The sequence below is a fragment of the Elaeis guineensis genome, chromosome 4 (genome assembly GCF_000442705.2).
Source record: "Elaeis guineensis isolate ETL-2024a chromosome 4, EG11, whole genome shotgun sequence".
NCBI classification, from domain to species: domain Eukaryota; kingdom Viridiplantae; phylum Streptophyta; class Magnoliopsida; order Arecales; family Arecaceae; genus Elaeis; species Elaeis guineensis.
The window spans coordinates 19,511,125-19,583,213 of NC_025996.2; the positions used below are offsets into that span (position 1 = coordinate 19,511,125).

At 40.4% G+C, this 72,089-nt stretch overlaps 3 protein-coding genes and 1 non-coding gene across 7 annotated transcripts; 2 read left to right on the plus strand and 2 right to left on the minus strand.

Annotated features, from left to right (window-relative positions):
• Positions 1 to 6,056: 6,056 nt before the first annotated feature.
• LOC105043508 (GATA transcription factor 5) lies at positions 6,057 to 8,148 on the plus strand. The gene is made up of 3 exons (XM_010921078.4): positions 6,057 to 6,298; positions 6,445 to 6,798; positions 6,884 to 8,148. Exons 1-3 carry the CDS (start codon positions 6,158 to 6,160, stop codon positions 7,652 to 7,654), a joined length of 1,266 nt encoding a protein of 421 aa, XP_010919380.2. The 5' UTR covers positions 6,057 to 6,157; the 3' UTR covers positions 7,655 to 8,148.
• A 19,782-nt stretch (positions 8,149 to 27,930) lies between these two features.
• On the minus strand, positions 27,931 to 33,191 carry LOC105043507 (uncharacterized). 2 transcript variants are annotated; one of them, XM_010921077.4, is made up of 2 exons: positions 32,659 to 33,191; positions 27,931 to 28,495 (listed from the first exon to the last, which is right to left on the minus strand). In XM_010921077.4, the coding sequence occupies exons 1-2, from the start codon at positions 33,169 to 33,171 to the stop codon at positions 28,223 to 28,225; spliced, it is 786 nt and encodes a 261-aa protein (XP_010919379.2). In that variant the 5' UTR covers positions 33,172 to 33,191; the 3' UTR covers positions 27,931 to 28,222. The 2 variants fall into 2 exon arrangements, with proteins under 2 accessions (XP_010919379.2, XP_073111878.1); XM_073255777.1 differs by having other exon boundaries at positions 28,389 to 28,524.
• A 77-nt stretch (positions 33,192 to 33,268) lies between these two features.
• Positions 33,269 to 33,340, plus strand: TRNAP-CGG (transfer RNA proline (anticodon CGG)). Its single transcript has one exon. It is a non-coding gene; the product is annotated as a tRNA-Pro (tRNA).
• A 1,578-nt stretch (positions 33,341 to 34,918) lies between these two features.
• On the minus strand, positions 34,919 to 59,297 carry LOC105043505 (SH3 domain-containing protein 2). Of its 3 annotated transcripts, none has more exons than XM_073255778.1 (11): positions 58,909 to 59,297; positions 54,627 to 54,749; positions 54,441 to 54,510; positions 54,184 to 54,335; positions 39,712 to 39,813; positions 38,391 to 38,591; positions 38,210 to 38,272; positions 37,948 to 38,100; positions 37,772 to 37,846; positions 35,513 to 35,558; positions 34,919 to 35,381 (listed from the first exon to the last, which is right to left on the minus strand). In XM_073255778.1, exons 1-11 carry the CDS (start codon positions 58,966 to 58,968, stop codon positions 35,269 to 35,271), a joined length of 1,158 nt encoding a protein of 385 aa, XP_073111879.1. In that variant the 5' UTR covers positions 58,969 to 59,297; the 3' UTR covers positions 34,919 to 35,268. The 3 variants fall into 3 exon arrangements, with proteins under 3 accessions (XP_073111879.1, XP_010919377.2, XP_010919378.2); XM_010921075.4 differs by having other exon boundaries at positions 35,465 to 35,558; XM_010921076.4 differs by having other exon boundaries at positions 34,919 to 35,558; positions 58,909 to 59,295.
• Between the last annotated feature and the right edge of the window lie 12,792 nt (positions 59,298 to 72,089).

The window sequence follows — 72,089 nt, forward strand, 5'->3', positions numbered from 1 at the left end:
TCGGACTCCATCGTCGGGGCAAGACTCGTCTATCGGTGGAGGGCCTACTAGGTTCAGCATGGGCCCAACCTTTCTTCCGTTTTTCCTTTCGGCCCGTGCCTTAAGTCAGGCGCCGGTCGGAAGCTCCTTCGTCCGCGCGCATGTACTTGTACGCGCGCTCCAGCAGTTCGACGTATGTCCGAGGGAGGGTCTTATCCAAGGAGTATGTGAAATGGGACCCCCTTAGCCCCCTCTTCATGGCCGAGATAGCCATGTCTTCGTTGAGGTCCCGAATCTCAAGCGTGGCCGCGTTGAATCGCGTCACAAAGTATCGTAGAGTCTCATTTTCTCTCTGTTTGAGGGAGAAAAGACTGTCCGAGGTTCGTAGCGGCTTCCGACTGGTGCTGAAATGGACCACGAAGGAATGTTCGAGCTATCCGAAGGAGTGGATACTTTCCGAACGGAGGCCGGAGTACCAGATCCTGGCAGCTTTGCGGAGTGTGGCGGGGAAGCCGATGCAAAGAAGAGCGTCGGTTGCCCCCTGAATCGTCATGAGAGCCTTGTAGCTCTCCAAGTGGTCGACTGGGTCGGTGGAGCCATCGTAAGGCTCCACGTGTGGCATCTTGAACTGATTGGGGATCGATTCGTCGAGGATGAGTGGGGAGAGAGGTTGGGCGGTCTGGAAGTCAACGTCGTTTGAGGACTTCTGTCCGTCTACCTGCAGCTGGACAAGCCGACGGTCGATTTCTTCGAACCTACGTTCGTAGTCGTCGATTCGTCAGTGCTGAGAGACCCCGGAGGTGGAGTCTCCCGATGAGTCCGAGAGAGAGACGGACGGTGTTCGCGGCCGCTTCTCCTTCCTCGCTCGTTCCAGCTAGGAGGGAGATGACCGTCGGGACCGATGGGTGTCACGTCGCAGCCGCCCCTCCTCCTCTCGATGGGAGCGCTGTGGCAGGTGCTCCCGAGGAGGCGACGGAGACCGACGTGGGTTTCGGCGGTTGCTCCGGGAGGGCACCGGACGTGCCGTCGGTTGCTCCACCGGCGAGGGCGGCAACCGGATTGGTTGTTGCTGAAGGCTCTTGACCGCATCTGTCAGCACGATCATCTGCCGCACGATCGCCGCGATCTGTGCCTCCGTGGTCATCGCGGGATGCGGAGAGCTAGGTTCCGCCATGGAGGGTGGAGGAGAGGCCTCTTCCCGATGGGAAGAGCACCTCGTCGATCCAGTGACCCTCGACCACTGAGCTCTCGTTCTTGTCATCTTAGGAGATGCTTCTAGTTCCGCGGGGATTACAATCCCTGGTGCTGTCGATCTCTCCTTCCTGGCGCGCCAATCTGTTGCGGCCAATCCCCTCGTCACCTGGTCGCCGGGAACGAGTGCCTGCAAAAGAAAGTCCGCACTGACCGGAGGTGGCTCCGGCAGGGACCCTCCGACGATCAAGTCAGAGAGGAGACTAGGCAACAGCGAAAAGAAAATGAGGAGCTCAACGAGAGAGGGAAAGAGAGAGAGGGAGCAAGCCCAAGAGTTTCGAATCGACCTTTAGCACTGTTGCCTTCCCCATTTTATAGTAGAGCGCGGCATGGCACCGTCATTAATGGCGCAGACAATAGGAGGAGTTGTCAAATCGTCGGAGGCTGTCAGAGTCACCGTGGGCTGTCAAATCACCGCGGGTTGTCAGAATCAACCCATGTCCTTGGCAGGACAATATTTCAGGGTGGTCACACAGCACGTCCTTGACAGGACAGCAGCCCATAGCGGTCGTACGGTATTTGAGAGGGCTGGCGATCATACATCGATATTCGACTGTCGGGACGTCGGGTGATGATCCGGCGGCACTGTCGGCTGGTCTGGTGTCTTGCTTAAGTCGGACGTCGGCTGCCACCCCCGTCAGTGAGTCGGTAATATGGGTTCGGCCGCTCGGTCGGTCGGGAACAGCATGGGTCGGTTCGGCCGACACACCTTCGGTTTATCCGACACACCTTCGGTCGGATATTGTCGGCAGCCGTCTGTCGGGGTCGTCGGTCGGATCGATCCGTTGGAGTCGTCCGTCGGTCGTCGGTCGGGGTCGTCCGTCGGAGTCGTCCGTCGGAATCGGTCCGTCGGAGTCGTCCGTCGGGGTCATCCGTCGGAGTCGTCCGGGGTCGTCCGTCGGAGTCATCCGTCGGGGTCGTCCGTCAGAGTCGTTCGTCAGTCATCGGTCGGGGTCGTCCGTCGGTCGTCAGTCGGGGTCGTCCGTCGGGGTCGTCGGTCGATATATCCCAACACTTACTAATTCCTCTACCCTGGTTTGGTACGACGGCCTTGCAAAAAGGAAACGAAAAAGGAAATTTCGTTGAGCTAATGCTAGTGAACACTCCTCCCATTTCCCCAAAAAGAGCAAATTTAGAGAACAATTGGTATGGCTTCTATTTTTTCATGAGAAATTCTGTGCATCGCAGGCGGTGGAGTGCACCATCTCATTCGATTGGTCTACGTAATCATCATTTTTCAACGCGCATTTAATGTCTGTCAGTCGATTTTTTTATTTAAAAATTTTGTATGACAAAAATATCTCTATCTTTTAGAAAAAATTATGACATCCTGTAGTGTAATATAACCTAAGATATCATAATATAAGAAAAACATTTTTGTCCAACCACTTTCCAACATGCATTTAATGCCTGCAAGTCAGTTTTTTCGTTTGAAAATTTTGAATAACGAACATACTCCTGTTCTTTAAAAAAAATCATAACATCCTGTGTGCATATTATAAACATAGGATATCATAATATGGACATAGAATGTCATAATTTTTTTAAAAGAAAGAGATACTTCATCATATAAAATTTTTAAACAAAAAAATTGATTTGCAAGCATTAAATGCGCATTGAAAAGTGGTGACTATGTGAACCAATCGGACTAGATGGTGCACTCTACATCGGATTTTCTACACCGCTTGCGGTGCACAAAAAATTTTGCTTTTTTCATTAGCATGACATTTGTTTGTGGGCTCAATTGATTTGTTGAAAAAGTTGACAACATATCAATTGCCCTTACAAATCAATCTAGCATTTAGGTTCACAATCATTTCCCAAATCTGTTATTTGTTACCGTGTGGATGTAGCTTTCAAGTACTGCCCCCACGAAAAAAAACCTAATTTTAGTAGATTTGGCCATGATATAATTCAAATCCATAATTGACAACGAGTATATATATGCTACATGTTATCATATTTGGATCCAAATACCAAAAAATTTATGTGCACTAGCAAATGCAAGTTGCACGTGTTAAAGCCCATCCAAGTTGGCTGCTCTCTTGGCTTGATTACCATCATGCTATTCAAGCTGATAAAGAAGATAGCAAATCCGTAGATTAAAAAAAAAAACATGCAAGAAAAGTTAATGGTTGACACGTTATGTTTCAAAGAATTAAATTATAGGGAGGCAAAGATGCAATGAAATTTCAAACACATAATTTAAGAAAATACTCGAACCCTTTATTTTCAAATTATTAGCTTTTAAAAGCATAAATACATAATTAAATCTTGCATCTGCACGTAGATTAAGCTAATGATATTGCAAGGTCTAGTTATAATTGATATTAAGCCACATTGAGATTTATTTCATATTGGAACTTGAGTTCATCCTCAAAAAGTTTTGCCTAGAAAATGTGGATATTTGAATTTCTAACCTAATCTAAATGGGATTCAATTTGAATTCAAGCCATTTTTTCTTGAAAAAGATCGGATGAAGCCTAACCACTAGGTAAATCAAAGCACTGAATTGAAATGAATCGAATCAAACTATTCAATTTAAGCCATGTTATCTTCAATACCCCAGCATTCAATTATAATTGCCATCTTTTCACCAAAAACTTATAATTACTGTCTCCGATATAAATGTGCAAGCTGCAAATATTTGAAAGGCCAAAAAAAAAAAAAAAGCTAAATTGAATTGAATCTAATTGCAGCATTCAATTTAAGCCATATTATCTTCAATATCTCCACATTCAATTACAATTGCTGTCTTTGCACCACAAATTTATAATTGCCGTCTTAGGTATAAATGCATAAGCTGCAAATATTTGAAAGGCGAAACAAAAAACACAAACACACATTTTCATATTGATTAACCATAGACATAACCTAAGTAGCACACTGGTGACTTTTGGTATACGTTGTGGAAGGTCTATTTTTGGTTGTTCTCGAATCCATATTATTAGAAGGTCCACTCCTACTCAAGCTTAACCTCACCAATGCTGGGATGAGCGCAATGTTCCAAACTTCCTACAGAGACCAAGTGTCCAGAAGCTGGAATTGATGCCTATGCCCGAAAAGCACTTCCAATATGCAGCCTGCAATGTCCTGCACTGGCTCTGGAAGATATCCAGTGAACATTTTTGTCTTCTACGGATATATACCACTGCAAACAAGCATCAACCATGCTCATTTGGACAAACATCTTCTGGGCCCCACCTCTTCCGAAAACCAATTCGCTGACGCAGGGCCCCATGTTGAGTCTCTCATGTTACCCTTAGGGTGCACAAGTGGGTGGATTTGGCACCGTTCTACCCTCGCCTAGATTCTTAGCAAGTAAGGCCATTCAATTAGTTCCCTCCAATGACGTTCGGTCACCGTCCAAGGTGTAAAATCTATGGACATATCCTTACCGAACTTAGAACATAGTTTTACTAAACCTGGGTCCACGCTAAATGCACCCACGAGAAACGATTACCACCTCACATGGCGGTGCGACGACTCTCTCTCTCCCTGTTTAAATTTCGAACACATCTCTGGTGCCCAGGAGGCGCGGCTGGAACTGCGACTGGCATCCAATGGGAATCCGACTCGTGGACAAAATGACGTGGTAATCCGGCCGCCACCGCGGAAAGGGACTCGAGCCGGCCGACACGTTTGGATTAGGTTTTTTTCGTTTTACCCGGTAAAACCCCTCGGCTCGAAGCAAGCGATTCCCATATTCCTTTTCGCCCCACAAAGAGAGATCCAAATGACCGGTCCGTCCCGTCCTCGGCCGGGCGGGATGGTCTAAGCGAGCCGGACCGGAGCCCGCCCCCTCGCTTCTGACCCACGGTCACGGTTCGAATACCCTGCCAATTTACTCTTCTGCCCTTCTGGCATACAGGGGCATTTTGGGGATTTCGTACCTTTGGAGCGCGTTGAGGATTATTTGCGCAGATCTTGGTCAAGTTTGATGCGCGCCGGCGAGCGGAGGGGAAAATTCCGAGTCCGGCGGCAACGCGTGAAAGAAGAAAAAATAAAATGGGAAAATAAAACGCCAAATATTTATAGTATTGAGTTAGTGACGGTTGGTGGGAAAGATTACGAATATGCCCTCAAGAGCGCGGTAAAATTACCGTAGCTTGATTAGAAGTGCATAGTACGTCTCAGAGCGGGAACGACCGGAAGGATGAAATGATATCACGCTGTGATGGCTGCCTACCGACAAAAAGCTGGACTTATTCTCTGGATTCCCATGCCACGCCACCGGCCAGCCCCTGCTCGAGTAAAGGAGAGTGGCACTTTGGTGTTTTTCGGGATCAACCTAGGGTAGTATAGGAAAGAGGCAGGCTAAATACGAAAGTAATTAAAATGGGAAAATATTATCGTAGAAGAAACAGGAAGGTGGTGGTGGTGGTTTCGTAAAGAGCGTTCCGTTTCGGTTGGTTCTTGTTATCAAAAGAAAGAAACTTAAAATGTGAAAAAAAAAGAAAATTAACTCTCTTTTTTTTTTTTTTTTTTGGTGGGAAGGAATTCAAAACTTGGGGATTGTGAATGGGATCCAGGCTGGCCAAATCACCGTAGACTCGAACGAGTCACATTACCGTATACGCCCACCTTTTAGATGAATTAAATAAATAAATATACATAAAATAAAAATTATCTGCACCATTAGATTAGATATGAAGCATTTCAAATACATGGAAACTTATAACTACACCTTCCATTTTGGTTAACGCATACACTTTTTGGGTCTATATCTCTTTGATTATTGGCCAAGTGCATCACATTTCATGTGGCAAGGGTACTAGCCTATCTTAGCTATAAGCGAAGTAATAATAAGGTGGGAGAGAAAGGGTTAGTGGGAAACGGTTATTGGATACGGAGGGCAGGGGTAGTAATAGGAGGACTGGGGAGGAGCAGGGCATTTGTGACGCCCACGGACTTCCGCAGCCATTCAATGCTCCACCAAACGCAAATCCCTTCTTCCTCCCCTCTCTTTACCTTCAACCCCTCCACCACCACCACCACCTCCTCCTCCTCCTTTATTCCCCTCCCTGTTTACCCTCTTCAATCCCCTCTTCAGTTCCACTCCTCTCAGGTAAATAGAAACCAATAAAAATCTCCACTTTAGTTCTGGGGAGCTGATGGAATCTCTCTCTCTCGTCTCTTTTTTAGCTCTTCTGCTAGATTCTTCATCTCCCCTGCGTGTCGGTAAATTTGCTGAGAGTTTTTGGTGGCGTGCAGGTAGAAAAGGACAGAAGAATGGAGGGGGCGCTGAAAAGTAGTTTGAGGTCGGAACCGTTGGCCGCCTCTGGCCAGCCGGACCACCAGGGTCTCCTTGCCGACGACCCGGCCTGGGCCGCCGTGGAGAGAGGCAACCTCTTATTAGGGGAGGGTTTCTCGGTTGACGAACTTCTCGACCTCGGGGAATTCGCCGAGCCCGAGAAGGAAACAGAGGAGAAGCCGGATGCAGGAGCGGAGTCCGCGAAAGCAGAGGAGAACTCCAACTCCTTGTCCTCCTGCTCCTCCTCCGTCCTCTCCTTCGAACTACCGCCGCCGTCGGAGATTTGTTTACCGTTGAGTCCTTTGCCATTAATGGTAAGTACAAGAGCCTCAGAAAGCTATCCTTTTTCTTGGGTTTTGGGGGTTCTAACGGGCGGTGTTTGGCTTTGGGGACTCGCAGGTTCAAGATGTGGAAGAGCTGGAATGGGTTTCGCTCATTATCGACGACTCCCTTTCGGAGTTTCCACCGTCGTGCTCTGGTATAGCGCCGCCCTTCCCACCGCCGCCGCCGCCTAAACCCCAGGCGGAGTCTCCGCCAGAGAACCGCCCGGCCTCTTCCCGGCCCCCCACCGTCTGCGCCCTCTCCACCGAAGCCCTTGTCCCGGTCAAGGCCAAGCGCAGCAAGCGCTCCCGCTCCGCCACCGCCGGCTGGTCCCTCTCCGGCCCTCCCTCTTTTGCCGACTCCTCCACCACCACAATCACCTCCTCGTCGTCCTCCTGCTCGTCCTCGTCGTCATCCTTGGAATCCTGCCTCATCTACGAACCCACCGCCTGTGGCGGTGGCGATTACAACCTCTTCCTCGACAACATCCCGCCTCCGCCGGAGCCGCCGTCCAAGAAGCATAAACTGAAGAAGGGGGGCTGGAAACCGAAGCCGCCGCAGGCGGCCTTCACTGACGTGGCCGCCGGCGGAGGCGAGCGGCGGTGCAGCCACTGCGGGGTTCAGAAGACGCCGCAGTGGCGGGCGGGGCCGCTGGGGGCGAAGACTCTGTGCAACGCGTGCGGCGTCCGGTTCAAGTCCGGCCGCCTGCTGCCGGAGTACCGGCCGGCGTGCAGCCCCACCTTCATCAGCAACGTCCACTCCAACAGCCACCGGAAAGTCCTTGAGATGCGCCGGAAAAAGGAGGCTGAGCTCCTTGCCTCCAGCGCCCTGCCAGTCCCCTCCTTCTGACCGTCCTGGTCCGGTCCGGTTCGGTTCGGCTGTACATTGTGGACCGACCCCTTTTAGAGTTTAGCCTGTCGCGGTTTGCATTTTTTACCCTTATAGCGGCTTAGCTTTTTCGTGTTCTTTAGCTTTTGGTTGCTGTTGTTTCTAGTTATCAGGCTGTAGGTAGTGCAATCTTTTTTATTTGTGTTATTTCACTTAGAAAAAGGAGGGGACGGGTAGGATGAGGCAGGGAGTTAGTATTAGATTTTAGGGCCCGTGTCTGGAAATTGGAATTGGAATTGGAATTCTAACATGACTGCTTTCTTTTTTTAGCCAACGAGAGAGAGATATTAAGGGGTAGTATGGTTTATTGGTATGGCATCATTTGTAATACATCCATCCATATACATAGGGATAGGGGCCGTGGACATATATAGGATATATGATAATATTTATTTGTAGCTTTTTTGCAGCAGATTAATGGAGGATGCTTCAAATGGAATTTGCTTTGTTTTTTATTCCTCTGGTTTCTGCTCTCTCTGATGGTTTGTTCTATTGGGTTTGGAAGTGCTGCAATTTGGTGATTGTAATCTAGTACGCGCGTTTGCCCTTATAATTTGATCCCCTGTGCCAGTGCTAAGTTTGAAAAGTAAGGTTTTAGATAATATTTGTTTGCAATGATTAGGTGAAACCATTTCAACCCAATTCCAACCAAACGCCATGGCAGTTGGGCAGCAATGCGGGTGGGGGTCTCTTGCACCACCCCACTTCTTATACTTGTCCCGCCCACCCGCCCGCTCCAAATCCATGCTTGTCGCATGATTTGTCCTCTTGAGCACTTCATCTATTTCGTCTCTTATGGAAAACCATGCTATACACTTGATGTCTGGTGACTATTCTGTTTATTAGAAAATAATCATTCATTTTTTGTTAGAACTGAAATCGAATTGGATATAGATAACATATTAGTATATCTATATTAGTATTTATCTTATTTGATGAATAAAGATACAGATACGGATATTAGTGAAATATAAAAATTAATATTTATATTTATTTGAAATAAATATGAATATAATTCGGATATAAAAAATATAAATATAAGTATGGGTATAATTTGGATTATTAAATTTTATGATCATAAAATCATAGATATTATTAAGTCGATAATAAATCAAATTAATAATATTTAAATGTGGTTATACGTTCTTTTAAAAGTTCATAAATGCTTTATAAAATTAAATAAAATTATCATTAAATTTAAATATTTAGATATGAATCGAATAGTTGCTTATTTGTATTCATATCTTTTTCTTTCTTTTTATCCTTTCTAATAGAGTCGGATGTTCAAATTTCTATTCATATTCGAATAGATTTAGATATAAAAATAAATTTAGATGAATATTATCCGATCTATTTTCATCTTTAGTTATTATGTGCACAAGACTTAAGTCCTTGTTGAATTGGGACTATTTTGGCTGGATCCTTCTCAAGTAGCTAGCCTTGGTTTTGTCATGAATTGTTTTATATCAGATTTTATCTGCACCTTAGATAAGGTTTTACTTCTATCTTGATAAATCAGTACTTATCACCTATAAGCCGACCTACTGCCTGATAAAAATGTTAAACATGTGCTACTTTATTAGCATGCCATGGTTTGCTAGCCACCTAAGTAGTGGGTAGAGATGCCCCTCTCTAATCGTCCTATTTGGAACGTGACATCATGTGCCTAGTGGTATTGCTTGCAACACTCATATGATATGTTATTTGAGAATAGATACTCTAGTAACATGGCAACCTCATCAAGCCAATTTACACAGTTGACATGTATTCTCCGATTTCTCCTTTTTTTTTTTTTTTTTTTTAACATTCGAGACTGAGATGCAATAGGAAAGATACATGTCAGCTAAGAAACTTTTGGGTTCAACATTTCTGTTGTCAACCCAGACTGCTTTATGTTATGGAAGGTGGGTAGGCTTCCATCCTATCCAAGTGGCTCTCAAGTGGCTGTCATGACAATGGAGCCAGTGGGCTGTAGTGGTTAGTTTCCATGGGAATTGACGTGTATATGTGAAGACAGCTCAACATTGTATAAGCAAAGATTACGAAATTGCTCACCCCACAGGCTAAAATACGCGTGAAATGGGCAATGAAGCATAACTTTTATAATCCGTCACACCATATCAAGCTTAAATTAACTATAAACCTGGTAGTACACACAAAGGGCTGATGTTGAATGAAAGATCTTTTATAAAAGAAGCATAAGAAAGGATAATCCTGCTACAACAAAGAGAATAATTTGTAGAAATTATTGGTGTTCAGGGACCAATTTTGCGCTACCTGCATCTTTGCTGGCTTGCATCGATGTCTCATGTTTGAATCTTAATCACGCATACATATGACCCGAATCTGAATGGCTTACACCTCCAATAGCTTTACTTGTTAATTAACAGCAACATTTTTTAGGGAGGTATGCTTTTCCTTGACAATGGTCACGATGGATCATGGCTCGAAGATGAGTATGCATTACAATAAAAATAATTTTTAGTGATAAATTATTTATGATATTTTTTATTATATGACGTTAAAATCTTTTTTTTACTATATTTTGATAAAAATATCATTATTTTTAAATAAATATTTTTTTATTAGTAGCATTTTATCATAAATACTACTGTAAATTTATATTTTATAATATTTTATTATAAATATCGTTATAAATTTATACTTTACGGTATTTTATTATAAATACCATTATAAATTTATATTTTATGATATTTAACAAATATATCAATAAATAATATCATAATTTATAGAATTTTAAAAAATTATTACTAAATTTTAAATTATTAATTTTATATAGAGTTTGATTTAATTATATTGATCTCATAAAATATGTTATTATACATATGTATTCTTAACATTACTTATTTAATGATATGAATGTATGTTAATAAGTTAAATAAATTATATTTATATATTAATAATATAAGTTATAGGTTGATGTTTAAGAACTAATTCTAAGGTATATATATATATATATATATATATATATATATATATATATATATATATATATATATATATATATATATATATATATATATATATATATAATTTTTTAATAATTTTTATTGATATATAAAAAATATTGGCATTAAAATTTTAAAGATAATTACATATGTCGTTAAAATAAAAATTTTTATCGATATTTTTTTACGACAATATATAAGAAAATATCTTTTAAAATATTTATGATATTTTTTTCTCATCTATCGCGGCACTTAAATATGCTGTCAATGATCATTTTTATTGTAATAATGATACGATAACAGTGCTCTTCTTCTTCTTCTTCCCAATTGTTTTCTTTCGGCTTTATCCTTTGACACTGTTTCTCGGATATGCGAGATCAGTTCGAGCAGAGCTTGCGGTATTTAAGATGGTGTCTTGAAACCTTAGTGGGTTGGGTTGTCGGGTTCGGAGACGTGGGTGGAATCTTCCTCACTCCCACCAACCGTATAAATTGCAGTATACTGCGACGCTGAGATGAACGGGGAAGCACCCATCCCCAGTCCCCCATGTGACCATGAGGAGTGTGCAAGGCTACGTTACAATGGCACAGAAGTATGGTACAGAGAATCCAAATGTCGAGGTTAGAAAAATATTGGCAAACTGTCTGGAGTAGATCCAACGGCATCTGTTAATTTGTGATGTCTTGCTTTTGAACTTTGGGTATTATAATTTAGAGATGTTGTATCTGCTGTGTTCACCAATCTCCAACTACCGCACAGGACTAGGTGGTTCCAACCAGTGCCATTCTAGCACCATACTCCTTATTCTCGTTCTTTCCTTACTATTACGGAGTGGGAAACAGCAGGATTCTTAAATATCCTATTGTAGAATTAGTTAGGAGACAGAAGCTAGCCACCAGTCAAGCGCGAAGTTTATTTCCAAAACAGGATAGGTATGAGGAGCGTCCCAAGCCTTGTCATGGTAGAAATGTAACATTATTTTAATTTTCTATGGTTCTATCTCAAGCGGGGTCCCACATCATTCTCAGATTTCCAGAAACCCAACCTCAAAGGTTAAGGTCTTTGACCTCGTAGAAATCTCGTGTACTTCTAACCGGGTCAAAACGTCTCGTTGGTGCGTGTCCACAATATCTGGTTCCTTGCGTGGGTCCCACAGGCGAGGCGGCCATCGATTTAGATTTTTAAAATTCAAATGTGGGAGGGGGGTGGTGCATGATTGCCACTGAAATCACGGCTAGGTCCCTCCATTTGAGCCGGCCAATCAGCTGAATTCATGCACATAGGAGGACATTATTATTGTCTCTGGGAGGAGATAAGGACTCGCAATTTTATAATTAACATTGGAAGTTGGAGAAGGGGTGGGGGAAGAACAGCATGTGGAACGAGTGGTGTCCGTGGACTCGAACGAAGCGTTCCGAAAGGGAGGGCGAGGAGACTGGGCGGTGCGTAATCAACACGTTGCTTGCGGCAGTGGACCGATGTTAACCCTCCCTTGGAAAGGTCCAAATTCTGAGTGGGAGAAGCGGGTTTACTTATTCTTACTTTTTTTTATAAAAAAATTTATTTTTGGTAACCGCTGCTGACGATTTAATTGGTCGAGAATGCAAGAGTGCGATTGATCACGACCAAAATTAGAAGGGATTGTACTATAATATTTTATTATTATTTTTATATAAAAAGATGGAAATATCCTGACTTCTTATCAGGATAATTAGGATAATTCTCTTTTTGATAGATTAGAAATCAGTTGCCTTTTTTTTTCTTTTCATAAAATTCTTTCTTCTAATGGTGGTGTTAGAAAAAGAAGGGAGGAGTGTGATGGAGACCACAAGTGGTGGAGAGGGAGAGGAGAGTGCCATTGAAGGAGATGAAGCTGTCTTAGCTGAACTTAGTAGAGGGAGAAAAGAAAGCAGTAGTAAGAGGAGAATCAACAAAAAGGGCTTCAGATCGATAGAGATGGTAGAGCTGGCACCATCACGAGCAAGGCAATGATACATGAGTGGCACAATAATGATATGGGCAAGGAAGGTGGGCATGACCACCATAGCCACCATGATAACCATAATAGGATGGTGGTGGTGGTGCGAGAGAAGAGCAATAGCAAAATATGGCCATTCTGCAACCCCTATGGCAACTAAGACAAGATGACTTCAAGTAGCTCTGCTTTCTAAGAAAACGCTCCTCCTTGCCTCCTCTTCGATCCCTCCTCTGCCACCTCCACTCCCTCTCTAGCTCCATTGCACTCTGAGATGGCATAAAAGGCAACCTTTTGATGGATCGACACCAGACAATCAATGATGGCTAGGCCAGCCAAACCAGTGGTTGATCCTTCCTATGATTGAATGGATCGCATCCCACACCTCCTACACATCCCTCCCCTAGCTCCTCATCGAGTTGGCGATCTGGACTAGCACCACCCAACCTCATAGCTTCAGCTACTCTTCTAACAACTACTCCATCAAAACTTCAACCGTATCCCTTTGAACATATCACATCATCCATACCAACCGCAAGGTCCTATCTTTGTACCTCTTTGTGAGCTCCAGGATATGGTCGGTCATCTTTAGCAATGTCGTGATGGAATAGAGTTAGCCCATACTGATATAACCCTAAAATTCAACAAAAATGATCGCATCAACTACTTAACTAGCTACGATTAGTTACTAGTAGATAATGACATCAAGATCATCGAACTTAGATTGGATAGCCAAAATTTAAAGAGGCAAAAAGAACTAAAAGCCCTTTGGAGTACCGTATAGAAATCCAAATCAAAAGTATTAAAATAGAAATTAGAATAGCCATATTTGCCGATGCATTTGGTTTGTGAGTGAAATTGAAATTAGAATCAGAATAGGATTTGAATACAGAACAGATTCCAGATTAGATTTTGGAAAATAGAAAAATTTTCATTCTCCTTTGAAATCAGAATTGAAATGAAACTTTCTTTAACCAAATGACTAAAATGATAATCATTCATTCTTATTTTTATTTTAGACCCCAACTCCTTCAACCAAACATACCCCAAATTGTTTAGATGGTTCAACAACAATAAGATTTTTTTCTGGGAAATGAACAATCTGTTGTTTTATTGTTATTGGAAACAAAGAATAAAAGAAAGTTTGAGTGAGAATTTTCCGTGAGAATGGAAGTTGGAGAATGGACGAGAGAGAGAGTCATGAGGGAGGGTTTTTTAGTTCTTGATTAGGCAATTATATTATCTTAAACAGCATTTCTCTTATGCCCACCTCATCGACCTAATAATTTTCATCAGGAGGTTTGAAACTGTATGAATGGTTTAGGAATATGACAAACTATATCTGCAAGAGAGAGGGGTAACTATACGCTTATAGTACAAAATTGTATTCATAGTAACATTATAGGCAAAATTTATATTTTTTGAGAGAAAAGAAAAGAAAAAAAATTTCATTAAATTTTTTAGAAATAAATCAAGAATTGAATATTTATTTTTATTCAAAAACAAGCATGAGATAGGTAGGAAATGAATTTAGGTACCAACATCGGTAGCTAAGTGCACAGTATTTCTAAGTTTAGATATGTGAATTTATTTATTAGCAGGGGTTATATACAATAGATGTCTAAGAGAATATCATTAAAAGTTGATTTAATATAGAGAGATAGCAGACAAAGTTGATTTAAAAGTTGAGATCTATCCTTTATAGAATTTTTTTATGATTATTTATATTGGTTATATTTATTTTTGGAAACCTAATTCTATTTCAACTAAGAGATGAATCAAATCTAAATTATGAAAAAAATGACCTCATTACCATTATGAATAAGGTATATACTACAACTACATATCTCAATTCAAGATGTGTGGATCATCAAGGAAAAAAAAGAAAACTTAAGCCATACTATAGCAATTTTTCCACCTTCTTCTTCTTCTTCTTCTTCTTCTTCTTCTTTGGGAGATTCAACTTGAGTGGGTTGGGCAAATCCTTTCTTGTCTCTTATTGGGTCAAGCAAAATGGATAATGTGAAACGAGCTACTTGATACTCCATCTTCCAATGTTGTAAACTAAGTGCCTTGTATTTCTAATTTTTGGTAGTTGAATTTGTAGTTTAGGGTTATATACAACACAAGGCAGCTCTGCCCTAGCAATAGATTGCAGGTTAAAAGGAAACTACATAATAAGCTTGCCTTCCATCTATGTATGATTTTCTGTTAACAACATCACAATGTATGCATTTGGCCATGTATTTGGGAATCTTAAACCCATTACCTTGCATGTATCAAAGTTCAAATCATCTAGGATATGCATTGATATGCTTAAAAGTAGCATGGCGTTTGTCCAAATGGGGAGATCTAGATCAATTTAAGTCAAACTAATGATAGTTGATATTTTTTTGAGATATATATGGAGGGTGTTGGTGTACTAAACCAATCTCATGCCATGTGGCATCATCATATGAGATCACCGAATTACCGATCTCAAAGTATAAAGTTGCCATTAAAAACTGACTGACGAAATAGTAAAAAGATTAAGAGTTTACCGACCTGAAGGAAGGTACATCGATAATACCTATATTTGAAATATCAATTTTAGATAGCTAAATGATCGATCTCCTTTGGTACACATCAGTCCATAACCGATGTAAACTCCTACATTATCCACAACAATCATCTTGTAGAGTTCGTCTGTAATCTCTACAACTAAGCCATGGCTGGTCATAATCTCATATACAACTAGCCACATAACTGTCAGATACAGTTAAGTATGACCTCACTTTCAGCTAATATGTATAACTATATTTTAGCTCATTTACAGCTGGTTATAACCGTCTAACAAACTCCTCTAACATCCTAACAAACTCTGTAATGATCTTATTAGTCCGTCTATAAATAGAGGGCCAAAGATCCTCCGATGGTAAGTTTCAAATTTTAATTTTCAAAACTAGAGTGAAACTATGAGAGTGAAAATTTTGCCAGTTCTTGAACAAAGACTCTAGTTCCTACTCAATCTAATTTTTTTAGTTCCATGCAAACCCTCTTCTTATGCTCTACTACTCTTTTCCATCTACTGTTCTCGAGTTCAAGACTGACTTAAGTATCGGAGAGTCAAGAATCGGAGGATCTTCATCTAATTTTTGACTTATTTTATAGATTTTTTTAAAGGCATTTCAGATCGGACTGCTATCGACCTCCAGCTCAGCTTCATCCGATCTACCCATCTCAGATTTTGAGTCTCGCAGTAACATATTGATGCTAGAAGAAGGGCTAACTAATTTCTTGTGGAAAAGATGATCAGAGTGTGAGCACTAAACAATTCTTTGGCATCTCCATTCTCTCTGGACATCCTGCTAGAAGCTTCCCAGTAACAATCAGTTGCTATTGATCCTCAATAGTTCCTCCTGTTCGTTCAGTAAGCTCAAGCTCTGACAGCAACTGTTCTATAGCTTCAAAAGATTAAAAAGCAACATCAAAAAGATGCTCCTCCTCTGAAAGTTGTGTCTCAACACAACCATCAACCAATCCATCAAGATGAACATCACATTGATGATGAGGCTAATGGTGAATCTGCACCTGATATTACAAAATCTCAGAGAAGAGATGATTTGGAGCATAAGATTCAAGATCTTGAGAAGCATCTGATATAGATTTAGGTAAGAGGTCGATCTCAAAATAAAGATAACTTTAATCTCCGATCTCCAGATCAGTATGCTTCAAAGGATCGAAATGGAGATAAGATCTCTTGATCGATAAAAATTCGATCTTCAGATCGGTGAGCTCTGAAGGGTCAAGATGGAGATAAGATCTCTTGATCAATGAAAATACGATCTTCAGATCGGTAAGCCTCGAAGGATAAAGATGGAGATAAGATTTTCTAATCGATGAAAATTCAATCTCTAAATCTGTAAGCTCCGAAGAGTCAAGATAGAGATAAGATCTTCTGATCGATGAAAATTCGATCTTCAGATCAATAAGTCTCAAAGGGCAAAGATAGAGATAAAATCTCCTAATCGATGAAAAATCGATGTCCGAATCGATAGGCCCTAAAGGGTCAAGATGGAGATAAGATCTTCTGATCGATAAAAATTCGATCTTTAGATCGGTAAGCCCCAAAGGATAAGGATGGAGATAAGATCTTCTGATTGATGAAAATCTGATCTCCAAATCAGAAAGCCCTGAAGGGTCAAGATGGAGATAAGATCTCTTGATCGATTAAAATCGATCTTCAGATTGAGCTTAAGATTCGAAGGGTCAAGATAGAGATAAGATCTATTAATCGATGAAAAATCGATCTTTAGATCAAGCCTACGTCGAACAAAAGCCGAATAGAGTATTTGATCTTCAAATCAGATGATGAAGTCACAACTAAAATAGAATATCGATCTATGAATCGAAATTATCTTATTCTATTGAAAATCCAATCTATTCATGCTATATCGGATGAAGAATATTAATCTTCGGATCGAGATTATTATTTTTTATTGACAATCCGATCTATTCAAAGCTACATCTGATAATGAATACCGATCTCTAGATCAAGCCTATGTCAATCTGATCTTTGGATCAAATGAATATATCCAAAAGCCAAGATCAAATAACAATCTCAGGATCGAGATCAAATTTTGAGGTTCTGATAAGAACCTGATCTATTCAAGGTCATATCAAACAAAGGTACGTTTGAACCTTAACTTTAAATCAGTTATTAACTGATAAGGTTTTCTTTGTTAATTATTTAGTTTGATTGAACTATGATCCTACAAGTTATATATATAAAGTTTTTTTATTTTGAAAAAGTTATAAAAATCTGTCCAAGTGACAGAAATGTATACATCGGATCAAAACACATCGAAAATTTTATTTTCATTAATTTAGAAGAAAAATACATTGAGAAAAGACCCTCATCAGGTCCTTACATTTCGAAAAGAGAAAAAGACCCACATCGGGTCATTACAAATCAAAAAGACCCATATTGGGTCAATGCATCCAAAAGAAAAAAACAAAAGTTATAGAATAACGACAGGAGCGTCAGAGTTTTTTGGAACTGTCTCTTCTTTAATCTATTTTGGCTCCTTAACGGCCTCAACAATAGAGGACTCCGCAAATATGACTTTGATATTGGGGACTTCAATCATAGCTGGAGGCATCACTGAGATGAGCTCCGCAACAGTGACCTCGATAACATCCCAATCTATCTTCTTAACTTGTTCTTCAGATGCTTCAGTAGATGGTTCGAGCTCCCCTTGAATACCCATTTCAATGGCGATCTTTGGAGTCACCTTAGAAATGTCGACTTTGAAAAATAACTTCTTGATCAGATTCCGACACTGATAGAATCCGAAGTCGTATGCCTCCTCAGAGCTTTCAGTTATCTTGTCCTGAACTCTTTGGAGGCCTTGTACTACTCCACTGCCTTGGCCACTTTATCTTGTTCTTATCTAACTTGCTTTTTAAGAACTTCGATGGCTTTCTCATGAATCTTATTGTCCTTTATTGCCTCCTAAAGTCTCAATTCCAGCTCCTCATTCTTCTTGGCCCGTTCATGTAGCTCGAGGATATGCATCTCCTAATCATTTATTTTTCGCTGAACATCCAGAAGATTCTGGTTCCTTTCCTTCAGCATAGTCATCTTCTCATCTAGTTATTTTTTTGAGTCCTTCTGCATGCTTAGACTCCTTCTCAACAAGCTGAGACTTCTCCTCAGCTTTCTTTTCAGCCATCTTTTTCTGTTCCTCGACGGCGAGCATATTATCATCCATGACCCTTTTATTCTCTACAAGCCAAGTCATGTTCTCATACATGACCTGAAAGTCAACAGTGACTTGCACAAAGGAATAATAGATCGGTTAAACATCGATGAAAAAAAAAGAGAGAGAAGCTTACATGCATGAGATGCTCAAAGCCATGATTCATAATCTCCTCCAATTTATTCTTTCAGCATGCCTCCATATCGACCTTCAGTGATATCGAAGTAAGAAGATTGCGACCAAGTCGAGGTCACCCCAACAGAGACATCCACCCGACGCTGTCTTCTTCAGCCGAAGTTGACAGTGCCATGGTGGAGGTAGGTTTTTTATTTGATTTTGGAGATGCGGGATGAGCATTGTCCTTGTCCCTCAGTTTCCTCGCATCGATTGGTGGGCGAGGTGAAGGCTTGGATGATGGTGCCCAACGTGGATTGCTTTGTGCAACTCTTAGAGAGTCATCTTTCCTCGAAGTGGATGGAGATGGAGTGACTAAAGATCGGGAAGGCACCCGAGCTATAGGAGGATTCACACCTTTAATTCTCTTCGGTGTGAGGGCAAGAGAAGCTTGCTTTGGATCCTCCTTCCTCTTCTTTGCATTTGTCAGCTTCTTCAAGTCGAACTTCATTTCTGCACAAAGAAGTATACTTAGAAAAAGTAAGAAGATGTAAAAGAAAGAAAGTCAAAAGAGAAATATATCGATTTATCCCGAAGAGAGAACAGGCTGATACAAACATCATACAATATCTGATCATCAACAAGCCTTGATAGCTTGGGCACTACCATGGTAATCAGAGATGTGTGAGCCTCCTCATCTCCAGGGAGAATTTCATAATGGGAGTTTACTTAGTGTCTGGATGCCCCTAGGAAGATCTAAAATCTCATGGAATGGGAGCTCGGACAAAAAAGAAATGACGTTTCCAGCTATGAAAGGAGGAAAGAAGGCCAGATCTAAATTTATAATTTTTTCAAGGAGAAAAGTACTACCAATCTTTCTCATGCGGATGTTTCTTCAAAACTACTAAACACCTAAAGAGGCAAATCCTAAGCTCTATATGTTGGAAGTTACATATTATTATGAATACTATGATCATCTTAATGGTATTTGGGGTCACCTGAGTAAGATGGATCCTATAAACGTCAAAAATATTACAAAAAAAAGATATAGTGAAAATCAAAATTCAGATCGAAGGGCTTCGTTATAGAAAGCTATGCAGCCTTCTGGAAGTTCAGAAATCTGACCTTCTGGACCAAGCATCAACATCTCGTACTCATCAGAGATGTCATATTTTTTCGAAGAGTCATCAGGTTCTCCTTGATCAGAATGGATTCCTCCATTTTCGAATTGAAGTAGTCCAAGAGACCGCATACAGGAGATTCTGCATGCTGTTTTGGACTCCCCTGATCTACGAGATTGATATTTGGATTTTTTTCGAAGACTTTCTATCTCAAAATCTAACAAAGACTAGGTCGACCAAATCCTTGGGTCATCTACAACCTCCTTCCCCTCATCACCCCAAGTGGATATATTTTTCTAGAGATTTTTCTAAAGAAAAATGAAAAGGAAAAAACTTGAAGAATGGAAAAAAAAAAGGAGAACTGAAGCAGAAAGGCTCAAAATAGAAAAAAAATTTTCTACCTAAGAAAATTCTGATGAGACTCTCTCAGAAATGAAAAAAAATCTCTTTTTCTCCACCTCCGGTGAACTCCTAGTTATCTCTGATGGCCATTGAGCACGGAGAGACCTCTGGAGAAAAATCGACAGCACCTCCGTAAGAAAATAGCGAAGATAAACAGTTGTTCTGAAATGAAAGTCTTTTACAGGCAAATCAACGATTCAAATGAACTGATCCTATTGCCGATTTGTGACATTTGGTGCTAATCTAACGACTTTGTTAGCTGATAGTTCGACACATCTTCATCAGATTTTGCCACGTCGAACCGATCCATGATCAGACTGATTAATTAATCAGGTGCTAACAAATGGTAGATATCTATTTGATATTTTTAAAACCACCTTTTCAGATAATAATGGTGGAAAGATCTGCCGTATCACTTTCAGAAAGGAGCGCACGTCTCTCCATTTTCAATTAAGTAATAAATTTTGGTATTATCAAGATACAATGCATTTACTTCTGACGGCAAAAATTGACAGATATTTCTACTTTCCATATCCGATCTAATAACTGTCACTCTGGATATAGAAAGTCAGGAGCAAAATATTGGTGCACTAAATCAACCTCATGCCATGTGGCATCATCATATGAGATCATCGAATTATCGATCTCAAAGTATAGAGTTGCAATGAATAAACTGGCTAACAAAATAGTAAAAAGATCGAAAGTTTACTGACTTGAAGGAAGGTACATTGGTAATACCTATATTTAAAATATTAGTTTCAGGTAACTAAATGACCGATCTCCTCTGGTACACATCAGTTTATAACCGATGTAAACTCCTACATTATCTACAGCAGTCATCTTGTGGAATTTGTCTATAAGCTCTGTAACTAAGCCATAGCTGGCCACGATCTCATATACAACTAGCCATATAACTGGCAGATACAGTTAAGTATGACTTCACTTCCAGCTAATACATACAGCTATACTCTAACTCATTTATAGCTGCCTATAATCGTTTAACAAACTCTTCTAATGACCTAACAAACTTTATGAATAGAGGGCCAGGGATCCTCTGATGGTAAGTTTCAAATCCTAATTTCAAAACTAGAGTGAGACTATGCCAATAGAAACTTTGTCAATTCTTGAATAAGGATTCTAGTTCTTACTTAGTCCAATTTCTTCAGTTTCATGCGAACCCTTTTCTTATGCTCTACTATTTTTCACTTACTATTCTCAAACTCAAGACTGACTTAAGTATTGAAGGGTCAATAATCGGAGAATCCCCATCCAATTTTTTGACTTATTTTATAGGTTTTTTTGAAGGTATTTCAGATCGAACTGCTACTAGCCTCCAAGCTCGGCTTCGTCTGATCTGTCCCAGTCTCAAATTTTAAATCTCGCAGCAATAGAGAGCATACCAACGAACCTTCTATCTTTCTAAAGTTTTTAAATTTGTGCCAACCACCTGAAATAAGATTTCACAGAAATCAACTTCTTAAACACTCTCTTTGCCCTCATCCACAAAAAAATAAAAAAAGGAAAAAGAAAAAGAAAGAAAAAAAAATCTTTTCCTTTTCATATGTGCATCCCAGTCCCGATTGTCCTGTCGCCCTCCTCTTTTTTTTTTCCTTCCTCTTTTCTCATCAAGCGCCACCATCACCACACAACTGCCACCACTGACTTCTACTCTGTTATGGTCCAATGACCATCCCGCCGGTGACCTCCCTCCTCTTCCTTTCTCTTCCTCTACTCACCTTGCTCTTGCTCACCTACCCTAGGTCCTCTTTCCTTCTCTCGTCTGTCTCTAATTTTTCCGTTCATTTTTTTCTTGATTTATTTGCGAAGCTAGGAAGTTGGTATATTGATTTAGAAAGTGATTTTTTATTTATTAAAAATATTTGGATAATCAATATATTAGTTTCAGAAACTGACCTATAAGTTGCCCTTTGGAATGTATATCTCAAGCATTAACAGCTTGCTAAAAGCTTTTTCTTATCTGTGGTTTTTAGTTACCTACGGGACGTTCAGCTCACCCTCACTCTCTTTTCCAAAACTCAAGTTTCAGGAGATCACAAGTTGTGGTTGGGATGAAAGCATAGAGCATCCTAGATTCAGTTAGACCCGACCTTGCCATCGTAGTTTTGTTTTCGAACCATTTGCGATACTGTGGCTTTTCACAAGTCGTGGAACTCTAAGTGTTGTAGATCAGGGCCGAGGGATGGGAAATGATATTTACCGGATTATAATCTCTGAAATTCGTCTAGTATAACTTATCAAATTGGTAGGAGCCTTTATTCCTCGACCTAATTCTGCTTTACCCCGTTCACAGACGACCTACTGAAGTTCGTATACCATCGACTTATCTCAGCCACTAAGAGGACAAGTATCTACTCCATGAACTCTTGTACCTCGGCCAAACGACATACTAAATATCGGCTTAGACGACCTATTGAAGATCAGCTATGGCCGAGTTAAGTTCTTCACCAGATACGATTCCTCTTCAAACAGAAAAAGTTCAAATAAAATAGAATTCCTCCGCGATCAAATCTCCCGTGAAAGAAAAGTTCTTCTCCGAATCAATTTATGCGACAAATTCAGAAATCATAAGGATTTCGAGACGAATACAACTCAAACTCCTCTATAAATTAAGACTACAAAATCCTTTCAAAATATGCAATCAATCGACTCTTCACTCTCTCTTTTCACTGTTCTTCATCTCCTGACTTGAATGTCGGAAAATCTACACTGAAGAATATCTCTGATGTGTATTTTTTGTAGGTGTTTGGATGGAGCTCCAACGATGATTTTATCTCGACCACGTTCATCTCGGTGGTCGATCTCTGATGAAGAGATCAACAGCAATATCAAAGATTTACGTTGTTTTATAAGCTTATTCAAACTTGCCTTAAATATGCAATTATGACATAGTTAGTTGTGATATTGGGATTAGCATGTGGTCAATTTAGATTGTTTTGAGTTAAAAGAAAAAAAAAAAAACTTATTTTATCTGTGGGAATGGTTATTGGTTTGTATTTTATCTGTGGGTGCCGTCTTGCATGCTCCTCGTCCAAGCTCCATGGCACGTTGCTATGGCACAAGTTGGGGCATGACAATGACTGACAAGGCAGTTCATAAGTAATATTGCCATTTCTGTCCAAGAATAGCAGTGTTAGCACAATATGCATACTTCAACCAAGGCTTAAGGTGCCAATCATTTAAATGATTAGCTTCCAAGGAACTCAGAAGAACTCATTCACACTAGCCACGCAAGTCTAATGAACTATTATGAGAACCCATGCGAATTTGTATTTAGTTCAATATTAATTATTCATTAGAGAGATCTTAAATATTTATACAAGATTAAAAAAATTAAATAATATTTTCTGACTAATATTTTTAAGTGAGATTTTGAGTTATTACAAACAGCATTAGAATCAATCCAGTCCATAATCTATATGGATCAAGAAATATATAGTAAAGATTCATTGAGGCTGATCACGGATCAATCGTAGTATTTATAAATGGATATATGGATTCGATTCTTAACCTGTCGAGGATGCTAAGGCTTAAACGAGAGAAGTATGTGAGGATGGGTACTTATACATAATATTTTTAGAACCAGATCGGATCGGACCGGTCGGATTGACCGATCGGATCGAGGACCGATTTTAATCTCGAAGCGGAACTTGGGCTGGATCCGTTTGATCTTCAATCCACAAAAAATCGGCAAAAACGATGAATCAGTTGGTCCATGATGAATCGACCGGACGACGGGTTAATCATTTGCGGATAGAAATCCATTGAGGGTATTCTAATTCTCTGGATCGATCCCGACTCTCCATCTTTGATGCTTTCGATCTTCGTTTTCTTTCTTCCATTCGTCGTCGCTGCCCGAAGGCCAGAGCCCTAGCCTCATCGTCATCGCCTACCGACAAGCGCTACGGTCTCTACCTCTCTGCAATCTAAAGCCCAGAGTAAGTGCATCTTGTCTCATCATCGTCACCTACCAGACAACCAATGCTGCTCTGGACGGTGGTGTGGGTCGGCTGCTCCGGTGGTTGTGTGACGTCGGTGGTGTGGCGTTGGTGCTTGATTCCGATCACCGCATCTGCCCTGCCACTCGCCAGCCCCTCCTCTCCACCGACTTCATCCCCAACCTCACCCTCTGCTGCCTCATCCATCTCTGGTCCTCCATCTCCTCCTCCGCACCGCCGTCGCGATGAGATATCCTTCTCCATCGATCTCTTCCTCGCTTTCCACGACCTCACCGCCTTCTTCTCCAACCCCACCATTGAGGACCCGAGAAGAACCATTTGCTCGTCGTGGGAGGCCTCACGACCGCCCTCGCCACCTAGATTGTCAAGGAGGATGTCGGTTGGAGACAGTGGAGGTGGCAATCAGGGTCCTCGCCTCGATCCTCTCCATGAAGGGCACCCATGAGAGCAACAAAAGGGTCACGATCTCTGCTCTTTTGGCGGATCTAGATGGATCCATGTTTGCCCTTGTCATTGTTCTCTAGAATGGAAGGGTCTACTCTATCTCTTTTAGAATGGCAGAATTTTGGATCAATTGATCGGGCCGATCGATGACCCGATTGATTTCTGACATTTTTTTTCATTCCGATCCAATATTCGATTTGATTCTGAAAATATTATTTATATAAAATTAAAAAATTTAAATAATATTTTTTAATTAATTTTTTTAAATGAGATCTTGAGTTAACTTTAACCTCTTTAAAGCATCAAAAAAATCTTAATTTTCATAAATAAGATACGCTGTACATTGATCTGGTAATTATCTAAATATAAGTAGATAGGATTTTAAATCTCATCCTCGTAGCTGCAACAACCTTAATAAATAAATTCCGAGTCCAAAAGGTTGCGGAACCTGTAATTCGCAGTCCCATCATTGTCATTTTCGGTACCGTCTTCCAAGCATTTCCCGTCCAACTCATAGTTGCGGAGGCCCCACGGAAGAGCAGAAATCCAAAATGGTGGATTAGTAGCCGACGCTTATCCGAAAATCTCAAAAAAAAAAAAAAAAAAAAATCAACTGCACGGCACCTTGCCAGGAGGATTACCGTGCCACGGAGGAGTTAAGAAAAGTCTTGGTGGTATGGAACACGAGGAATTATTGATTAGAATAATAAATTAATATATTATTTTAAAAAATAATTTTTTATAAAAATTATCAGCTGGCTAATTATAGTCAATAATAATTTTTTTTTAATTTTTTAAATAAATTTATATTAATAATATAATTTTTTTATTAATAAATGATATATTGATTTATTATTGGATAATCTAAAATGCATATGACTGAGTTATTCTATTCAATAATTTTTCTTAAATGCAAGTATTATCGTGTCGCTTTTAAATAAGAAAAACGTAGAAGCACATAGATTACCAGTGGAAGTACAACAATTTCTTTGTATCCTTGAAATTTCTTTGACAAAGGCTTGCATACTTGGTAAGCGGAAGAGCACTATTCTTCAAAATATTGACTCCGTCAACCTTCACGTCCGTTTAAAACAAACAAGCGGAGAAGCCTTCCAACCGTCCGGGACGTCACGTAGCCGGGGAGAAACTCCAAGTCAGAACACATTGGAAGTTGACGAAATCAACGAGCAAATCAAACAAGTTAGAGGCGGGGGTAAAAAAGGAAAAGGGAAATGCAAAACACTAACACGATTCTCACGTGGCGTTGGCAGTGCAGAACACTTGGTCAATAAACTTATTTACCGAAAAGCAACAAAATTTTACAGATTACCTCAAGGAGACGATAGTGGTGCAGAAATTAGTACCCACCTCTCCGACCAGGATTAAACAGGCAAAGTTAGCTCATGTCAAATCAGTAATCCCAGAGCCTAAGACAGATTTATATAAATTTCACATAAATATGTCACCAAATTAAGGCCGTATCTGGAGGCTTTCATTTATGATTTTATCTTTCTTCACTTAAAACTTCTAAATATTAAATGTTGAAATCTTTTAAGAAGGCATTTGGCTGTTAAAAAGATGGAGGGGACATATTTCTAAAGGAGAATTTCAATAGCAGAAAAATCTGTTGACGACAGAGAAAAAGATAAAATTGAAACATTCCATCCAAGAAAAAAATTTCAACTTCATAACTTCAAGGAGATTGGAGCATACAATCAAACATCTCGTGCCATATTATTAAGCTGGATATGGAAGCTGGCTGTTTCTATGAGTCAAATTTTTTTGATAAAAATTATTGTGTAATAAATTTTTTTATAAATAATTTTTATTGGCTAGAAAAATTATTACTGTAGATCATAGTTTTTTTGATATATGCTCCAATACATTAGAGGACTGACCATATCCTCTTCAGTTGTTCCTTTACTTCGAGTTGTTGGCATTTACTGAACCAGTGAGTGCAGCTCCATAATATTCCTTCATCCATACCAACCTTGTTGATTTATTAACAACTCCTGAGAGGGGGGGGGGGGCCGATATACTAAATCTTTGTTGATTCTTCTGCCTTGGATGCTTTGGACAGCAAGAAATGAAAGAGTTTTCCAAAACTTAATGCTTTCCCCTAACCAGCTTCTAAGAAAAGTTTTTCTTATTTATCCTTTAACAGTTCTGGCAGAAATGGCACGACTATCAGAAATTCATTAAGACCCTAGGATAACCAACTGCTGCCTGCCTCAGACAATTCTGATGTTCCTTCCTCTTGACTCCCCCCTCTTTTAGAATTTCTAAAAATCAACTTCGATGCAGTTGTGATTGGCGATAGAGTAGCTATTGGGGCTTGGTAATTCACAACAATACAGGGATAACTTTATATGTCGGTGGCTGAGCTATAGCATGGTCTTTTATTCATTATGCTGAGCTTTGTGCAGCTTGGATGAGATTGCAAATTGCTGTTCTTCATTTTAATACTATTAATGTCTGACTAGAAAGAGATGTTATGTATGTTTTTAAAACTATTGTTAATAGTTATAAGGACAATGCTTTGAATCTCCCATCATGCAGGACATTCTATATTTGAAAGATAAATGTAATACTTGCTGGGTTACTCACACTAATAAAGCCACGATTGTGCTGCCAAAATGGCCCTTATTGATGATTTTTTTTGTGGTATGAATGACTTCATTCACTCTTCCTTATACTCAATTTTGCAGAATGACATACAGCGAATGAGCTGCACATCTAAGCAAAAAATGCTAGCTGCAAATTTTGAAATTATTATCTCATATTTTTTTTCCTTCTTCAATGTATATTTAGGTTTTATACAGTTGATGGTTAGGTTTTATACGCGGTTACCGATTGTTTTGTATCTCCTATAATGTTACTGTAACTCTACGTTTCTGTTATATTTTATAATGTTACCTGTTTCTCAATTTCTGTTGGTACAATATCTCTAAATGTTCAGGCTGTCGTTGGCAGCTTGCTCTATTATATTCTCCATAAAAAAAACGCCTGGTACTGAAAAAAAAAAAAAAAAAAGAAAAGCATATAATCCCAACCGTCGGTCATGACACATCGCATTTTAGTAAGGAAACTGCCGGGGCCCAAGAGACACCACGACACACAAGCTCAACTAAAATTTCACTAACTGCAGATAAAGAGCCAAATTGCTGTTATAGAAGCAGGTACCTGCTCAAATCACAAATGAACATGTTCAATAAATTTATAAAGCAGTTTAAAACAGTTTTCCATGGCAGTGGTTGCTTAGTCGCAGTTTAAAACAGTTTTCTATGGCTGTGATTGCTTTGTCCAAATTCCATCTGCTTAACTATTAGGTAGCTGCTGTTAGATACTGCTGCTGTTACGTTTCCACCGTAGAAGCAAAAACAAAGTTTTGCACGACTGCCAGAACAATGAACCATAAGAACAGGCATAAAAGAGCCAAAAACAAAAACACAAAAAAAAAAAAAACAAGGACAATCATTAGCAGACGCCATGCAGAACAAAGTGATTCTAATGTTATTTGTGCATATGAGATTCAAGCCTCCTATTCAACAGTACCCTTACATGATCATTACATGATATAGGGCAGAGTCGGGAAAACTGACACATCTTGTCTCCAATTCTCCTTTTCTTTTAACAATTTCCCCAGTAAAAGCACAAATAGATACTAACTTGCTGCTGACATGATGCTCATCAGTGTATGGGGAAAAAGAACAGCATCTTGTCTCGAATCTTCCTGCTTCATAGCATGATTAGTTACCCAATTTCTGGCATGGAGTGTGAAAGGAACTATGACATGGTGTTGTCTCTAATGGCGTCCACGAGCAGATGCTTTAAATATTGACCTTTCTTCTGCATCTTCATGGTGGTACCTGATTTTGTCATGTTCACATTTGATCCATTTCTGGCACTTTGGGTCTCTTTTCCTTTCATTTTGGTGAGGCTAGGCCTGTAAAGAATTACTGTCCGCCCAATCTGACCAACAGCAACTGATCCAGTTGCAGTTTCAAGTTGTTTTATCACATCATCTAACTCTCCTGGGCAGCTTCCATGCACTTTGAGCTGCTTGCATCATGATGACAACTAGTGAGCTGCTCACCGTACATCGTCGTCCAGCAAAATAGAAGTTATACAATCACATTTTTAATGTGCACATGAAGACCAATACATGGAATGGCGTGCAGGTTCACAGGTAATGTTTTCATGAACACAGGCACACAATATTTCGAAACCGAAATTGAATGGTCATCATAATTATGGGTGACCTCGTCATAGAATCAGATGTATTTTGGGTTGGTTTTAGATTTAACCAAGATCTAGCTCAGGGTGGGGAGGAGTGAAAAAAGGGGGCAAAAAGGGTAAGCCCAACTCAGACTTTCATACACAATCTCCTTCTCGTCCTGCTCCCTTTGAAGCACATGGATGGAAAACTAATAGACAGGTAAGATCTACAAAGAAACAATGGATTTATGGGATGAAGTCATGCCATACACATTTAGTGTAGTGTAATAGATATATGCTTAAAGCATATATTGTGAGGGCTTGTTAACCCTTTCATTGGACTGATATTGCAAGATTAACATCAAAAATTTAGACATATGTGCATTTATAAATAATTGCCTGGAGTATGAAGATTATTGCTGTAACTGACAGACAGAGAGATAGAGAGACTGGTAGTAGCGGTCATCAGAAAGAACCATGACAGAAATAAGAAACGAAACTGGGTAAAGGGGAAGTAAGTGGAAATTCTTAAGAAGCATCCAGTATCTGAAACATGCTATTACTCTACATGGCATGTCATACATGTATGTTGATGTAAGCTATTAACTAAATATAGATAGGAAAAAAAAAGAGATGCAGGAGCTAAGGTGAAAGACACTGCAATTAAGTTAATGAACCATGCATAACCATCTAAGAACACCAAATCCTCCAGCAAGGTTGTTCAACATGACATACCATGTTAAGTAAGATCACTTCCTGTATCTGTCTTCTCTATTCTTGATTATCACCTTCAGTGGTCGATATATATGGTATCAAACACCACTGTTCTGCACCCAACCAGTTGCCATCAGGAAGCTGCTACACATTACCGACCATCAAGGGAAACCTTAACAGACATTTTATTCTTCCAGGTAAAGTTTTAGCAACACAGCTTCATAGACCTAAGAGGGAAAAGCTTGAGGAACGATGCTGGAATTTCTCATTTGTGAATACTCCATTGACAACATGACAATAAATCAATCTCAAACTGATCAGCATTTTTGTGGAACCTCAAATTAAAAGGCTTAAGATCATAATCCTTTGACAAAGTTTTTACCCATGACTTAGAGTGGATCAACGTCAAATATGGACATATGGACCGTACAACTTTAGTGCTCACCAACTTTAAGGAGAGGGGAAGAACTCACCTCAATCAAGACTACAGAATGCCCATTTCAAAGGGTATATGCTGCCAGGCTCTGATAATTATACACTAAGGCTGATTGTAGCTAAAAGCTTCCCTACTACATGCAAATTAATCAAACCTGACCTCATTAAAAGATCCCTTAAGCAAGGTATATAACCACTTCACTGAAAGGTACCTGAACAGATTGACTAGTAACCACTTGCTCGTTTGAAGAAACATGTTTAACAAAGAATTAAATATGAAAATGTTTGTCAATTCTTGTAGGCACAATTGAATGGCATATGCAACATGCCCCTTGCTCCCAAACAGGATACCTACAATTAACGCACCTAATTAAAATATTTAAAAGAAAATAAATAGTTTATAAAGTCACTTTAGGTTTTGGCACAAGATGTGTCTATGACCTTGGTATCCAAGGTCCCAACAAGTCTGAACTCGGAGTCTACAGGAGCTAGATCTCAATGACACTTGAGAAACAAAAGATAAAGAAGAAAACATACAATTTCTCAAATAAAAAAATTAGACATTGTTGATTGCCCATCTCCAATACAGAAACGATGATGCAAAACATTTCATTATTTACTCCAATTCATTGAACCAAGACAAAAAACTTTTTCTTAATATCCTTAATGAGAAATTCATTTTTAAACCAGACCAAATCAAAGATGTCATTTTGAATTACAACATTATCCAAGCAATGAGCATGCTTAACTCCTTGTTCTCATTGAAGTTTTTATGGTTAGTCCATAATTATGATCAAATATAAAGTCAAACATGCAAAATTGGATAACACCCTTAGTCTCTTCAGTTTACCAGCCTGTCCCCCCCCACCCACAAAGAACTGAACCCCGAAGCTTCATTGCTAAGAAGAGGGCTGTGAGCATTGAGGCAAGCCCCAGTTCACTTGTATCAGCCTTTTTAAATGCCGTCCATCATTTCTTGAAAACTAGATACAAGTCATAGATTTGGAAATGTAAAAAAATATGAATCAACATAAGCTTTTATTATGGATTATTAGACTGTGGACTTCGTTTCACAAAATCATTTTAAAGTATTTGGTCCTGTGAGCAAGTACAGCCTTAAGGGCCCTATGAAAAAATAGCTCCTTTAGAAGGGAAGCATTCTGGATTTTATAATCTTACCTCAGAGAATTTCATTTTACATCCATCAAGTTATCACTATAAAGACCTTTCACAATAAGTTGGATGTGCAAACTGTGTAAAATAGCATTAAATTGCACTTTATTTGAGCTGCCTTGCATCACCTCTGATGTGCACCATTTGAATCCATCTGCTGAACAGTTCTTGCCTCATCTTCTGAACTATTGTCCCATTCTTCATTTTATTCAAGGATTATAGTAAAGAAAATCCTCAACTGATCCTTTAATCCTCTTCTGCCAAGTCTTTTCATCAAACTCAAAAACTTTGCAGGTTACTGCAATTGATGGAGCCCAATCAACCATTTCAATGGTCATCTCCTCCATGGTGATGGTTCCTAATCTGATCGATACTCCTACTTGCCCGGCTCTCCATATTCACTACCAAACACCAGATGCCTCCATTCGTGAAAACTGAGAAATCTTCTTTTACCTTGAATTTAAAACATAGCTCAACAACAAGGCATGAATGTTAAGATTAGATTAACATATAAGAGCTTTTACTCAAAATAGTTTGTCTCTTTACCCGTCTACTGGAATGATCCCATAAGAGTGCTTTGATTTCTTTTCCAAGTCTTCCTCTGCTAAACTTCCTACTTGGAAGGACAAGTCATCATCACACGCATGTAGGATCACTCTTTCTAAGAAATCCTCAATCCCAGTCACACCTACCTACCAAGCTGAACCCACATCCTAAACACATCCTAAACCTCATACCAACAGTTGAAATGTACAACAACAACTATCCTGCCAAGTTTTCAATCAAAAAACAAAACAACTATCCCGACAAGCTCAGTAGAAGTTCAAACCAAATCCTGTAGGTCTGCCAAACCAATATCAAATAGGAAGGCACTTGGTGTAACTTATTTTCCTGATAAGTACAATTCGCCTAATAACTATGAGAAAATTAAACATAAGACGAAATTCCACCAGCAGGTTTTGCTATATCCTCCAAACTAAATTCATGCCCAGTAAAGGGCAAGATACAGAAACATCAGACCGGTCAGTTGCTTCACTCCTTTACATAGACAAGACGGGATGAGCAACTTCAGTACAACCTGATATCTCTTCCAGTTTTAAAACATATGGATAATCATCAATTGCAAGCCTGAGTGCAATTATAACTATTAAGGTTCACTATATTTAACCCACTCATGCATAGCAGTTATAGGTCCAACTAGAAACCACTACCAAATAATACGACCTATTAACAACTAGATTTACAAAAATCAACAGGTCATAGGAGTCCCTGATACTTATCGTCCTGCAATATTGACATAGAAAAATTGTAACAAGTCTGCGAAATATCGGCGCATGCTAAACTTTTTCCATCAAAGCATGATCCCAGAGGAGTTGACGGTGCAAGTCACATTCAAGAATTTATCAATTGAATATAATTTTACGGAAATATTAATCACCAACTTGATTTATTTCTCCATCCTCGATATTCTTACACGTATATGAAAAATCAAGACAGCCCACGAAGCTCCAATCCTATTGCCATTTATTTACTGGAAAAAGAAACAACTTTTTTTTCCTCCTCCAGTTACCAGATGAAGAAACGAAATTCCATATCCCCAAAACCTAGGGCATAAACCTCGGAACTTTAAGAGTAAAAGAGAAAAAGGAACGATTTTACTAGGAGGATGGAGGGAAAAGAACCTTCAGGAGCTCATTGGCCTCGAGAGTCTCGATGAAGGAGGCAGCGACCGAAGGTGTGACACCGGCCTTGCCGACCTGCTGGCATTTAAGCTTCTTGCCGAGGTTGTGGGCGTATGACGCCAGCTCTTTCTTCTCCTTCACGCTCAGCTTGGGGATGGGTAGCTCGGCAGCGAGGCATTGCCCGATGGTTCCGTTCCTTGGCTCCTTTCGCTGTCGAAGAGCTCCTCTTTTTCTTCTACCTTGTCGCCCGCTACCAGTTCCAGTCGGAGAGCTCGAATTCTTCATCGCGTAGCTCGTGAGAAAGGGTGAGAAGAGGAGGAGGAGAGGCGGAAGAAGGAGGGGGGAAGGGGGTGGAGGTGGTGGAGAAGAGGCGATGGCAGCGAGAGAGGAGGTGGGACGAGAAAGGGAAAGCGAAGGAGGAGGGGAGAGGAGGAAGGAGGAGAGGGTTTTGGGGAGAGAGGAGGGAAGCAGGGGGAGATGGAAGCGAACAAGGGAAGCGGCGGACGAGGCCATTTGATCCCAGGACGATGATAATTACGAGGGTTGTCTTATGCTATTTGGGTATGACTGACATTTCATTATATAGTTAAATGCACCTCACGACTGCGCAGGGCGTTTGGTCTAGTGGTATGATTCTCGCTTCGGGTGCGAGAGGTCGCGAGTTCGATTCTCGCAACGCCCCTGTTTTTTAAGTTATCTTCTACTGCTGCTATGCTACTATTTGCATTGGGGGAGAACTCTAAATCCTAACATGCTATTCATATGTCATAAAGCAATGAACTAGTTGAAAAAAAAAAAAAAAAAAAGACATAGCCAATAAAATTTGGTTTCATCCTCGATGGTGATCTTGATCCATATATTAGAGCAATTAATTCTAAATAATAATGCTTTTAATCAACATGCCAAGTATCCCAAATCAATAATTGAATTCAATGCAACTGAATACAATCCAACTCCGTATTCATATCTTGAGGATTATCAAAAAAATAAGTTTTTGGTTCTATAGCTGACTAATCATCCTATCCCAACATCATCCACATACAGGAATATTCGTATTGATCAAAAACAAGATTATTCGATCAAAGGAAAGTCATACCATTCCCTATACTTTCATTATTATTGAACTCTAAATGATTTCTTACAATCACACATCTGATATCTCTCCTTGCACCCCTCCAATAATTTTCTTTTATAATTCGCCCTCTCACAATGGAGTAATGTGTTCACCTAAATAGCAATTGATCATCCAAAAAACCACTAGGTTTGGCCTTCACAAGTTTTACATGATGTTATAATCATTTTTTTTTTTTTATTGAATTATATGATGTTATAATCACAGGATGCAATAGGACAGGTTGGTCAAGTTGAGGATAAAACCTAAGCTAACCAAATCATATATTTCCAATTCTAAATGAATCCAATCTATCCCAATATTAAATTATATTCAGAATGGATCAAGTTACTTGAGTCGAGTTAGATCATGCCACATTAATCAAATTTAACAGAAGTTATGCACACTGTATTTTAAGATAAGGTAATGGTTTCAAATGCCTTTTTATTGAGTTTATATTTGTTGGATTGAGACATCAATCATTTATCAATTCAATAAATACATCTTACATGATCTACCATGACTAAAAATTATAATTATATAGACATAAGTAATTTATACAAAATATAAATATGAATTAGAACTATAAATACTTACGTATTTATTCATTATGTATTAGGTTTCATTTGATTGTGGATTAGGTTTATTTCAATTTATGTCAGGTTCAGGTTCAACTTCAACTTCAACTTCAACTTCAATTAGGATCAATCCTAGCCAACCCTACTTGTCAGGTTGGACGTTTTTAGCTCAATCAAGTCCAAATTTAAAAACCTCAATGCAACTCTATCCAACGAACCAGTTGGGAAGCCAAGTTCAATCCAAGTTGTCACACTACACAGTAGCAAAAGATTAGTGATGGAGAACATAGAAAACCCTAAAAGTCAAGCAAGATTACAAACATCTCCCCAATGGAAATATCATGGTAGCAATTGGCCTTGGAGTAGAATGGTATTAACAAAATTAAACAAAATGGCCTCTCAGTCTAGCATGCTGCATTATGTATGAAAATATTCAAACAAAAGTTATCAGCTCAAGCTCAGTCACATACCACTCATTACAACAATGTGGCTACACACGATAATGGCTTTACTGCTGCAAATATTTCTGTGGCAATAAGACAATTGGACAAAATGAATTCACATTGAAGGATCAGCAACAAGAAACCCATGGAGCTATATGCAGCTTCCCATGTCACTTCAGTTTATTTTAGCATACCAAAACAACTTACACTATGTCTAAGCCTTTTTGCAGCTCATGTCATCCAACAAAAAACACCTTAACCAGATTCATTTTAAATAAGCTGCCCAAACACCTTTACTGATTATTTTCTTAAAAATGCCAAGCCAGTTCTCTTAGATTTTCAGGCTGTGGAATCAAGCCTACCCATCTCACTAACCCAAATTCTTACTTGTCTAGATTGATTGATCATAAACAACATCGCCTCCTTCATGGTCTAGTTAACATTGCAAAATGAAATACAAGACGGCAAACCTTCCTCACTAAACAAAATGGACCATCTTCAGAGGAACAGAAACTCCAAACTGAAGGGAAAAAAAAACATACAAAGATGCAGTTTCAAGGAGTGCACATCCTCCACTTGAAATATGGGCACCTGCAAACACAGAGAACTGGGTAGAAGCTTCTCCATGAAATCCATACCCTCCATGCCTCGCTAAAAAATTTGAGCAATCTTACTTGCAGGCACACGTTCACGTCTTTCAATGTATTCGTAAGGGAACCAACCTGCTTTTCCTTTGCATTCACCTTCTGCCCAACCATTACCAGACACCTGTGAATGAACACAAGTAAATCAGATTTGTTACAGTGATTCAATAAACATAGCTAAACAGAGTATCCCAATTTACGTAGCAAGCATGTAGAAGAATAAATTCAAAAGTCCTGAGGTCATCCACTTTAACTGTTCCATGTGTTTGGAATGACCAATGACACTTAACATTCTTCAACTAAATAAAACACCAATTTTTCTGAATCATTCTTTTCTAAAGCATACTAATATCCTACCTTGTAATTGATTCATCAGGGATTATAGCTTCCGGAAATTAGAAACTATAATACATAGAATAGATGCTCATAAATTTGGATCGAAATATGAGAATGATGCATTTTCTACTAATATACAAAAGAGAACTTACATTAGATAAACTTCAACAGTATACAGAAAAATTCTGTAAGCAATGTAAACTGTACAATGAATAATTAGTGAAATAGAATTTTCCTATAATATGAGTAGGCAAGAAATAATTGGCTTTATGTTTCAACATAGGATTCTAACTGTAGACTGATGATAGCCATTTAATCCAAAAACAGTCGAAAAAATAGATGTGAGGAACCAAGTCTGATGGTCAAAAAGTTCGTGACAATACAAAAATCCATCGCAATAGTGTTCTGAACTTTTGAGTTTTACACTATCATTTCATTGACTCATGCAGGTCTATTTTGTTTATTCTTCTAGATTTTTGGGAGCAACAAACACCACATCCATGGTACCCTCTGATTGGGGGAAGGGGTTGTAGAAAAGAGTTGAGAAAAGCTCTAGCACTTTAGAAGAGCAAATTTGGCTTTATGTTAGAAAGTACAGCATCTAGGGCTAATTTCTCGCTTAGGCAACAGATGGAAATATTAAATAGAGAGCAATCCACAGTTGGTCTTCAGCAAATAAAAAAAAAGACATAGAAGTACTGCAAATGTAATTTGATGGGCATTTCAAACAAAAGATATAGTTGCAACTATGTTATATGGACGCTGGTCCATGTTTGCTTACAGGTGCATGTTAAGTGTCAGACCTTTCTGATTCCCGAGAATTTTTATTTCAATGAATATGGATTTCGAACATCTATGGCCAACATGCCCAAAACCAGCAACCCTTGACAATGGTTCCCAGGCAAGAAAGCCAGCAGGTTCATTTGGAGTCCATGAGTTGCTTAGGATAGCATACGCTAAAGCACAAGAATGTGGGACTGCATTGAGACTTACAAAGCAGTCAATTTTGAACACTACATTACATCTACATGGGAAGGGTGGGCTTCAGACATTTCTGATTCCTAAGAAATCTTTCTTGCAACGCAGATATAGGTTTCTACTACGTCTGGCCAACATGCCTAAAACCAACCTTTGGCAACAGGTCACATAAAACTAGGCTACCAGGTTCATTTGGAGTCCATGAGTTGCTTAGTAGATAGGGTTCACCAAAGCACAAGAATACGGGATTAGATTGAAACTTAAGAAGCAGTAAAATTTGATATTTCATGCTCTTCTTTGGAAGGAAGATTCCAGAGAATTTTTTTCTGGCAGTGCAGATATGGATTTTGGCTGTATATGACCAGCATTCCCAAAAACCAACCTTTGACAATCGGTCATAAACAAGTAAGCTAGCAGGTTCATAAGGAGTCCATGAGCTGCTTAGCAGATAGGGTGCACTAAAGCACAACATTGTGGGATTGTATTGAGACTTAAGAAGTCGACTTTGATACATTATACTCTCCATTAGAAGGATGGAATGATGGATGAACAGAAGGATGAACATAACTGCAACAGTAATATTGTCAAATAATTTTCATTATGGCTATCATATCACTATCATAGTAGTCATCATGCATATATGTTATTACTGAAAACATTATGTACATGGAACAACAGAGGCAAGTCAAAACTGTTAAAAGACCAGTTTTAATCAGTAAAATGACAAAACCATTTTTTCTCAGGGTCCATATTCTCTCTCTCTCTCTCTCTCTCTCTCTCTCTCGATTGCAAGAACCGGAGCCCTTGTTGCGGCTTTCAATAAGATCTTAGTTGTTTTTCTGATTTGCATGTAACACTTCACATATCACAATGAAAGATTTTACTTAATATTCTTTAACAGGACATGATGGAAGTACGAAATTGCCGTGGTATAGCTTGTTAACTATGTTATGAAGGAATAGAGTAGTGCATTTATCAGTCAGAACATAATTCTAGCAAGCATTAAAAGTAGGGTATAAATACCTTTCTTACAACAACATAATCGCCAACCGACAAGTTAAGCTCCACATCTGTCTCCGCCTGATATGAATGTATCACCTGCAGAGCAAAGGACAAAATAGCACAAATTATATAAATAACTATGACAGGATAGAAATAATCCAACAATTTTAATCATAGAAAAGCTACAGTTTAATTACCTCTGCTAAAAAGTATTCCACAGTTTCAGTTGTTCCATCAACTTTTGGGGCAGGAAACACTCCATTGGCTTCTTCATATGATGGAGGTGGTGGCATAGAGTTTTCCATGACTGGATTTGGAGATGCTTCAATTCTTTGACGCTCTGATACCATCTGTCAAATTATTAAATTAACAATGTAATGAATTTGTATGTTGCATTTATAAATATTTTCAATGAAAAATATATTGCTTTGACCAAACAGAAATGTCATCATTGCCTACATCTCCTTCAAGCTGATCAAGGATTTGCAGGATTCTCTGATGGAAAGTTCGCTCTGACTCAACCTTCAATGCACACAGGAAAATTATTAGAGAAGTTCTCTATGCCTGCCATACTTATTTCATCAAAAGAAACACCATACAAAAAAATTAATCAGTAGAAAATGCAGAACAAAGATAATACCATTGCAATAAGCCTTTGCAAAGTCAACCTTTGTTGTTGGGCTTCAACAGCAGACATTGCTGCAACAGCTTCCTTACCCAATACTGCCATATTTGACTTTAACTCTTCCAGCTTAGCCTCAGCAGATTCTAGCTTTGATATATTATCAATATTGCCAGGGGTTTCTCTAACTTTCATTTGACGCTTTGAAACTTCAATAGCCTGTGATAGAATTTAGAATAGATATTCTCACAAAGATTTCTGCAGGATTTAACAATTTATGGTGTGATGAAAATTTAAATAGCTGGAATCTTTCTAATTGGAAGTTACAACAAGGACAAAGCAGTGGACAAACTGCTAAGATGGTAAGGGCATGTTGAATGAAGATCCAGCGCCCCAAAAGTGCATCAAAAGGCAGCCAGTCAAGTGCCTAAGGCCTTCAGCTATGCCATATAAGGCCTGGCCACTACATGACCCCTATAGCAGTTTCACAAAAGTATGCATAGGCCTAGGTGGCCCAAATGGGTCAGGTCGGCCAAAAAGCTATAATCTCTCTCTCTCTCTCTCATGGTAGCAACCACACAGTACACAGTGTCAGCCTCCTATGGACGCTGTCCATAGTCAGCCACCCCCCTCCAAACAACTCTTCCTCATCTCATTGGTGCCCTAACACCTAGGCCACTGATGCCCTCAGGCAAGCACGTTTGTCAACATTCAACATTATTGCATAAAAATTGTAGGTATAATTTGTCATATACCCAATACTAGTTAGCAACATCATGCACCGCTAAAACATATCCTTGAAAAAAAAAAAAAAAAAATCTAAACATGAATGGATGAAGACAAATCAGCACAGCCTACGTATTAAGATAACACTTGCTGGCCATAGAATGGTTTCAGCTATAATCTTCAACTTAGGGTATGCAATCAGTTCATCAATCCCAATCGAATACATCAGACCCACTTCTAAAATTGAACGAGCCTTAGTGCATGAATTGCAAAGACCAAAATAAACTGTCATTAGGTTTTTAACATAATTAATTGTACATTACATGGCTCTAAGGCATTAAGTTTTCTTTATTATTCGAAAGCATCTATTGCCTGCCATCTGCATACATAATTGATTCGACCTACTTGGATGAATAACAGACATGAAGATTTAATCAAGATACTTTACAAACTAGAGTATAATTTAAAGGTGACCAAGATAACAATTTGATAGAAAACAACAATCAAAAACAACTTAATAGAACTTTTCCATAGTAAACTCAGTGAGCAAGAAAGGTAATAGGATCAATTTAGAATATCATTAGAATGGTAATGAAGCAGTTTCAAATAATACCTGAGCTTCAGCTTCCTGACGCATCCTGTCATATCTCTGGGCAAAATGTCGAGCATCCTCCAAAGGAGCACCCATTACCATTGCTCTTAACGGCTCTGCAACCTGGGCAGACAAGGTTTCAGAATGCTAGATGAATAACACTAGCAAATAGCATGAGAAAGAAACTGAACTAGTACTTTCATGCAAAAGTGATTTACAAATCCTAAGAAACTGAACTAGTACTTTCATGCACAAGTAATTGACAAATCCTTCGCAGATAATACAAAAGTACCAATATCTATTACAGAATTGGACAAAGATAAATGATATAATCATACAACTGCATAATCCTTAGAAATGATACACAATACTGATGTCTATACAGAATTTTATAAACAATATAACCATATAATTCTATTATATTACAGTGTAAGAACTAAAAATTTAGATCATGAATGCAAGGATTCCAAATCATACCATATAGGGAATGCCACATCACATGTTATCGCATAAGAACCCAATAGTAAGGCAATTAAATGTCAGTAGGTAACTGCCAAAATCCAACTACTTTTTTCAAAATTGAAAAGGAATGGATAATAAGGTAGGAATAAGAATGTGCGCAGATCAAGACTGTCCTCCAAGATCTCGAATCGCCTGGTGTAAAACTGTCTACATGGTAATGGAAAAGTTATGTCATCATCTGCCCATTTAACCAATCTAATCACTATCTTTATGTTCAAGATCAAAATAAACAGCTTTTTCTTTCACTCACCTTTCTGTCAAATGTGAGAGACTTTCCAATGGTTTGTTTAGATGCAATTGATTTTAATGTACTTGAACAGACCATCAACTATGGTGCAGGAATGGATCTCTATTAACAAGCCTACTCAGCCATATTTGTCAAAAACACAGGAAGCTCAAAGCCAAATGTTATCAACCTTTCAACGTGAAGCAATTATACCATCATGAGCCAGACCAGCCATTGTCGATATCTCCAAAAATCCTAAATTTCTTTTCTCTTGTTTGTCAAATCCTGGTAGGAGTCACATGCATGTTAAGGTTTCAATAAATTGTTTAGTTTTTCTGGAAACACATAAAAGTAAACAATTAATCTTTATCTGGTTTAGGGTCAGACCTGTATCTCGTATAAAGTTTAATAAATAATTTTATCTAACAAATTTATCACGTTTATGGACAGATTATTTGTTGTATTTATCTGATTAAATTAATTGATTCTTCATGCAATAAAAATATCCATTCTAAAGTCTTTTTTTTTTTATTTCTTCCTCTTCTTCTTCTACATTCTTCCTTTAGCTTCTTTGCCCTTCTTAAGCTTATTGGACACCTACAAAAGCCTTTCTGATCACAAGTAGCACGTTGAAAGCAAAGAGTCAAGACTCATGGAAGCGGAATTTTACTCTGGGGTGGAAAGTGGATAGCTAGCTTGATCCCATCAAGAATATTTCCTAGGTGACATCTAAGACATAAGATAGCGGTTTTCTCAGGCCAACTACCACTGTTATGAAGGAAAATCTATCCTTGAAAATCCTATTTCAAAACCTAAAAAATAGAATAGATCATGTGTCCATTCCCAGGTCAAAAGTATCGATATGATTCCCAATGTACTTAATGCACCATTAGATGGAAACATTGATCCTATGGATGGACGTGCAAAGACAGTATAGGGGTTATAACACAGGGTTTGGGTCTCCACATCCAGATTTGAGTTATGGACTCTAGAACTATCATACATATAATGAAATGTTGGTATATGAACCATTAAGACAGACATTCAAAGGAAGATGGAGTTGCAAGTGTTCCCACCAAAGATCAGCAGATATCCAGTGGAAATATATATGTGGATGGTAAGCTTCAGAAAAGTGATAGTACAACAAAAGCCATATAGCATTGAAAAGACCCATTAAAATTCAGTCTAATAAGCTGCACTGGTTGCACGTGTGTTGACCATGATGAAAGTAAATATCAAAAATCAAGGTTCATGCAAGTCACTAGAAAATATTTGTTAAATTTACAGCCAATCATTGAGTTGAGCACATGACTTGACAGCCAATAAACTGTCAAGATGTGAAAATTGGCCATGAGAATTGAAAAATTGTCCTAGAAATATTAGAAATTCTGTTGTTAATAAATATTTACTATTTTCTTGGGAAAGATAAAGGCAAGTGCTTTGGGGGCATAGACATGGAACCAGATTCTGGCACACATTTGACAGGCAGAAACAGCAAGAGCATGAAATCATGTTTTTGTCAAACGACAAATATGTTCATTTGAAATGTAAATTTCCAATTAGAAAAGAGAAGAAGATGATTTCTTTGATCATTGTTTTTCCCTTGATCATTGAATTTTTAATGTCTTTAACATCCTTTGCAAGCTAAGCATTCTCATCCTTCATACAATTTAACTAATTTCAAAATTTCAAAAGTTTGCGAAGCCAACACATGGCAACTAGGGCTTCTTGTTCTGTGGCAAAATCATGACATCATATAATATATAGCACAAATTTTGATCTAGATTAACAATTTTGTCGAAATCTCACCGCGTGGTTCAACCATTCTTTTATGTTGATGAAGTATTATGGAAATGATCCATGTCAGGCGTATCAACAGTTGGTAACAAAAGTCCAAGAGAGACCTCTTGGTTGCTTTCCAGGTTTGATTATGAAAAAGATATTTTGTCCTTGCTAGGCACACTCTAAAAAGCTCCTACACTGTGAGCTTCATATCTATACTATCACTACACATTTATACTAAGAGACCAAGCATCTCTCCTCCACATACAAGTATGAAGCACCGCTCTCCCCATGACTAATGCTACTATCATCTTTAATAAATACTCTTCACTCAGTTAAATTCTTATTCTATGGGAGAGAAACAAAAGAAGCGCACCTCTTAAAAGCGGGAACATGTTTAGCAAGTCACAATATAATATAAAATGTTTCTAGAGATCAAAGATATCTATTCTTCTTCTCAAGTGCATCGCACATGCCCAACACTAGTGAACAATTAACTGAGTAGTTGTGCTGCTTCTGGGATCATCTGGTTTACAATTAGGTTTCAGCAAATGCCGCCATCACTATGCACACTTCACTAGTTCTTTGCTATGCTATCCAACCTTTTCACATCAAATTCCGTCTATTCTAGCAATGCAACTAACCGACATTAACTATTGTACCTCTCTTGGAGATTCTCATTCTTAGAAAGAAAAATACTAAGCAGCAAATCATGACTGGCCATCAAGCAACAACCATTAAGGTTATGCAGCTTCCACTTTGTGATAAAGTGGCAGTTAACAAATACATTATTATGATCAAGATGTTAAATCTTGACAGGACATGGGGTGTCCTGGCCATCCCATCCCATTCCTATGAGAAACTAAGACTGGACGGAGTCGGGACTCCGAAATGCAATTATGCAGCAAAAAGGAAAGAAAGAAAGGAAGATGAAAAAAGTGAAAAGTGAAAGAAAAAAAGAAAAATGAAAGAAAGAAAAGAGGGGAGAAGAAAAAGAAAGGAAGGAAAGAAGGAGTAAAAGAAGAGAAAGAAGAAGAAAAAGGGAAAAAAGAAAGAAAGGAGGGATAAGAAAAAGAAAAGAATAAATGAATGAAGGTAGAAGTAAAAAAGAAAAGAAAGGAAGGTGTTGGTGCAGAATTCCGTCGAAGTCGGAGAAGCTGGAGCTGGGATGACCGCGGCCGCCGCCGGGACCTGCAAAGAAAGTCTAAACCGGAGTTGGGGGTGCTCCGGCAAGACCCTCCGACGCTCAAGTCAGTACTCTGCTTCAACAGAAATGGAGTGCTCGAGCGAAAATTTTGGCAGAGTTTCGAGATAGAGTTATCAGCTTGGAGAAGAACGCATCTGGAGGTTCTTATTTATAGACGGAGGGTGTAACTGACCGACAGCGACGTCTGTAACCGTCTGGTAGTGGACCGCTCAGAGCCGCGTGGAGTTTGTTACGGAGAGTAGTGGCGTCAGGGGTCGTTCAGAGCCACGTGGAGCTTGTTGCGGAGAGTGGAGTGGTGTCCGTTGTCGGGACTTGCAGAGAGAGGTGGAGCTGCGTGGAATCCGCTGCAGCGAGTGGAGCAGGATGGCGGCTCTTATCGTGGCTTGTCAGAGAGTGGTGGAACCGCGTGGAATCCGTTGCAGCGAGTGGAGTAAGGTAGTGCCCTTGTTGTGGCTTGCCAGAGAGTTTGGATCCGTCGGCTGAAGCCGGCTGGAATGCCTGATGGAGCAGAATGGCTCTTTACATCGTGTTCTAGGAGAGGCTCGGATGTTCCGAGGTCGCTGACGAATCTACTGCTGTCGGACGCTTCGGATGCTGACGTTTCAGGCGGGAGTCACCTGCTGTAGGAGCTCGGACGAAGATTTTTGTTGACGAAGTCCAGAGAAGTCCGTCTGGGATTTATCTGATGCGGACGCTCATCCGAAGATCGTCCGTCGGGAAGTCCGATTTTATGGGGAGCCTGGTGGGAGGTCGACCGGCGATGGACTTCGGATAGCGCTGGTGAGGTTCGGAAGACATCGGAGGTGATCGGCTATCGCAGAGACCCAGTTGCTGGAGCTCGTCCGTCATAGAAGCTCGTTCGGAATCCATCCGCTGGAGAAGTTCGGACGGGCTTCGTTCTCGCGAGAGGTCGAAAGGGGGCCGCTTATCGTAGGAGCTCGGGCGAGGACCAATTGTCGTGGAAGCTGGAGTAGTGTCCCGCTGTAGAAGCTCGTCCAAAGCCCACTCGCTACGGGGTAGCTCGGGTGAAGTCTACCTGTAGTAGAAGTTCGGAAGAAATTTATTTATAGTAGAGGCTTGAACGGAATTTGCTTACAGTAGACGTCTGGGATAGACAGCCCGCTGTAGGAGTTCGAGTAGACGTTCGTAGAAACTTGGAAGGAGTCCGGTTACTGTAGAAATCTCGTTGTCGGGGAAGCTCGGATGCTGACGAAGCCCAGAAGAAGTTCGGGGTAATCGGTTGCTGTAGAAGGTCAGCTAACAGTGGGGCCCTGAGGGCCTTTGGGTGACCCGGTGGATGAATGCAGAAGTTCATTGTCGAAGAAGTCCGGACGGCCGAGGGAGTTCGGAAGGTGCCACATACAAGGTCAGGAGCCGGAAGAGCCCCGAAGGATCGGTCTTTTACAAGCTTCGGCCGGGGAGGTATTTTATACCCAACACCAGTCCTCCTACTTTCGAGTTCGGGTTCCGAATGAAGTACAAAGAAATTCTCACGGCCGAAGCTGCTCTCCTCGATTTCCGCACTCGGCGGTTGCCAATATTTTGACGTTCGGCACGCTGGTACTGGAGCCTTTTCGAAAAAGATTTCTTCTTTTTGGAATTCCCACCGGGACGTGGCTCTAGGTACGCGTAATAATGACTCTGTCAGCTGCCAATCATTTTCAACAGTCCGTCGAGGTGAGTGGGACACGCGGCAAGTGCAGGCTGGCCAGAGGAGATCCGCAATCATTATTGCGCCGGATCCCGGGGTCTATTTAAACACGTTCTCCTCCTTCAGAGGTTCCACCTTGCTTGAGAGAATCCCTCGGTCCCCTCTTCTTCCCCGAGAGCTCCAGCTTCCTCTAGCATCCTTCCCGGCCTTAGGCGTCCTCCGGGTCGACCTCCATCATCCTTACCGTCTCCCTGCACTCCTGGGGTCAATTTAGGTCAGTTCGGAACTTCCTGACATTTTTCCATCCTTTTTTCTTCGTATTCTGTTCGTTTAGCTTTCTCGGAGACCTTTTTGCTATTTTTCCCGATTTTCTGGATTTTTGTGGCTTCCATTTGATCCAAAATGTCCTCTGATATCTCCTCTTCTAGCAGTTCTAGGAGTTCGTCAGCCCATTTCCATAGTACTGGTACCGTAGACGAACCCGTAGCTAGGACCGAACCCTGTCTGGCCTTTGCACCGGACACCATCCCCGGCTCCTTGACTCCGGACGAACTCTCACTGATAAGGATTCAGTATGGGGTTCCTCCGGAGTACGAGCTGGAGCTTCCCGAGCCATCCGACCGGGCTAGCGCCCCTCCTCCCGGCCGCTTCTGTCTGTACCAGGAGCCTTCCATGCGGACTTCGGCTTCCGCTACGTCCTTTGTCGTTGCTCTCTTTCGTTTTCTGAATATTTCTCTAGTTTCCGTCGTGCCAAACTCCTTTAGATTTTTGATAGGATTTCTTTCTCTTTGTAGTTTAGCCGAAATTCGGCCGACTCTTTCTTTGTTTAGGAACTTCTACACCTTCAAGCGCCATCCCTCGGCAAAGGATTGGTGGTACTTCTGCCCCCAGTTCGGTAGAAAGGGGTTGCTGAAAGGCCCCCCTCTTCTGTCTATAACTGGAAGGAGAAGTTCTTCTATGTCCGATGCCCGACCTTGGAGCTAGGATTACCCCCTTGGGGCTCCCTGAGGGATTCCGTCCGCCGGGCTTCTACCCTGGAAAGGAACGACCTCGAGGCCTCCAAAAAGCTCGAGGCCTATCAAGCCCCCTTCTCCCCGACCTTCTGAGGGAACAACTTTTGTTCAACGTCGGCCTGAGCCCCTTAACCCTACCGGTATCTCTCCCTCTCTTTTTTTTTTTTTTTTTTGCTTCCCCTTCTTCCTGTTCCACTTCGGAGCCATGCTGATTTTCTTTTATCGCAAACATGGATGCAAGCGTGGCTCGGAGGTTAGCTCAGGATCTCAAGACCCACAAGAGAAAAGATGCCTCAACTTCAGGGTCGGTGAAGAAAGCCAGGACAGAAGGGACAAGCTCGGCCGCACCCGCTCCGATGCCCGTCGCCGTCGAAGCCCCTTCCGACGCCGAACCGGAAATTCCCCGAGCTCCTTCACAGAGCCCCCCGGCGAGGTCCCATTTCGGAGGTTTGTCCCGAGGGGGCACCCGGGGCCAAAGGGAGGAGGAGAAAGAAGACCCTGGCTCGGAGGAGTCGCAGTCGCAGGGCTGCCACCGAGGGGGCCGGCGGCTCCGAGGAAGACCTGGGGAAAATCCCTTCAATAACAGGGACTTAATAAAGAGGCTGGTCGAAGGGTGCATTCTGCCCGAGGTAGTTGAGAGGATCGTCCTCGCCGACCCCGAGCTGCGGGCCTGGGACTCTCTGGATCTTTCCTCGAAGTAGGTTAACTCATCCTTTTTCTTCTTCCTGCTTCTTTAATTTATTCTTCAGCCCTTATGTCGACTCCCCGACCCTTCTTGCAGATTGGGCACCAGCTCGTCGCCAACATCGAGGCGGCGAAGATCGCCAAGAAAGAGGCAGCTCGGGCAGAAGAGGGTCGCCTAGTCGGGGCCGCCCGCCTTGAGGAGAAGATCGCCGAGGTCCTAAGCCTCCAAGAGGCGCTGGAAAAGGAGGGACAAACCTCGTCCGATCTAAGGATCGCCTTGGAGGAGGAGGGAAGGCTGAGGCCGAGGTCTCCGCATTAAGGGCACAGGTCTCCGAGTTGAAGGAGCAGGTTTCGAGTTGAAAGCACGGATTCCGTCTCTGATCTCGGAGGCAAGGGCTCGAGCGATGGAGGAGTTCAAAGCCTCCCCCGAGATGGAGGATCTGAAGGTCCAGTTCGGCCAGGACGCCTTCATCAAGGGGTTCGAGCTCTGCCAAGAGGTGGCTGGGAGGTTTCCCGAGTTGGATCTCGGCTTCCTGAATGAGGCATCCGATGATGAAGCCAGACCATCCGAAGTCGCTGTCAGTCCTCTTCCAGTCGGGACCTCGTCGACTGCCGTGGCCGCCGCTGACGATCTTCCGGGGACACCGACCCCCTCTACTTCTGCCCCAGAGGTCCGGAACCTCTAGTTTTGTACTTTTCCCTTTGTGTGATTTTTCCCTCATTCTCTTGTACTTGAAATTTATTTGATCAATGAAGCCGGATTCGTCTTTACGGAGAGTCCCCCCCCCTTTTTTTGTGTTCTTTTCCTTCTTTTTGTCTTCTTGCATTAATTTGAGTCGTGGCGCTCTTGTCCTCCAACGACAGTGTCCTGCCGAAGCTCTTCCCCTGCCGGAGGGTATTTCCTTGAAGTCGATGATACGAGACCTCCAAAGGAAAGTTCGTCGGTTGACAAAAAATCCAAAAAGCTGGAAGACGAACTTCACCGACTGAAGGAGAGCCATTCAGAGGCCACCGCGACGGCTACTCGCTTTCGGGACCTCCACAAGAAAAGTTTCATGGAATACACCAAAAGGAAAGCCGACTTCATTACGGAGCTTGAGGAACTCCGAAACGTGCCAGCGATCGGTCTTGGACTCAGACTTTCAAGATCAGCTCCCTTAAAGTCGAGCTAGCGGCCGCACGGGAGAAGATCGGCCGGCTGGAAGGGAGCTCATCCCGGCTCATAGTCCAGACTGACCGCGACCAAGACTGGTCGAAGAGGTTCTCCGACCTTCAAAAACAGCTGCAGGACGCCGAGGCGACTTATGACGCCTATCGAGTCGCTGGAGCAGACAAGTAGAGGACTACCGAAGGAGGCTCCAGACGGCGACTGACGAAGTTGCCCGCCTTCAGAGGCGGCTGTCCGAGAGAGTCCAGCCTGTCCCTGCACAAGGTTTTGATGAGCTTTGCTCCTTGAGGGGGACTATGGCGGAACTGTCTGTAGCCCTTGGGCGGGAGGAAGCCGAATTACGGTGGCTGAAAGTTCAGCTGGTCCACGAGCAGCAGGCAGTCAAGGATGCTGAGACGGAGTCCAAGGTCTTGAGGAGGAGACTTCGAGAGCCAGAGGACGAGCGCCGGTGGTTCCACCGGATGTTCCAGGATATGCTGCTGAAAAAAAATGGAACTAGAAGAGGAAGTCGAAAATTTAAGGCAATCCATAGCAAGGACCGGAACCGAGAGCTCGAAGTCGGAAGAAACTGGCTTCCTTAGAGCCTCTTTTTCTTCTTTTTTTTTTTGTTTTTTGGCCTTTAAGGCTTTGCGACGTGTACTTCACTAACAAAATGAAAATGAAATTGTCTATTATCTTATCCATTCTGGTATTAAATGGTTGTTTACCAAACTCCATTTGTCTTCCGTCTTGTTTGGCGTCGACGTAGTTTGTAATTCCTCGCCGGTTCTTGCTTTGAGTCATGTTCACCGAACTTCTTTTGTCTTCGTCTTGTTCATTGCCGACGTAGTTTGAAAGTTTCCGGTCGTCGTCATGTCGATTTGCCTTAGGGACTAGAGATTTTCGATAAGGGTTTTCTCTCTCGTCGAGACGACATCCCTTGTGCCTTTGCTGTAGTTCGTTTTTCACCTATCGTCGGTGTAGTTCGTCGCTTTTTCTTTTCATCTCTCCTTTTCTTCTGTGTTTGAGTGAGGGTCTTCCCTCTGCTCTTGACGGGGTCGTGAGAGTGTGGAGTCATTGAGGAAGCTTTCCTCCTTGTCGATCAACCGAGTCTTTGTTTGCGTCGGGACGAGGTCCTCCCCTTGTTCCCGACAGTCGGTTTCAGCTCGTGTCAGGACGAGGTTCTCCTCCTGTTCCTAACAAGGCTGTGGGGGCACATCAGGGCCGTTGCGAGGGCCTCTCCCCCCATCCGATCTTTAGAAATCGGGCCTTCGACTTTGCTCATGTTAGGACAAGGTTCTCCTCCTGTTCCTAACAAGGCTGTGGGGGCGCATAAGGCCGTTGTGAGGGCCTCTCCCCCCATCCGGTGTTTAAAAAATCGGGCCTTCGGCTTTGCTCATGTTAGGACGAGATTCTCCTCCTGTTCCTAACAAGACTGTGGGGGCACATAAGGCCATTGTGAGGGCCTCTCCCCCATCCGATTTTTAAGAAACCGGACCTTCGACTTTGCTCATGTTAGGACGAGTTCTCCTCCTGTTCCTAACAAGGCTGTGGGGGCACATAAGGCCGTTGTAAGGGCCTCTCCTCCCATCCGGTCTTTAAGAAACCGGGCTTCAGCTTTGCTAATGTTAGGACGAGGTTCTCCTCCTGTTCCTAACAAGGCTGTGGGGGCACATAAGGGCCGTTGTAAGGGCCTCACCCCCCATCCAGTCTTTAAGAAACTGGCCTTCGGCTTTGCTCATGTTAGGACGAGGTTCTCCTCCTATTCTTAACGCGCTTAATCTCGTTTGTATAGGGAGTTATCTCCCGTCGTTATAAGCTCATACCAAAAGAAAGAATGCGCAAATATGAAGAGAATTTTCATTCAGGGCAAAGTTGTTGGTAATACATTCGTAGATTTTTCGAACCCTATAACCGCGGAAGGTCTGCTCCCCGCCGGGGTCCCCCCGAGACGGAGTTGATAATCCCAATTGGAGGCCGATCTTCTGGCTGCTCCTCCCTCCTTGGCGGTTTCGACTGCGGCAGGGCCCTAGGCCGATCTTTCCTTCCTTTAGGTCGGCGTCGAATGAATCTGTCGAGCCGACCTCGTCTGATGAGCTCCTCGATCTCATCTCGAAGCTGAATACACTCCTCCGTATCGTGGCCGTGGTCACGATGATAGAGGCAGAATTTGTTCGGGTTGCGCTTTGCAGGTGCGAGCGCATCCTCTCCGGCCTTGGAAGCTACTCCCTAACCTCCATCAGCACTTGAGTTTTCGATGCGTTGAGAGGGACGTAGCTGTGGAATCTCCCGGGATGAGAGCCTCGCCGAACTCGACGGTCTGGGCTTCTCTGTTTACGAGCTCAGGGAGGAGTCCGGGCGCGCCTGTGCCGGGAGGAGTTCGAGAGCGTGGCCGAGCTTCACTCGATCCTTTTTCAACTGCGGGCTTGCTCGAGCCTCCCGCCTGCCGCTCTCTCGCGGTCTCCTCGTCCTTCATCTTGAAGGCTTCTTCTGCTCGGGCATATCCTTCGGCCCGAGCCAGCAAATCGGCAAAATCTCTGGGGTACTTCTTTTCCAAGAAGAACGGAAGGTCGTTCTTCTGAAGGCCGCCTTTCAGAGCGGCCATCGCGATCGATTGGTCCAAGTTCCGGACCTCAAACGCAGCGACGTTGAAACGGTTGACGTAAGCCCGGATGGATTCCCCTCCCTTTGCTTGATGTTGATGAGGGACTCCGAACCTCTCCGGGGACGCCGGCTGCTAACAAAATGAGGCGCGAACTGGTGGCTCATCTGATCAAAGAAAAAGATGGTACCTTGCTTCAACGCCGAGTACCAGTTCTTGCTGCTCCCTTCAAGGTGGATGAAAAAGCTCGGCACAGAATGACGTCTGGCGCGCCATGGAGCAGCATCATTGTCCGAAGACCTCCAGGTGGTCGACCGGGTCCGAGATCCCGTCATAGCTTTCGAATTGGGGGAGCTTGAAGTTTGGCGGGATCGATTCCTGCATGATCATTTGAGAGAAGGAGGATCAGTACAGATGTCCTCACCATAAGCAGGGGGAGCGTGGCGGAGTTCTTCGATCCGCCGGTTCATCTCTTGGAGCCTTCGATCCAGGAAGTCCTCTCGACTGCGGATCTCAAGGTCTTCGGGCAGAATGAGGTAGAGATCCTCCGGGAGTAGAATCGTGATCGGACTGAGGGCTCTCCACCCTCGGATTTGTCTTTCCGGGAAAGACGGGGCGACTGGCCCAAGTGGCCCGCCCTACAGCCGGATTTTGGAATTCCAACGACGTTCTCTCCAACCGCACCGACGCCTGCGGCTGTTGTTGCTGTTGCATGGCCTGCACCGCTTCAGTGAGGCCCCTGACCTGCTGAACCAGCAGGTCGAATTACTCCGCGCCAACCGCCGTTGCCGGAGGAGGAGCCTAGGAAACTGGAGGTGAGGGCGGAGCCTAGATTTGGCCGCGGAGGCCGTGGATCGCCTGGTGGATATTCTGCGAGGAGGCATCGGGTGAAGATCTAGTAGAAAAAGAGAAGAGGATGTCGGAGAAGATGATCGAAATCAGTCCCGTTGAGCACTCCTTTAAGAACAAGGGTACTGCAAAGACACACGCCCTCCTTTTAGCGCCAATTCTGTTGGTGCAGAATTCCGTCGAAGTCGGAGAAGCTAGAGCTGGGATGACCGCGGCCGTCGTCGGGACCTGCAAAGAAAGTCTAAACCGGAGTTGGGGGTGCTCCAGCAAGACCCTCCGACGCTTAAGTCAGTACTCTGCTTCAACAGAAATGGAGTGCTCGAGCAGAAATTTTGACAGAATTTCGAAATAGAGTTACCAGCTTGGAGAAGAACGCATCTGGGGGTCTTATTTATAGACGGAGGGTGTAATGACCGACAGCGACGTCTGTAACCGTCTGGTAATGGACCGCTCAGAGCCGCGTGAATTTGTTACGGAGAGTAGTGGCGTCAGGGGTCGTTCAGGGCCACGTGGAGCTTGTTGCGGAGAGTGGAGTGGTGTCCGTTGTCGGGACTTGCCAGAGAGAGGTGGAGCTGCGTGGAATCCGCTGCAGCGAGTGGAGCAGGATGGCGGCTCTTGTCGTGGCTTATCAGAGAGTAGTGGAACCGCGTGGAATCCGTTGCAACGAGTGGAGTAAGGTAATGGCCCTTGTTGTGGCTTGCCAGAGAGTTTGGATCCGTCGGCTGAAGCCCGGCTGGGATGCCTGATGGAGCAGAATGGCTCTTTACATCGTCGTTCTAGGAGAGGCTCAGATGTTCCGAGATCGCTGACGAATCTACTGCTGTCGGATGCTTCGGATGCTGACGTTTCAGGCGGGAGTCACCTGCTGTAGGAGTTCGGACGGAGATTTTTGTTGACGAAGTCCGAAGAAGTCCGTCTGAAATTTATCTGATGCGGAAGCTCATCCGAAGATCGTCCGCCGGAGAAGTCCGATTTTATGGGGAGCCTGATGGGAGGTCGGCCGGCGATGGACTTCGGATAGCGCTAGTGAGGTTCGAAAGACATCGGAGGCGATCGACTATCGTAGGGACCCAGTTGCTGGAGCTCGTCCGTCATAGAAGCTCGTTCGGAATCCATCCGCTGGAGAAGTTCGGACGGACTTCGGTTCTCGCGAGAGGTCGAAAGGGGGCCGCTTATCGTAGGAGCTCGGCGAGGACCAGTTGTCGTGGAAGCTCGGAGTAGTGTCCCGCTGTAGAAGCTCGTCCAGAGCCCACTCGCTACGGGGTAGCTCGGGTGAAGTCTACCTATAGTAGAAGTTCGGAAGAAATTTGTTTATAGTAGAGGCTTGAACAGAATTTGCTTACAGTAGACGTCTGGGATAGACAACCCGCTGTAGGAGTTCGGAGTAAACCGTTCGTAGAACTTGGAAAGAATCCGATTACTGTAGAAATCTTATTGTCGGGGAAGCTCAGATGCTGACGAAGCCCGGAAGAAGTTCGGAGGTAGTCGGTTGCTGTAGAAGGTCGGCTAACAGTGAGGCCCTGAGGGCCTTTGGGGTGGCCCGGTGATGAATGCAGAAGTTCATTGTCGAAGAATCCGGATGGCCGAGGGAGTTCGGAGAGGCACCACATACAAGGTCGAGAGCCGGAAGAGCCCCGAAGGATCGGTCTTTTACAAGCTTCGACCGGGGGATATTTTATACCCAACAGAAGGTAAAAGAAAAAGAAAGAAAAGAAGGGCAAAAAAAGAAAGAAAGAAAAGAAAGAAGAAGAGAAGAGAGATAGAGGATATCTACTAAGATGTATGATCGAAACAGAACAGTGGGGCATCCCGTTCCATGGAGATAATGGGACACCTCCATCCTATGGCATTTAAAACTTGAATCATATGTTAAACTTAAAAGCAATAACTTATCAAAGAGGAGATTTGTTGCCTTAAACTGCATATGAAGTGTTGCCATTTTATTGAAGTTAGCTAGTACCACAATTACAGAAGCTTGTTAGCTTCTTGGATAAGAATATTGTGGTCAAATCCTCTATAAGCACAAATAATTTTTTTCAGATCGAGGACTGCACAGTCCAGAGTTATAGACAACAACTCTAATGGGATTACTAAGAAAAGTACAAACTGCAGATATTACATCTACATTGCACAGCTAGAATTTGGTTTCTGGATAAGGAAGTTGCACAATCAACAGTTTTTTTGGAGGGATCAGGATATTTTTGTTTTAGAGAATAATTTTGAGAAGGTAAAGTCTAAAAAGGAATAGAGTTTTGCTCATAGAATAGTTTAATGGACAGGTCATTCAAAATAGACGAAACAAAAGCAGAGATAGTTGAAGTGACTGTGAGAAGAGAAGACAAAGAAGTATCCACAGTTTAATATAATAAACTAATGCAAATGACATAGCTGAAGGCATTTTTCATTTATAATATGAAGTTAAACTCACAAAGGAACAAGCACGATGTCAACATAGAGAGATTGCAGATTGTCTTTTAGTACAACAACACAGATGATGCTAGAGGAACCTCCATAGCAAACTTTCCATAGAAAAATAAAATAAAATATGCTGATACAATATATAAGGCATAAGATGCAATTGTCTAATAATAGCATAATAAGATGACTTGAGTGACACACAAGTTGTATAATTCAGTTTATGCAAATGGACTGCAAAACATCCATTCTCATTAGGAAGATAAAAGTAAAATAGAAGTATCTGAATTCTGATTGGAGATTGAAGAGTATAAGTTCATCCAATACCATTTCATTCCTCGAGAAAATGTTAAGAGAATAGATGAATCTATAGGGATAGGGAATGATTGGCAGACCTGGGTACCAAGGACTTTTAAAAGATTTCCACGCTCTTTTTCTATTTGAGAACAAGCCCTTGAATAACTTAAAGCAGCTTTCGATAGCGTATTGCCACTGGTGCAGGTGTTTTCAACACCATATTTTCTACTATCTTCAGATAACTTATTACCTGCAAAATACGATTTTCAGTAGAAAGATGACCAGAAGTAAAAGGTATTGGGTAAATTATTGCCAAATACTGTGGGGGAAAAGCCCACCAAATTCACAAGCATACCTATCTCGACTTGTTTAGATCCAGTGATGATGTAACCTTCCACACCACGAACAATGTCCCTTTGAAAATGCTGAAAACATATGATTGAAGTATTTTCACAAAATCTAGATGAAAAAGAGAGAAGGAAAAAACATTCACAGAAAATAACTGATGAAAAAAACCAACAGAAACTAAAGAGATGCTAACCTTGGCTGCACGGGTTGATATGTAAAGCTTTTCTAACTTCTGATGTTGCTGAAATTCTACCTCATCTGTAATTACGCTATCAGAACTTCCATATCCGCCCGCACCAAATTGCTTGAGAACAGCCTGTAATTATAGAAGTCAAAATGACCTTGATGTTACTCAGAATCATAACTATGAACCATTATGACAATTCTGAAAAGGCTCATGGATGGTCAGCCTCTTTATGGGTAAGATAGAAAAGGGGATGCATATCTTTGGTTCGGCTTTCTATTTACAGAATAAGTCTCAAGATGGTTTCCCATCTGAATTGGAAGAGATCCCTAGGTTGGAAATTTCTCCAGCTCATCTGTATGCTTCAAGAGAAATAACTTATTTGATATAAGATGGTTTAATGGCAGATGATTACATTCTGTTCCTTAATGTGCAAAAAATTGATAGGAAAGGAAATCTATAAGCTGGAAATAAGAGACAACAGCAGTCTTTTGTTGTAAGGTGAAAGTCACTGCAGGATGAAGTCAAAGGTCTTCATAGTCAGGAGTTCTATGGAGACAAGGACCATAGGTCTCTTAGCTAAATGAGGTTATTCCACCATCATGCCAACAAGAGAAGAACACAAGCACCCTATTCTCACAAGCTGCAACACTTCTACATAACCTTGATTTTATCTTAATTTTTATGAGCCCATGTTTGTGATAAACACATGAAGGAAACCTCCCACAGAGGACAGGATTGCTTGTCAAAAGGTGTCAAGGGATGAAGCACCCAAGACCTGATGTAATTCACCTATGTCCCCAGCAGAGTCATGGCTACCTTAGCAGCAAGCATGTTTTAACAATGTTTTAAAGAAATACACAAGCGGAACTGATCTCCACTGATTTTGTCACAACTAATAAAGTTATATCAACAGGAAAATTCACTATCTGTTTTTTAGGTTTCAGAACCATTAGGTTCATTGTTCATTGCTCAGTTCTGTTTAACCATCTGAAGTGTGCTTCATAAAATAACTCATCAGAGTGCTTCCTATGAAAGTAGAAACCTTAATAGTTTTTCAGCTATTCACTTGTTGATAAATATGACAAACGACTGATATGAATGCTTCCGATGAAAACAGAAATCTTAATAGTTTTCAGCTATTCACTTGTTGACAACTATGACAAACTACGGATATGAGAAAAGAACTAGAATTGCTTGCAGACATGATTTCAATAAGGTTTAAAGCAGAGCTCTTTGGGGTTCTAAGTTTGAAGTTCTCAAGAACATTTGTCCTGCACTTTTTGCACCACAGACTCTATCGCCAACCTGAAGTTGGTCCTTTGTTCTTTTCAAATGCTAAAACCAATTAATTGGTGATTGGTCTATCTTGGGTTGCATGAACATTAATGTTGTCGAGCTTTGGATCTAAGTTCAAAGAGATAGGAATATAATGTGGAAAAAGCATAGCAAAGACCTCCACTGCTGGCAGGTTCAAGAAAAACAGCCCTGATTGAAAAGTGAATTTCTCCTATCAGTTGGCAAGTCAATTCTTACAAAGGCTCTCCTTTCATTTCTTCCGAAGTTCCATTATAGTCATATTGACACTAGTTTTCCAGAAGGAGTGTCTAAATTTGAACTTGTGAGGCACACAGTGCATTTAAGAGAATGGAAAACCTGATGCTGAAGCATTCCGTTTTGATGCATGGAAACTGGTCTGCACTCAAAAGGCTCTAAAAAGGCTAGGATCAAGTTTCATGGGGGATATGAAAGCTGCAATTCTCATGGGTTTGGCACCTAGGTAAAAAAATACACACCCCTTAGGGGAACAATCATCCATACCAAGTACCACAACAGCAGAAAGAACATTAATCACATGGAATAGGGCATGAAACATACACTGTTGGTGTTCTCAAAGGATTCCATTTTGAAGTGGGTCTGTTGCTAACTGGTTGGCCTTTATGTTGGATCTTGGATTTGGCATTCTCTATTCAAAGGTTTGGTGCAGAACAATTTTTTGGCTTATGTTGAGCTTTCCTATTTCAGTTTAAGCTGTCTTAGAAGTCTAGTGGCAGCTCCATGTTTTAGTGTTATTTTTTGCAAACTAAGATTTTTATTTTTGGAGGTGGGGGGAGGGGGTTGATTTGTAGGGCTATCATGAGGGTGGATTTGCTCTCTACTTTGGGTTATTAGCATTAATAATCCCGTTTTACCTATAGTTGAGTTTAGGTAAACTCTATAGTCATTAAGATTAAGATTTGAAAGGTCTAGATGTCCATCCACAGGGGTTCCATATGGATCTAACTTTTGCAGATATTTACTTTTCTGTTAATAAAGCTATAACTATATAGTAGCAAAAACCTTAACTTTTGTTTGATTCTATGTTTTGCACTTTTAAAGGTCCAAGGAACAAATAAAAACCTATATTGACACCCAATACAAATTTTGAATTTGATGCAACAAGGACAGCAGTGACTTCTAATTCAAAGGCATAATTCTTGTAGCTCTAAGTTAGACATATACACATGTTTTGGTGGTGCAAAATGACAAACTGACCCTGTATTCTATCCTATCTTTTCTTTTCTTTTTTTTTTTGGTTTTTGGGAATTTTTCTCAGCCTCTTAATCAATAGCAAACCTATGTTACCATCGTAATTAGCCCTCCCAAACATCATCCATCACAATGGATTTTGCCTGTCCTTCATTTCTTTCAGCATCTGTATCATAAAGGATTCTGTATTATGCAACATTGTCTAAAGATCATGCATATTCTGCTAGCAAAGCTTGGTTGTAAGATCAAAAGGTGATCATGCCAATGTGAACACATAAAACCTCATATTCCAAGGCCAGAAAGATCATGCTGAGGACAACACAAAATATGGAGCTTAATTGGGAAAAAAACTAAACCCAAAAAGAAACTTTCTTGTTTCTTTTATGACACAATGGTGACCAAGAGCCAAAAAGAGGATGGCTTGCATCTTATAGTTTGCAGAGTACAATGGAATGTTGAAACAATACCACATAAGGAAGACATCGTTTGGTAAAAAAGAATTAAAAAAATCAAAGTGAATGTTGAAGAAAAAAAATGAAGCTAATAACATCAAAGGTACTATGGTAGTGCAAAATAAAGGAAGAGGAAACCAATAATTGTTTCACCTTATGATAAAGTTGTCCTTATTAATAAGGTTTATACATGGTTGATGAGATTCTTCAAGATGCATATAAAAGTAAAGGAACCAAAAATGCTAAAAAGCCAGCCTTTCAAATTGAACCCACCCCAGCTACCATGGTGTTAAATTTCAAAAATCCACGACGCCGACACATCACAGGAGTCATAGTACCCTGAAAGTAGTTTTAATAAATTTATAAATTAATTCTAAAGAGAAAATTGACAACACCTCAATCACCAATTATGTGGCAATGCTCATGCTGTCAAATCCATGATTGACAAGAAAGCAAACCAAATTCTAAACTAGGAATATTGTATCATGAAGAACCCAAAACCAGGATAAGATCTCTCTTATTGGAGGTTCTTTTATTTCGCTTTTCTTTGTACAAGGTATCAGATGATACTTTTCTTATTTTTCTTGTAATTCTACCATACGTGCTGAAATAAGACCCTATCAAAAGCAGGATTCTTCCCTAAACAGGATGCCATAATAAGTCAAGAATTGGTGCAACATCTTCTTTGATTGAAAAGATGCGAAGATTAGCACATATTTAAATCTTTTCTTTTGGGTCATCTTGAAGATTCATATAACTTGTAAATTTCAGGTCGTTGAGGATCTTGATCTATTCCGAATAACACAGGAAAAAAGTTAAAACGACAAAGGAACAAGCAACCTATTATGAGCATAGAGAAGTGAATATTTCTGCAGTTAGAAGTATCAAAGGGAAGAATCGCAGCAACACCAATTGCGAGGTGCCGTCAAATCCATATTTCTCTCAGCCTTGAACGAACACAAACTGTAGAAATCCACTCCCAAGACCAATAAAAGGCGAGCATTAATCAGCGAGCATTGAATCATAACTATAATTAGAAATAACAGTTCGTGAAAGAAATAAATCTAACAAGCCCCCACCCTGCCCGAGAAACATCAAAATAACAAAATCGCAAGCACGCTTCAACATCAAGACATGGTTCAAGAACTGCCCTAGACACATCAAATCCGACTCGGGAAACAACCAAATCGGACGAAAAACCGGGGAGAAATCAGTCTGATGTCGACGCCCAAAATCCACCCAATCTCCGAAGCGATAGACGCATCAAGAAACGAAAAGAAGTGGGAATGGGAGAGAAAACGAGGGGGCACCTGCTGCTGTCTCGCCACCTGCTCCCGGAGCCACGTGGCCTGCTTTCTTATTGCCTCCATTCCCGGACGGCGCGAGCGATCGGCGGGCGCCACCCAAGAACCCGGCGGGCCGGGGTGCAGGCGGAGCTTCGGGAAAAAGCCAAATCGAGAGGAAGGAAAAGAAAGCGAGAGCAAAGGGATCAAGAGATCTGAAAAGTTATATATCAACAAGGAGAAGGATCTCCATGTTGTTTGGTGGGGGAGCTGGAAAACCCTTCAAAGGTATCTCCGCGTTGTATAGTTTCCGGGAGTTTTTCAGGTTGGAGCTCTGCTTTTTATACAAGCGCTTCAGACAAAGTATTAACAGCCTTGTAATCTCTTCACTTGGAGGGGACCAAAAACAAAGAAGAAGCACAAGACCCGAACTTGACGAATGAATGAATGGCCCAGTCCATGTAATATATTATGACTAACCGTTCACGCAAATACGCAATGTAATGGACGGGCGACGTCGTGAATGGCCCACGCAGACACGTGTGCAAACACTTCGCACACGATTTTATGCACGTGTAAGCATAAACGTGCTCCACCATATCGAATGATTCGAAAACGTCCAGTTTGGCAACTTGAAGACGACAAAGCCGCAAATCTGGAGACAAACCCGGTGCTCAAAAGACCCACTTCGCAACTAGCAATTTCTTTCTTTCGGCTGTCCGGGCCCTGGTTGTGCTCGAGGTAGGGCTGAAAATGGGTCCAGGTGAGCCCAAGACCCGCCGGGCCTACTTGACTTAGACTTGGGCCTAACAATAGGACCCAAATGCTCGGGCCACAGCCCAGTCTCATTCAGGCCCAAATTCATTATTAGGATCTAGTCTTTCAAGTTCTGCATGAGCATTTTAGGTCAATCAATCCACTTCAGGTTGGTTTTGATGGATAAATAAGGAATGATAGCAGGAGCAGTCTTCATGCTGAACGACTGTAATGTCTGCTTAACTTTTACAAGAGTTAGGTGTCTGTAACATTTGTTCACTTTCTCCGATTCTATTCTAGCTGATGTTATTATTGCAGCTTTCAAGGAGTTTTAGGGTTTGCCCACCAAAAACAAATAGAAAAATAAAAAAAAATTTTAGACTTATGTCTTCTCTTACTGTACTAACATGATTACTGCTGCGGCCAATCCTATGTTCTATCCATCGTCGGAAAAGAGCACTTACAAAAAGAAATCCGCACTGACCAGAGTTATGTCCGAAAGGACCCTTCGATGCTTAAGTCAGTGGAGAGTGATGAACAACAGATTAATGTTTAGAAAGGTAGAGTATCAACTCAAAAAAAGTGTCTTACCAAATGCTGTTCATTTATCTTCTTTTATAGACAAGTTGTTGGTAACCATTTGTAACGGTTAGACATATGGATCCCACTTATTTTGACATTATGTGATTGTGGGATGGGCGGTTATACCGACCACTAATCATGTTCTGATCATTATGCGCTTTCTGCGCTGGCGGTTTCTGGTATGCCGACTCTATGTCAGTAATCTGAATATATTGACTATATATCGGCAATTATGAAAGTCCAGATGACCATCGATCGGTAATTCTAATATGTCGATGGTCATCGATCTGAAGTCAGTTGAGTCATCATAGTCGAAGTTTGTCAGGAAGATTGAGAATAGCCGACTGTTGATCGATAAACCGATTGATAGTCGATGGTTCGTGCTTATCAGACCAATTGAAAGTCAGAATCGGAGGAGTCAGCTGAATTACCTCAACAGTTGCCCCTCACTCCCAAATCCAAGATAGCCTGATATGTGGATTGGCATGTGGTTTGATACGTTGGACGAAGAGAGTTGCCACGTGTTATCTCGAGTCCCGATTCGACTGTAAACATTAATGATTTATTTGAAAAAATGAAGGGTCTCCAACCGTTTTGTTATTTCAATAACCGTGAGATCATCATTGAGGTATCGATTCGAGAAGATAGCCTGACGTCCGGAGAATTTGATCGATTTGATTTTAACTAGTCGATTTCGACCGCGTGTCCAGGTGTCATTGGCTCTGAGTCACTTATACGGATAGTGATGAGGTAGCATAATCTGAAGATAGGTACGTCAAACCATCTGACGATGGTCAGTTCTGATATAGCCATGTGTTGAAATCTGGAGAAGCCTTGATTTGAATAACTCTATTCAGACCATTGAAGGGTTTTATATATAACATCACTTTTATTTGGATCTTCTGTTTCTGCAATTGTCATTTTCTCCTGCAATAAAGGGCTCCGCCTCGGATGCTGAGAGTTTTCAAAGTCTTCCTTGTTCTTCATGTCATTTCCTAGCTTTAGATTGAGTTTTCGTTTCTTCCTTTTGGGTTTTTTTCTTTCTTCTTCTAAGTTTCTCTGCCATCTATCATTTTCTATGGCAAGTAGGGTAAGAAAGAGAAGGTTTCAACTTCTCGAAATAATCGATCAGAGAATCCGATTGATAATTCTCTTTCGGATCCAGAGATGAAGGTTTCTTTCTTGTCCAAATCCAATATTGATCGGCATCGGGAACAATATTGTATTTCGGAGCAATTTCAGTTCTTCGCTCCTGGTCTGGATAGTCAGGTGAATTTTTCTCCTTCAGATCAGGTTGCATTTTATGTAGAGGACCTTTGGGCCGGTCTTCGCTTTTCGATTTCGGAGTTTGTCCGAAATCTCCTTGATTACTATCATCTTTGTCCTGCTCAATTAGCCCTGAACTCTATTCGGCTAATTATTAGTTTTGCTTTGTTGTGCCATCCTATTCCGACCAACCCTCTTTCTTCTCTTTTTCGAATCTTCTTCGTCTTTCATCCTCACCCAAAACCCAAGGGTTGGTAGTTCTTTAACCCAAAGAAGGGTTTGTCTTTTATTTTTGGTCTTCCATCATCCATTCATGGATCGAAAAATCAATTTTTCTTTATCTCTTCTTTATTTTCTTAGGGTTTTTCTTCATCCTGGAGCAATCCGAGAATCGGCCCCAATGAACATAGTCGGGTCAATATTATTGATCGAAAAGATTTTCTCCAACTCAAAGATATGAAAGTCCCAGCACAGCAAGAGCTAATGACAGAGCAAGCTCTCTATGACATCAGACTTAGTTCGGTGACTTCTTTAGATATAGCATAGTCGGTTATTTTATTTTTCATTTACTTTCGAACTTTGTAACTGAACTTTTGCCTTTTGATTGCAGCTATGCATTCGACAGCACGAGTCTCAGCTTCTGACGTTCATCAACATGCTGCCAAGAAGAGAGTAGCGACCGATGTCAGATCATCCCGAATGATAAAAAAGAGTCGGGATGATTCGGAGTCTGTATCGATAAGAGAGCCCGATACTCCTTCGGTGATAGCTCCAGATGCTGAACCGGTTATAGCGTTGTCGGCTCCAACAATATTTCCTCCCGTCGAAGTGCTATCGGTTGGAGTAAAGACGGCAAAAGATGAGGATATCGCAGCCGTCATGCCAGTTGTAGCGGCCAAAACGACATCGATCTCAATTCCATTAGCAGGGGTTCAAACCACATCTGCAGTCACAACCGAACCAAAATTATCTGCTGCCATGCAGACCATTTCTCAAGTGCCTTTGGTTGGGCCAATGTAGTCTTGGACATAGTCAAGCTCCGACTTCATAGCGGTTTCGAGCGAACGACCGCCAACTGAAGAGCGAGAAAAGGCGTCGGCTACCTTTGCCGATAATGGATCGTCAGCGGATCTCCCCACCCTCTTCGATATTCGAATTTCAGTTGGTGAATCGGCTTTGGCCACTCCGATCTGGCCAAGCAACTTATCGAGGCTGCTCTTCTCCCGACTGACAAGAAGGATAGAAAAGATCATACTATATCCGAGATATTTTCTTCCTTCTACCCGACAATCCTTGGAGTAAGTTGACGATACTTCTTTCTCTTTTTTTTTATCTGACTTGTTCTTTCTTTTAGTTGGCACATGACATGCACGCTCTGGAGAGCAGATATTAAAAAATTACTGTGTTTTATCAAGTCTGGATGGAGAAAATTGCAGCTGCAAACGTCGAGAAAGCTGTCACCATCGAACAGCTTCAAGCAGCAATTGAACGGGAGAAGGTAGTAGCGGAGTGGGAGAAGGGTCTCTAGGAGTGGATCTCCCACACGATGGCCAAACTAAAGTTGTCCAAAGCAGAATTAGGGTCGGCTCAACAAAACATCACATCCCTAAAATTTTAGATTAAGAGCAAAAAGCACTCAATCAATCGGCTCTGGAGGAAAAGGGACGAGTATATTGAAGAACTTAAGGCAGAGCATGAGAGGCATCGGGCCACTAAAGAGAAGTTGGCACTGGTCGATGCAGAGTCGACTTTTACCAGAGGTGAAGCAGAGTCAGCAAAAAATGCTTCGAATCTGACCATCGAGAATTTCAAAGAATCACAGAAGTACAAAAATTAAATTTTCGAGGGCAGATTCATCTCCTATTGCATCAAATACGAAGACGGTAGGGATGCAATCGAAAAGTTGTATCCAAATTTGGATCTGAGCAGCATCATCCCTCCTAGTTCGGGAGAAGAGGCTATCAAGGAGACTACTACGCCGAATGAGAGAGATACACCGACTGCACCAGAATCTGCTCCAACTATTGAAGCTGTACCGGAGCCAACTAAAGAAGAAGCCGATTGATAACTGGTGTAATATCTTTTTTTTTTTTTTATAATCGGACAATAGTCCAATTTTATAATCGGACCCTTGGTCCGATTTTGTAGTCTTTTCTCTAATGAATGAAAAGAAATTTTTCAAGTATGAAATCTCTTTTTTCAATCTTGGAGTGCTGTCAATATCATTGAATAATAGTCGGATAATTGATTATCCATCGATGAGTTGAATGTCGATCAATAATCGTAGTAGAGTTTATTTGCTAGCCGAGTGTCAACTGACTTAGCTTTTAGATCTTTTTTTTATATATTTAATAGATGGTGATAAACCGAATATCCTTCGACTGACTATAGTCAAGTTGGTATATTTTCTACTAACCGAAGTCGAGTCAGTATAATATTTCGCTGAGCTAAAGCTAAGTTGGCATGAATAGTCATTCGACTTAAGTTAATTTTTTATCGTGGAAAATCAAGATGGAGTCGATATGAACTGACTGATTACTTATCGGTCTGATGCCACTTTTATAGATAACTTGTAGATGATTAAAAATTTTAAGATTCATAATCTCAATGTTTCATTCTGAATATGTCGTACATATGAATAATTTTATTGATAGTATATCTTCAAATTATCGACATTTCAAGTTCGAGAATAGTCATTCCATCGAGAGTTTTCAGTCGATATACGTCCGGACGAAGTATCTCGATCACTTTGTAAGGTCCTTCCCAGTTTAGAGATATTTTTTTTTGGTCGAAAGGCTTTAAAACTTCTGTCTTTTTTAAGACTAGATCTCCTGAATGAAAAATTTTTTATTTGACTTTTGCATTGTAATATCAGGCTACTCTCTGCCGATATACTGCCATCCAAACTTGAACTTACTGTCGGACTTTCGAAAGTAAGTCTAGGTCAGCTCTTTGACATTCAGAATTACTCAGCTCATTATATTGTTCGATTCTCACTGATGGCAATCCGATCTCAAGTAGAATTATCGTCTCAGTTCCATAGTCTAAGTTGAACGGTGATTCTCCTGTTGGTATACGAGAAGTTGTCCGATATGTTCTGACATTCAGAATTACTCGACTCATTATATTATTTGATTGTCACTGATAGCAATCCAATCTCAAGTAGAATTATCGTCTCAGTTCCATAGTCTAAGTTGAACGGTGATTCTTCTGTCAGTATATGAGAAATTATCTGATATGCCTACAAGATCGAATATAATTCTTCTACCCAGAGATCTTTAGCTTCATTCAATCTGATCTTGAGACCATATAGAATTATTCGATTTGTTACCTTCACTTCACCGTTAGATTGTGAATGGCCGACTGAAGTGAGCTTATGCGTAATATGAAATTTCGTATGAAACTCTTTAAAATTTTGATTGTCAAATTATCGATCATTATCGATGATGATGGTGTGTGGTAGACCGAATCTGTATATGTTTGATTTCTGAATGAAATCTTTCATATTATTTTTAGTAATTTGTACCAAAGGTTCAGTTTCCATCCAATTAATGAAGTAATCAATGGCAACTATTATAAATTTTCTCTGATCAGATGCCGAAGGAAAAAGATCAAGTATGTCGATTCTCCACTGCACGAAGGGTCATAGTGTAATAATTAATGTCAGCTGACTGGCTGGTTGATATTGTATGTTAGCATGCTTCTGATATGATTCACATTTTCGGATAAGTTTAACTGTATCTTTCTTCATGGTGGGCCAATAATATCCTTGTCACAAGACTTTATAAGCCAATAATTTATCCCCAAGTAATTTTCATAAATCCCTTCATGAACCTCTCGGAGTACATAGTCGGCATCCGTTGGTCTCAAGTACTTTAGTAAGAAAAGAGAGAATGACCTTGTATAGAGTTGTCTATTCATTAAAACATATTGTGAGGCCATCCACTTTAGTCATTTGACTTATGAAGGATCTGTAGGTAGAGTTTTATCAATCAAATATTAGATTATCGGGTCCATCCAACTTGGCTCATTATTGATTTGCAGTACTTCTTCGATTTTGTCAATACTCGATTGTTCAAGATATTCAATGAACATCCGATCGAGCAAGCTGAATGAAGTAGTTATGAGTCGAGAAAGTATATCAGCTCAAGCATTCTCTGCTCTTAGAATGTGAGAGATCTCAAAATATTTCAAGATTGATGTAAGATCTTTTACTTTCTAAAGATACTTCATCGTAATGAGATCTCGGGCTTTAAACTTGCTCTTAACTTACCCAGTGATCAGTGTGTGTCAGTGAAGACCTTCAAGTTGTTAATGTCAAGCTCTTTAACAATCTTCAAATCGGCTAAAAGAGCTTCATACTCAGCTTCGTTATTTGAGGTTTTAAAATTAAATCGAAGGGCATATTCAATTACAATCCCTTCAAAATTGATGAGGATGAGATCGGCTCCACTGTCTTGTACGTTGGATGCTCCATTAATATGTAGCACCCACACCGATGTTAAGTCGGCCTCAGAAATTTTAATTTGCTTCGATTTGCCGTCGAGGTTATCCTCAAAATTATCATCGGATACGGTGCACTCGACGACAAAATCGGCCAAAACTTATGCCTTCGTTGACGGTCGTGGACGATATTGAATATCAAACATACTAAGTTTTATTGTCCATTTCACCATCCGATCTGAAGTATCGGGTCGATACAGAATTACCTTTAGCAGCTAATCTGTCAAAATAACTATTGGATATGCCTGAAAGTATGGTCGAAGTCGTTGTGATGATATGATCAGAGCGTAGATCATCTTTTTCGCTCTTGGATATCGTATTTCAGTATTATGAAGCACCTTGCTGGTGTAATAAATCAGTCATTAAATTCTGTTTTCATCTTTCTGGACAAGTATCGAACTAACTGTCTCTGTCGAAGTCGTCAGATAAAGATACAATATTTCTCTCATCTTTGGTTTTGTGAGTAATGGTGGAGATGTCAAATACTTTTTCAGATCTTCGAATGATTGTCGGAACTCATCTGACCATAAAAAATTTTTTGCTTGCCACAAAGTCTTGAAGAAAGTTAGACATCTTTCTGCTAACTTTGAAATGAATCGATTGAATACAGTGATCCTTTCATTGAGTTGTTGTATCTCTTTCTTGGAGCCTGGATAATTCATATTAATGATAGTCTTTATTTTTTTAGGATTAGCTTCAATTCCTCATTACGATATGAGAAATCCAAAAAAAAATTCAACAGTTATCTCGAATGCACACTTAGTCAGATTCAGTTTTATCTGATATCGTCGAAGTGTGTCAAAAGCTTCTTTCAAGTTTCGAATGTAATCAAAAATTTTGAAAATTTTCACTAGCATATCATCAACATAGATTTTCATATTGCATCTAATTTGTGCCTTAAACAGTCTGTTAACTAGCCGTTGATAGTTAGCTCCGATATTCTTTAAACCGAATGGCATTGCCTTGTAACAGTAGATACCTTTGTCGGTTATGAAGACAATGTGCTCTTCATCTTCGGGTGTCATCTGAATTTAATTGTAGCCCACAAAGGTGTCCATAAAGCTCAAAAATCGATGTTTCGAAGTTGCATCAACTAGTTAATCGATCTTTGATAAAAAAAAACTGTCCTTTGGATAAGCTTCATTTAAATTTATGTAGTCGATGCAGATTCTCTATTTTCTATTGATTTTTCTCACCACCACTACATTGGTGAGCCAATCGGGATAATTAGCTTCTCTGATGAAGCCAACCGCGAGGAGCTTGTCGACTTCTTCATCGATGACCTTCTACCTTTCAGGAGCAAAAGATCTTTTTTCTACCTCATCAGTCTAACTTTAAAATCAATGTTCAGCCGGTGAGTTATTACTTTCGAAAAAATTTTGATATATTGATCGTCGATCAAACAAAAATATCGATATTTGCTCTTAGCAGGTTCACCAGTTGTTGTCGTTTCGGATCAGATAATTGCGATCCAATTTGGATCATCTTTTCAAAATCTTCTCTTAATGGGATAAAATTAATTGCTCAGTTGGTTCATCCCTTTCTTTATTTTCTCTTTGATCCAATTTATCAACGGATAAAGAATCTTCAAATTGATTATTTTTTATAGAGACCATGAAGTAACGTCGAGCAAGTTATTGATCTCCAAGCATTTCTCCAACTTCATTTTTTATTAAAAATCAGATCAATAAATGATATGTTGATACTACCGCTCTTAAGATATTGAGTCCTGATTATCCAAGTATGACATTGTAAGCCGAAGAAACTCAGATGATCGTGATGTCAAGAGAAATAGTACTTTATTATGGATCTGTTTCTACGGTTAGTGAGAGAGTAATTTTTTCTTCCATGATAACTACATCTCCAATAAAACTAACTAATAACATTAAGATTCTTCTGAGTTGGTAGTCGCATTCAGGAGAAAGTCGAGTAAAAGAGAACATCAATAAAACTTTTATTATCAACTAGAATTCTTTTTATATCATAATTTGTTATCATCGTCGAGACGACGACAGCATCATCATAGAGAGTTTGTATTCTCTGAACATCATCTTTCGAAAAAGAGATTATATTGTCAAGTCATCATTTCTTTGCCGACTCTTCTTCGAAAGTTGCCCTCCAATCCTTCGATCGTTCAGAAATCATATTAATCACTCCCACCATTGATCGATTATTAATCGTTTCCTCAGCTCGTGGCTGAGGCTATTGGTCGGTGGGAGATTGAGTCAGACGATCTTGTCAAAATTTTTTGAGGTAGCCACGTCAGATCAGGATCTCTATTTCATCCATGAGCTGAATATATTGTTTGGTATCATGACCATGATCACGATGAAATCGGCAATACTTTTTCTTGTCGTAACTTCTCGATGATACTTTCATCGATGGGAGATGTCAAAGATACTCTTCTCCTTCGATCTCCATTAAGATCTACACATGGAAAGTAGAAAGAAGGATATAGGAATCATACCTGTTGTCATAATTGTTCGGCCTTGGACTCCATCGATAGGATGAAGCTTCTTTATTGGTTGTTGACCGACTTGGTTCGATTGGAGCTTCATTTTTTTTATTTCCTTTTTTGACCTTTTCTTTCTGTCTGACGCCAGTCAGAAGCACCTTCGTCTGCACAAATATACTTATATGCGCACTCCAAAAGTTTAGCGTAGGTCCGAGAGAGAGTTTGATCTAGAGAATAGGTAAATCTGGATCCTCTCAGACCTCTCTTCATGATCGAGATGTACATATTTTTATTAAGATCCCTGACCTCAAGTGTGGTCATGTTAAAGCGAGCCACGAAGTCTCTCAATGTCTCTGTCTCACCTTGCTTGATGGAGAAGATGCTATCTGATGTCCACGGCATCTTTCAATTAGTGCTAAAATGGGTCACAAAAAAATATTTGAGCTGCTCGAAAGAACTTATGTTCTCCGACTGAAGCCCAAAATATCAGACTCGAACAGCCTTCCGAATAGTTGTCGGAAAGCCAATACATAGGAGCACATCAATCACCTCCTGGATCATCATGAGAGTCTTGTAACTCTCTAAATGATCAATCGGATCGGTGGAGCCGTCATATGGCTCCATCTGCGGTATTTTGAATCGAGGTAGGATCGGCTCGTCCAAAATACATTAAGATAGAGATTGGGCAATATGGAAGTTGAGATCGTTGGAGGACTTCCGATCTTCCACTTGGAGTTGGACAAGTTAGCGGTCGATTTTTTTGAATTTATGCTCGTAGTCATCGAGCCGTCGTTGTTGGAAAAATTCAAAGGTAGAATCCCCGAAGAACTTGAGGATGGAGAAGTGGAAGGTACATGCAACTTCTTCTCCTTCTTGATGCTATGTACATGGGAAGGAGAGAGAGATTGTCACGAATAATAAGCGGCACGATGAGAATGCTGAAAAGCGATTGTTCGACTCGATGACAACGTCGAGATGGTTGTCGTTCTGGAGATGAAGAAGGAGAGTGTCGTGGAGGACAGCGGCTATGCCTGGATGACACTGAATGCACCACCGGCTCCTCCATCGACAGCTGCTGCTGTTGCTGTGTCTGTTGTTGTTGCAGGCTGTGTACCGCCTCTGTCAACACTTTCATTTGCTGCATTAAAGCAGTAATTTACGCATCCATAGTGACTACAGGATGTGAAAAGCTGGGCTCTGCCAATGGAAGTATGGGAGGAAGATCTTTCTGACGGAAAGATTGCCTCGCGGATCCTATAGAGTTATTTTGAGCTCTAATTTTTATCATAATTTTTTCGTATCTTTTTCCTTCCTGGCATGTCAATCTGTTGCTGCAAATCTCCTGTTGCACCCATCATCAGAGACGAGCACCTGTAAAAAGAAATTCGTACTGATCGGAGTTGTGTCTGATAGAGATCCTCCGATGCTTAAATCAGTGGAGAGTGGTAAACAGCAGATTAATATTTATAGAGGTAAAGTATCAGCTCAAAAAGAGTGTCTTACCAAATACTGTTCATTTACCTCCTTTTATAGATGAGTTGTTGGTAACTGTTTATAACAGTTAGATACGTGGGTCTCACTTATTTCAGTATTATGTGATCGTGAGATAGACGGTTATACCCATCACTGATCATATTCTGATCATTATGCGCTTTCTGCGCTGACGATTTTTAGTATGCCGACTCTATGTCGATAGTCTGAATATGTCGACTGTATATCGATAATTGTGGAAGTCCGAATGACCATCGATCGGCAACTCTGATATGCCGATGGTCATCGGTTTGAAGTCAGTTGAGTCGTCATAGTTGGAGTTTATCAGGAAAGTTGAGAATAGCAGACTGTTGATTGGCAAATCGATTGATAGTCGGTGGTTTGTGCTTATTAGGCCGATTGAAAGTCGAAATCAGGAGAGTCAACTGAATTACCCTAACAGTTGCTATCCCAGTTTTAGTCGCCCCTATTTTTACTTATGTTTTTGGTGGGAGAATAATGAAGTTTTCACAGCATGCTTTGTTTTTTTTTTATAATAATTGAGGAGAAGATAGACAATGTCCAATCCCTTTCATTAATGAAATAAAGCTAGTGAAAACATTGAAATTTTCAGGCCAGGCCAAGCTGGGCTGCCAGACTCATAAATGTTGGCCCAATATTGACCAATGTTAATCCGAGCCAAGCATTTGAAAATCAAACAGCCCAGCCCACAGATCCCAATCACCTTACAGCATGGGTTTGGTTGAGCGGACCACGGTTTGGGTCGGACCAGTGTACATTTCCAAATATTCACGCACATAGTCCAGGTTTTGATGGGTAATACAGAGGTCAGCAGGGGAGCTAAATGCAGGAATATTGTTGGATTTTTCCTTCTCACAATGATAGATAACATAAAAAAGTAGATGGATGGATAGATATGATGCTACAAAAGAGGACAAAATAATCCTATGGACCCGTTCTTTTACAGATAAAAGATTTATCTAGAAAACTATATTTTTCTCGATAAATATTTTGAGGGCAATATTTACACAAAAAAATAATTTACCTATATTTTTTTGTATTACAACTTTCCTGAGTAAGTTGCTATGATCTATCTATATTTTTCATAATATCTTTTATTATATAAATATTATTAAATATTATATTAAAATATATTATAATAATATAATATATTATATTAATATATATATTAATATATATATATAATATATTATTATAATATATTATATAACTATTATAGTTTATTATTATATCATTATAATAGTATATTATATTATTATATTATTATAATATAAAATATTAATATATTATATTATTTATTATTATATATTATATTATTTTATTATTATATATTATTATTATATAATATATATTATATCATATTATATTATTATATATAATAATATAGTATAATATATTATAAATATTAATATATAATATATTATATTATTATATTACTATATATTATTCTTTTATTATAATATATTATACTATATTATTATATTATTATAGGATTATATAAATATATAATATAATGTATTTTATTATTATATACTATCTCATTTATTATAACATATTATATTATATTATTATTATATTATAATATAAAATGTTAATGTATTATATTATTTTATTGTTATACATTAATATAATATATTATATTATTATATTATATTATATTAATATATATTATATAATATTATCATTTATAATAATATAGTATAATATATTATAAATATTAATATATTATATATTATATTATTATAGGGTTATTATAATATATTATATAACTATTATATTTTATGATTATATATTATATCATTATAATACATTATCATATATTATAATAGTATATTATATTGTTAATTATTATTTATAATATTATAGTATAAAATATTAATATTTTATTTATTTTATTATTATATATTATTATAATATAATATATATTATATTATATTACCTTATATTATAAAATAATATAGTATAGTATATTATAAATATTAATATATAATATATTATATTATTATATTACTATATATTATTATATTATTATAATATATTATAGTATATTATAATATATTATACTATATTATTATAGTATTTTATAAATATATAATATAATATATTTTATTATTATATATTATTTTATTTCTTA

Bases quoted from the DNA above. Each gene is read 5' to 3' on its own strand.
- LOC105043507 (XM_010921077.4), bottom strand. From the start codon at position 33,171: ATGGCCTCGTCCGCCGCTTCCCTTGTTCGCTTCCATCTCCCCCTGCTT. The intron at 28,496-32,658 runs GTTCTTTTCCCT...TGATGCAAGCAG, and splicing joins AGGCCAATGAGCTCCTGAAG to CTCAAAGTGCATGGAAGCTG.
- LOC105043508 (XM_010921078.4), top strand. From the start codon at position 6,158: ATGCTCCACCAAACGCAAATCCCTTCTTCCTCCCCTCTCTTTACCTTC. The intron at 6,299-6,444 runs GTAAATAGAAAC...GGTGGCGTGCAG, and splicing joins TTCAGTTCCACTCCTCTCAG to GTAGAAAAGGACAGAAGAAT. The intron at 6,799-6,883 runs GTAAGTACAAGA...GGGGACTCGCAG, and splicing joins TGAGTCCTTTGCCATTAATG to GTTCAAGATGTGGAAGAGCT.
- LOC105043505 (XM_010921075.4), bottom strand. From the start codon at position 58,968: ATGGAGGCAATAAGAAAGCAGGCCACGTGGCTCCGGGAGCAGGTGGCG. The intron at 54,511-54,626 runs GTTAGCATCTCT...ATATGTTTTCAG, and splicing joins TATCAACCCGTGCAGCCAAG to CATTTTCAAAGGGACATTGT. The intron at 38,592-39,711 runs GTATTATTTGAA...ATTCTATCACAG, and splicing joins GTCAGGAAGCTGAAGCTCAG to GCTATTGAAGTTTCAAAGCG.